The sequence below is a fragment of the Myotis yumanensis genome, unplaced genomic scaffold, assembly GCF_028538775.1.
Source record: "Myotis yumanensis isolate MYYU_CA2020_CCGP unplaced genomic scaffold, mMyoYum1.0.hap1 SCAF_6, whole genome shotgun sequence".
NCBI classification, from domain to species: domain Eukaryota; kingdom Metazoa; phylum Chordata; class Mammalia; order Chiroptera; family Vespertilionidae; genus Myotis; species Myotis yumanensis.
In genome coordinates this window covers 90,902,059-90,973,151 of record NW_027223757.1, presented here as the reverse complement: position 1 = coordinate 90,973,151, position 71,093 = coordinate 90,902,059, and the positions used below count along the sequence as shown (strand labels likewise).

At 48.1% G+C, this 71,093-nt stretch overlaps 1 protein-coding gene across 3 annotated transcripts; it reads left to right on the top strand.

Annotated features, from left to right (window-relative positions):
* The first annotated feature begins 30,902 nt into the window (after window positions 1-30,902).
* BRPF3 (bromodomain and PHD finger containing 3) lies at window positions 30,903-69,025 on the top strand. 3 transcript variants are annotated; one of them, XM_070418692.1, is made up of 13 exons: window positions 30,903-30,966; window positions 35,574-37,050; window positions 39,780-39,936; window positions 42,599-42,730; window positions 46,617-46,745; window positions 47,039-47,351; window positions 48,094-48,396; window positions 50,450-50,956; window positions 53,796-53,889; window positions 57,701-57,798; window positions 61,000-61,097; window positions 64,724-64,878; window positions 66,818-69,025. In XM_070418692.1, the coding sequence occupies exons 2-13, from the start codon at window positions 35,600-35,602 to the stop codon at window positions 66,999-67,001; spliced, it is 3,621 nt and encodes a 1,206-aa protein (XP_070274793.1). In that variant the 5' UTR covers window positions 30,903-30,966; window positions 35,574-35,599; the 3' UTR covers window positions 67,002-69,025. The 3 variants fall into 3 exon arrangements, with proteins under 3 accessions (XP_070274793.1, XP_070274792.1, XP_070274794.1); XM_070418691.1 differs by lacking the exon at window positions 30,903-30,966 and adding an exon at window positions 32,135-32,296; XM_070418693.1 differs by lacking the exons at window positions 30,903-30,966; window positions 61,000-61,097 and adding an exon at window positions 32,135-32,296 and having other exon boundaries at window positions 66,818-66,907.
* Window positions 69,026-71,093: the final 2,068 nt, after the last annotated feature.

The window sequence follows — 71,093 nt, the reverse complement described above, 5'->3', positions numbered from 1 at the left end:
AAGTCAATTTTCTCCCCCAATTCCCGGTCCTTGGCAGCCACTGATCTGAATTTTGACCTATACTTCTGTCTTTTATAGAATGTCATATATATGGATTTAAACATTATGTACCCCTTTGTGTCTGCCATCTTTCACCTGGCATAAAATATTTTTTAATGTATTAAATGCTTAAAAAAAAAAATGCAACAACAAGAAACCCAACATGGAGCACAAAGAAATAAGAAGTTGAAGAACTCTGAAAGAGAAATTAAGGGGAATAGAATGCAAAGGTTTAATGTAATCTAATCAGTCATAAAAGAGAGGAGTAAAGAGACTGGAGAGAAGGAATGTTAGGTAAAGCAATTACTGAGAATTTTTCAGATCAGATGAAAGATATAAATTCTCAGATCCAAGATGCAGAATGTATACAAAGCAAGATCAATTTAAAAAGAACCACTTCTAAGTACACTGTAGTAAAACTCAGAATATCAAAGAAAAAGAGAAGGCTTTAAAAGTAGCTAAAAAGGATAAAGGCAGGTAACCTACAAAGGAACAACAAGCTGACTAATCGCAGACTTCTCAATAGCAACAGCTAATTCTAGACTATTGGAATAATGTCCAAAGACAGGAAATAGTTACCAACCTAAAATTATATGTCAGAAATTTATCTTTCAAGAAAATTATGAACTAAAGATATTTTCAGACAAAAAACAACTAGCCTTCTTTGAAGGAATTTCTAAAGGGTGTAATTCAGGTAGAGAGAAAATGATCCCAGTAGGGAGGTCTGAGATACAAAAAAGAATAGTAGATTAAAAACATTCTAAGCTTGGCCCGGCTGGTATTGCTCAGTGGTTAAGCATCGATCTATGAACCAGGAGATCATGGTTCTATTCCCAGTCAGGGCACATGCCTGGGTTTCGGGCTGGATCTCCAGTGTAGGGCATGCAGTAGGCAACTGATCAATGCTTCTCTCTCATCATTGACGTTTCTATCTCTTTCTCTCCGTTCCTCTCTGAAATCAATAAAAATATATACATTTTTAAAAGTCAAGGTTTATGGTAAAAAGGGATTACTAAAAGCAATTTTTCTCTTCTTAAAGATGCCTTGCAAAAACTGCAAGACATACATGGGACAAAACCAAGTAAACCCCAATTTAGAGTGAATGACAGACATAATCTATGCTCAAAACTGCGTAAGTGCTGCCAAAATCATCACAGAAGCTGCATGGGCATCCAGTACAATAGATACCACAGGGGATGACATAGAAAGAAAGAGGCCAGTGGTGGCATACCTCAGAAAATACCAGTAAAACTACATTTCCTGTGGAGGAAAGGACTCACCCTGAAGTGAACAACCTACACCCTTTACACACCGCAAAAGCTGAGAGAGCTGGAAATCACCAGGCAGAAAGCAACCAGTCAGAAGCTGCGTGGGTGGACGTATAGTAAAGATGAAAGGAGGGCAGAGAAATGAACCAGAGGTGGCAGATCTCAGAAAATGCCCACATAACACACTCGTTGAAGGAACCACTTTCAAACAGTTGAGCCAAAAAAATTCAACTCATTGCGTAAAGAGTAAGACAAAAGGAACTGGCATGACAAAGATATAGGGTGGAACAAAAGTAGGTTTACAGCTGCTTGTGTGGAAAATAATACAATCTACACTAATAAAAGAGAAAAATGGTAATTGGCGTACGACCGCTACCCTTCCGATTGGCTAATCAGCGTATCCTTATGCAAATTAACTGTCAGCCAAGATGGCGGCCAGCAGCCAGGCAGCTGGAAGCGAACGTGAGGTTTGCTTGCTCCCATGACTGCAGATTCCAACGTTCCCCGCCTGACTTGCCGGCCTCTGAGCTGGCAGTTTGAAACATTCTAACAAATATAGCGGGCTGGGATCTCAGAGCTGAAGTTATACATTGTTTCGATTATAGAAGCAAAACAAACCAGCAGCGGAAGCCTCAGAGCTAGAGCCAGAGCTAAAGCTGGCCCAGAAGAAAAAAAAAAAAGAAAAAAAGGAGTGGTTGGGAGCTTCAGTCAAAACCCCTAGCCTGAAAGCAGTCCTCAGCCCCTCACCCAGACTGGCCAGGCACCCCAGTGGGGACCCCCACCCTGATCCAGGACACCCTTCAGGGCAAACCAGCCAGCCCCCAGGCCTCTATCCTATATAGTAAAAGGGTAATATGCCTCCCAGCACAGGGATCAGCGGAGCCACGAGGCCTCCTGGCACCAGATCAGCATGACAGGGGGCAGCGCCCAAACCCCCTGATCGCCCTGCGGCTCTGTGTGTGACAGGGTGTGGCGTCCCAACCCCCTGATCGGCCCTGCTCTGTGTGTGACAGGGGGTGGTGCCCCAACCCCCCCCCCCCCACGGGCCCTGCTCTGTGTGTGACGGGGTAGAGCCATAACCTCCCCATCGGCCCTGCCCTGAGTGTGACAGTGGGGGCGCCCCAACCCCCTGATTGGTCCTGCTCTGTGGGTGACAGGGGGCGGTGCCCTAACTCCCCTATCGGCCCTACTCTATGCGTGACAGGGGGGAGCTCCCCAACCCCCTGATGGGCCCTGCTCTGTGCGTGACAGGGGGGAGCTCCCCAACCCCCTGATGGGCCCTGCTCTGTGCGTGATGGGGGGGGGGCAGTGCCCCAACCCCCTGATGGGCCCTGCTCTGTGAGTGACAGGGGGCAGCGCCCCAACCCCCTGATTGGCCCTGCTCTGTGCATCACAGGGGGTGGCGCCGCAACCTCCCCATTGAACCTGCCTTGAGTGTGACAGGGGGCGGTGCCCCAACCCCCCAATCGGCCCTACCCTGAGTGTGACTGAGGGTGGCATCGCAACCTCCCAATCCGCCCTGCTCTGTGCATGACAGGGGGCGGTGCCCCAACTCCCCAATCAGCCCTGCTCTGAGCCCGACCAGGGGCTGCACCTAGGGATTGGGCCTGCCCTCTGCCACCCAGGAGCAGGCCTAAGCCAGCAGGTCGTTATCTCCCGAGGGGTCCCAGACTGCGAGAGGGCACAGGCCGGGCTGAGGGACCCCCTCTCCCCCCCCGAGTGCACAAATTTTTGTGCACCGGGCCTCTAGCCTACACTAATAAAAGAGAAACATGGTAATTGGCGTACGACCGCTACCCTTCTGATTGGCTAATCAGCGTATCCTTATGCAAATTAACTGTCAGCCAAGATGGCGGCCGGCAGCCATGCACTGAAGCGAGCAGGGAGGCTTCCTTGCTCCAGTGACTGCAGACTGCAACGTTCCCGCCTCACTTGCAGGCCTCTGAGCTGGCAGTTTGAAACATTCTAACAAATATAGCCGGCTGGGATCTCAGAGCTGAAGTTATACATTGTTTCGATTATAGAACCAAAACAAACCAGCAGCGGAAGCCTCAGAGCTAGAGCCAGAGCTAAAGCTGGCCCAGAAGAAAAAAAAAAAAGAAAAAAAGGAGTGGTTGGGAGCTTCCCGCCAGCCTGAAAGTAGCCCTCAGCCCCTCACCCAGACTGGCCAGGCACCCCAGTGGGGACCCCCACCCTGAAGGGTGTGTGACCAGCTGCAAACAGCCCTCAGCCCCTCATCCAGGCTGGCCAGGCACCCCAGTGGGGACCCCCACCCTGATCCAGGACACCCTTCAGGGCAAACCAGCCGGCCCCCAGGCCTCTATCCTATATAGTAAAAGGGTAATATGCCTCCCAGCACCGGGATCAGCGGAGCCGAGAGGTCTCCTGGCACCGGATCAGCGTGACAGGGGGCAGCGCCCAAACCCCCTGATCGCCCTGCGGCTCTGTGTGTGACAGGGGGTGGAGCCCCAACCTCCTGATCGGCCCTGCTCTGTGTGTGACAGGGTGCGGCGCCCAACCCCCCCCCCCGCCCCCCCCCCCCCGCTCCACGGGCCCTGCTCTGTGTGTGACAGGGTAGAGCCATAACCTCCCCATCGGCCCTGCCCTGAGTGTGACAGTGGTGGCGCCCAAACCCCCTGATCCGCCCTGCTCTGTGCGTGACAGGGGGCGGTGCCCCAACTCCCCTATTGGCCCTACTCTGTGCGTGACAGGGAGGAGCTCCCCAACCCCCTGATGGGCCCTGCTCTGTGCGTGACAGGGGGGAGTTCCCCAACCCCCTGATGGGCCCTGCTCTGTGCGTGACGGGGGGGCGAGGGGGGGCAGTGCCCCAACCCCCTGATTGGCCCTGCTCTGTGAGTGACAGGGGGCAGCGCCCCAACCCCCTGATGGGCCCTGCTCTGTGCGTGATAGGGGGTGGCACCACAACCTCCCCATCGACCCTGCCTTAAGTGTGACAGGGGGCGGTGCCCCAACCGCCCAATCAGCCCTACCCTGAGCGTGACTGAGGGTGGCATCGCAACCTCCCAATCCGCCCTGCTCTGTGCATGACAGGGGGCAGCGCCCCAACTCCCCAATCAGCCCTGCTCTGAGCCCGACCAGGGGCTGCACCTAGGGATTGGGCCTGCCCTCTGCCACCCAGGAGCAGGCCTAAGCCAGCAGGTCGTTATCTCCCGAGGGGTCCCAGACTTCGAGAGGGCACAGGCCGGGCTGAGGGACCCCCCCTTCCCCCCGAGTGCACAAATTTTTGTGCACCGGGCCTCTAGTCTACACTAATAAAAGAGAAAAATGGTAATTGGCATACGACCGCTACCCTTCCGATTGGCTAATCAGCGTATCCTTATGCAAATTAACTGTCAGCCAAGATGGCGGCCGGCAGCCAGGCAGCTGGAAGCGAACGTGAGGTTTGCTTGCTCCCATGACTGCAGATTCCAACGTTCCCCGCCTGACTTGCCGGCCTCTGAGCTGGCAGTTTGAAACATTCTAACAAATATAGCCAGCTGGGATCTCAGAGCTGAAGTTATACATTGTTTCGATTATAGAACCAAAACAAACCAGCAGCGGAAGCCTCAGAGCTAGAGCCAGAGCTAAAGCTGGCCCAGAAGAAAAAAATAAAAGAAAAAAAAGGAGTGGTTGGGAGCTTCAGTCAAAACCCCTAGCCTGAAAGCAGTCCTCAGCCCCTCACCCAGACTGGCCAGGCACCCCAGTGGGGACCCCCACCCTGAAGGGTGTGTGACCAGCTGCAAACAGCCATCATCCCCTCATCCAGGCTGGCCAGGCACCCCAGTGGGGACCCCCACCCTGATCCAGGACACCCTTCAGGGCAAACCAGCCAGTCCCCCGGCCTCTATCCTATATAGTAAAAGGGTAATATGCCTCCTGGCACCGGGATCAGCGGAGCCACGAGGCCTCCTGGCACCAGATCAGCATGACAGGGGGCAGCGCCCAAACCCCCTGATCTCCCTGCAGCTCTGTGTGTGACAGTGTGTGGCGTCCCAACCCCCTGATCAGCCCTGCTCTGTGTGTGACAGGGGGTGGTGTCCCCCCTCCGCCACGGGCCCTGTTCTGTGTGTGACGGGGTAGAGCCATAACCTCCCCATCGGCCCTGCCCTGAGTGTGACAGTGGTGGCGCCCCAACCCCCTGATTGGCCCTGCTCTGTGGGTGACAGGGGGCGGTGCCCTAACTCCCCTATCGGCCCTACTCGCCCTACTCTGTGCGTGACAGGGGGGAGCTCCCCAACCCCCTGATGGGCCCTGCTCTGTGCATGAGAGGGGGAGCTCCCCAACCCCCTGATGGGCCCTGCTCTGTGAGTGACAGGGGGCAGTGCCCCAACCCCCTGATTGGCCCTGCTCTGTGCATCACAGGGGGTGGCGCCGCAACCTCCCCATTGAACCTGCCTTGAGTGTGACAGGGGGCGGTGCCCCAACCCCCCAATCAGCCCTACCCTGAGCGTGACTGAGGGTGGCATCGCAACCTCCCAATCCGCCCTGCTCTGTGCATGACAGGGGGCGGTGCCCCAACTCCCCAATCAGCCCTGCTCTGAGCCCGACCAGGGGCTGCACTAGGGACTGGGCTTGCCCTCTGCCACCCAGGAGCAGGCCTAAGCCAGCAGGTCGTTATCTCCCGAGGGGTCCCAGACTGCGAGAGGGCACAGGCCGGGCTGAGGGACCCCCTCTTCCCCCCGCGAGTGCACAAATTTTTGTGCACCGGGCCTCTAGTCTACACTAATAAAAGAGAAACATGGTAATTGGTGTACGACCGCTACCCTTCCGATTGGCTAATCAGCATATCCTTATGCAAATTAACTGTCAGCCAAGATGGCGGCCGGCAGCCATGCACTGAAGCGAGCAGGGAGGCTTGCTTGCTCCAGTAACTGCGAACTCCAATGTTCCCCGCCTGACTTGCCGGCCTCTCAGCTGCAACTCTAAGAAACTATGTACTCTGTTGCAAATATAGAAGCTAAACAAAACCCAGAAAAGGGCTTTCAGTCAGCCCCGGACCACAACATTGTATCGATGTTTTCAGCAGTGAGGCCTCAGAGCTAAAGCTGGCCCAGAATAAAAAAAAAAGAAAAGAAAACAAGGAGCGGTTGGGAGCTTTTAGTCACCTGCCAGCCGGAAAACAGCCCTCAGCCCCTCAGCCAGCCTGGCCAGGCACCCCAGTGGGGACCCCCACCCTGATCCAGGACACCCTTCAGGGCAAACCAGCCAGCCCCTACCCGTGCACCAGGCCTCTATTCTATATAGTAAAAGGGTAATATGCCTCCCAGCACCGGGATCAGCGGAGCAGCGAGGCTCCCGGCATCAGGATCAGCGTGACAGGGGGCAGCGCCCAAACCCCCTGATCGCCCTGCGGCTCTGTGTGTGACAGGGGGCGGGGCCACAACCTCCCTATCCGCCTTGCTCTATTCGTGACAGGGGAAGGCGCCCCAACCCCCTGATCAGCCCTGCTCTGTGCCTGATAGGGGGGAGCTCCCCAATCCCCTGATTGCCCTGAGGCTCTGTGTTTGACAGGGTGTAGCGCACCAACCCCTGATCGGCCCTCCTCTGTGTGTGACAGGGTGCGGCGCCCCAACCCCCCACCCCCCACAGGCCCTGCTCTGTGTGTGACAGGGTAGAGCCATAACCTCTCCATCGGCCCTACCCTGAGTGTGACAGTGGCGGTGCCCCAACCCCCTGATCGGCCCTGCTCTGTGGGTAATAGAGGGTGGCGCCCCAACCCTCCTCCACGGGCCTTGCTCTGTGTGTGACAGGGTAGAGCCATAACCTCCCCATTGGCCCTGCCCTGAGTGTGACAGGGTGCAGCGCCCCAACCCCTTGATCCGCCCTGCTCTGTGTGTGACAGGGGGGAGCTCCCCAACCCTCTGATCGACCCTGCTCTGTGTATGACAGGGTACGGAGCCCCAACCCCCCTGTTGGGCCCTGCTCTGTGAGTGACAGGGGGCAGCGCCCCAACCCCCTGATTGGCCCTGCTCTGTGAGTGACAGGGGGCAGCGCCCCAACCCCCCTGATCGGCCCTGCTCTGTGCGTGACAGGGGGTGGAGCCGCAACCTCCCCATCGACCCTGCCTTGAGTGTGACAGGGGGCGGTGCCCCAACCCCCCAATTGGCCCTACCCTGAGCATGACTGAGGGTGGCATTGCAACCTCCCAATCCATCCTGCTCTGTGCATGACGGGGCTGCACCCCAACTCCCCAATCGGCCCTGCTCTGAGCCTGACCAGGGGCTGCACCTAGGGATTGGGCCTGCCCTCTGCCACCTGGGAGCAGGCCTAAGCCAGCAGGTCGTTATCTCCAGAGGGGTCCCAGACTGCGAGAGGGCACAGGCCGGGCTAGGGGACCCCCCCTTCCCCCCACCCCGAGTGCACAAATTTTTGTGCACCGGGCCTCTAGTAATCATCAATAAATCATAATACAAAGATAAACTCTGTAAACCTACTTTTAAAAAATATCCTCACCTGAGGATGTTCTTATTGATTTTTATAGAAAGAGGAGGATGGAGAGAGAGAAACACTGATGTGAGAAAGATTAATTAGTTATCTCCCATACACGCCCTGACCAGGGAGCAAACCCACAACCTAGGCATGTGCCCTGACCAGGAATTGAACCCACAACCTTTTGGTGTACGGGACAATGCTCCAGCCAAGCCAGGGCCGTAAACCAATGTTTGCCACACCCTGTACTACAAGTCATGTGTGGCTATTGAGCACATAAAATGTAGCTGGTACAACTAAGAAACTGAATGCTTAATTTAAACTTTAATTAATTAAATGGCCACATGTGGCTAGCGTCTACCACACTGGACAGCACGGGATCAGAGGGAAACGGACAGGCAAAGGCGACCTGCCCCACACATACCTGGAATCCCTGAGGAAAACCAAACCAATGGAACATTTCAGTATTTATGAAGTAGTTCAAGATCTATTTCAAGAAATAAATTTTTAAATCTTCCCAGAAATAAAAGAAGATTTGAATCTTCTTTTCAAAGGACATAGCATGAGCCAGGGAAAACTGATTCAAACATATCACAGTAAAATTATTGGACCATAAAAATAAAGAATTGGTCGGGCAGCCAGGTATCTCATCCCCAAAATAAAGTTATTTATAAAGAAAAAGAAATTCACGCTGCTTCGGATTTCTCAACTGCAGTACTCAGTGCCAGGAGAATGTGGGGCAATACCTGAAAGATACTCAAGAAAAAAAAAAGTGTAAGGCAAAGATTTCTCATCCAGCCTCACTGTCTTTCAGGTATAAAAACTACAGACACCCACAAACTCAAGGCATACTGTTCCCATGAGCTCTCCCTGAGAAAACATCTAAAGGATGAACTTTAGGCAACTAAAAGATGATCGCAAAGACTATGGCCCAAGGATGGGGATGAGTAGGTAGTTTAATAAGTAAGTATTAGAGTAATATTAAAGTTGGTGTAGAAATCAAGGTGGCAAATCAGTATTTAAATGTAATATGGTCTGACAATACATAAATTAATAGGACTAACAAAAATGGGAGGAGAAGGGGAAAAGAAAAAGGGAAATAGATTAAGTTGGATAGCTGCCTCATCTGTAACATCTGGGGATCAAATAATACCATCCCCAGTTGACAAGTCAAGTAATAGAAGTCGAGCCATATTTAACGCTTCAAAAGTAAGCACAGAGAAAGATAATTTTATTTACTAATGTTGGATTGTAGAAGAAAAGGAGGAGGGCAATGGGAAGGAAGACAAAACACATTGATTTTAACCGTAGGAAATTCATGCTATTTAAAGAAATAGAGAATTAAGGTGTTTTATAAGCTTACAATCATAAAAAGGAACATTTGAACAAAAATGAAAACCTTTCTAAATATCAGAAGAGCCACACAACAAAGAGCAAAGCATAGTGAACATACTGAAAGACTTAAACAGAAAAATATAATTATAATACAAAATATGTGACAACTCAAATCAAATACTAGTATACCTGTTATACAGACAAATATAAATGAATTTAAATCATCCATTAGAAGAAAATGATTTACACAAAAAATAATTCAGAAAGGTAAAATATAAAAGAATATACAAAAGATAGATGTAAAAAAATGCAATACACATTTTTAGAAAGTAGGAGTCTTGCTCAACGTCAGAAAGGTAGAATTCAGGCACAGAAAAATTAAGTGAAGCAAAGAAGATTGCTCCATAATTCTATAAAGCACAATTCACAATAAAGATAGAATTTTGAATATCTTGTAATAAAATTATACAACAGTGAAATTAATAAAGATATGTCAGGAGGTATAGGACAAAATAGAAAAAAATATACTAGCAGAATGATACTTTAATTCACTCTCAGTATTTGTAAGATCACATGGACAAAAACAAGGCTAAGACACACATACACACATACCTAGTACATTGGCACATATAATTTTATATTCTGACATTGAGAATATACCTTCTTTTCAAGGGACCAGGGGTACTGAACACACACACACATGCACACACACAACTCCCAACAAAATTCTCAAAAGTAAAGATAACACAGACGACATTCTCTGAATTCAAATGTAAGAATTAACAACGAGCCTAGCTATCGTTGCTCAGTGGTTGAGCATCGACTTATGAACTGGGAGGTCATCTGTTTGATTCCTGGTTGGGGCACATGCCTGAGTTGTGAGTTCAATCCCCAGTAGGGGGCGTGCAGGAGGCAGCTGATCAATGATTCTCTCTCATTGATGTTTCTCTCTCTCCCTCTCCCTCTCCCTTCCTCTCTGAAATCAATAAATTTTTTAAAAAGTGCTAGGGGAAGGGAGAAGGTGCTGGGGGAAAATAAGACAGACAATCTTAATCTAGCCTAGTAACCCAGCCTAACCTAAAGAAAATAAGGAAGAAAGCACAAGTACACAAAGTAAAAAATAACCCCAGTGGGGGAGGGGGAGGAGACCTTGATAATAATTTAAAAATTACTTTAACTCTATATGAGCAATTTTGAGAACCTAGATAAAATACATTACTTTTGAGGAAAATATATCAAAACAAATGCACTTTAAAAAAATGTTTTTATTGACTTTAGAGAGAAATGAAGGAAAAGGGAGAGATAGAAACATCAATGAGAGAGAAATATCATCAATTGACTGCCTCCTGCACGCCCCCTACTGGGGTTGGAGCTTGAAACCCGGGCATGTGCCCTAACTGGGAATCAAACTGGTGACCCTCAGGTGCAGGGGATGATACTCAACCCACCGAGCCACACTGGCTGGGCAAATAAGACAGTTTTTAAAGAACACTCCTTCCCAAAAAAGCAACCCCAGATTTCACAAGGAAATTCTACCACGCCTTTAAAAAGCTGGCAGCTGGCCAATGGGTATTTCTCAAATGCATTTTGAACTATTTCAAGGCACTTAACAATGAAGAAAACATCCCAATTATTACTACAAATGGAGTATAAGATTAATACCAAAATTCGACAAGGAAGGAAGTTACAGGCCAGAATCACTTCTGAGAATTGATGCAAAAACAGGATTGGTTTTCTGTTGCTGTGTGATAAATTACCATACACACGGCAGCTTAAAACAATGTACGTTTATTATCTCACAGTTTCCACAGGACAGGAGTCTGGGCAATTGAGCTGGGTCCTCTTTCCTGAGTCTCACAGAACAACCACCAAGGTTCCAGCCCCGCTGCAGTTTCATCTGAGGCTCATGTCCTCTTTCAAGCTCACGTGGCTGGTGGCAGAATTCATTTCTCTGCAGCTGCAAAACCCAGGGCAGCTGGCATCTTCAAAGCCAGCGGGAAAGCTTGCGTTCAGGGAAGGTCCTGCACCCTCTTTGAAGGGCTTGCCTGATCAGGTCAGGCTCATCCCAGGCAATCTCCCTTTCATAACGCAAAGTCAACAGATCAGGGATCTTCATGACGTCAGCAAGACCCCTTCTCTTTTGCCACATAACACAGTCATGAGAGGGATACACCGTATCATATTCCACAGGACCTGCCCATATGCGATTACCATATGACTCGGCAGTTGTGCTCCTGGGCATATATCCCAGAGAAATGAACACTTCCGTTCACAGCCTGGCCAGTTCGATTCCCGAGCAGGGCACACACCCGGGTTGCAGGCTCAATCCAATAAAGGGCATGCAGGAGACAGCCAATCGATGATTCTTTCATCATGGATATTTCTATTTCTCTCTCCCTCCCACTTCCTCTCTCTGAAATCAATAATAACTTTAAAAAAAAAGACTTATGTTCACAAAAGCCTGCACATGAATGTTCATAGCAGCTTTATTCATAAAAGTCCCAACATGAAACAACTCAGGTGCCCTTAAAAAGGTCAATGGTTAAACAAATTGTGGTATATCCGTATCATGAATTATTACTTAGCAATAATAAGGAACTAATTGTTGATAAAGGCAACAATCTGGATGTATCTCCAGAGAATTATGCTTAGTGAAAAAAGCCAATCCCAAAAGGTTACATACTGTATGATTCCATTTACTTGACATTCTAAAGCCGTGGTTCTCAACCTTCTGGCCCTTTAAATACAGTTCTTTATGTTGTGACCCAACCATAAAATTATTTTTGTTGCTACTTCATAACTGTAATGTTGCTACTGATGTGAATCATAATGGAAATATCTGATATGCAGGATGGTCTTAGGAGACCCCTGTGAAAGGGTTGTTTGACTGCCAAAGGGGTCGCGACCCACAGGTTGAGAACCTCTGTTCTAGAGAGAACAGAATAACAGATTGGTGGTTGCCAGGACTTAAGAGGGAATAGATGTGACTATAATGGGGCAACAGGAGGGATCCTTGTGGTGATGGAATTGTCCTTTTTCTTTGCTGTATCAGTGTCGATATTGTTATTGGTGCAAGTGGAGTTCTTGGGGTGCCTTGAGGAAAAGAATTTCCGGAGGCCCCCACGGAAGGATGGGGTTTCATGAAAAGCTTTATTGATGATGTAAAATAAAGGGGTTCCCCTCCAAGGTCCCATCTCTGTCCGTCCCACCATGCAAGAAGACCTGTTTTGTCTTCAGCAGGGCCAGAATTAAGGCCACTGCCCAGAATTTCTGCTCCATATTAAAGTCCAGTCCAGCCCAGCATCTGGCTTGTGTTCCCAGCTGCAGCCCATTGCGTGTGGGGTCCCCAAGGCCATGGGCCAGACGGCTGCTTAAGGCTGAATGGCTATGGAGAGAACACAGGCAAGCGCACAGGTGAGTGCATGGAGCAAGAATGCGAGAGGGAGCAAGGAGAGAGCGAACTCTGGGGATTTTAACCAGACCAAGATTTGGGGCGCTGGCAGTGGCTCCACCCTGCTAGCCAATGATCTTTTTCCCAGGCTAGACTGACAGGCAAGCACCCTCCCTGCCACCCCAACTTCCCTGCGCATGCACCCATTTCCCCCTTGTTCGCTTCCTTCCCCAGCGATTTGCAGGGAATGGTTCCCTGGGGAGCATGAGGCAGTAGGCTCCTGATGAAGCTGCCTAGATGACCATGCTTATGCCTGGCCTTCCCTGTGCTTTCTTTCTATTATTAATATAAATAAACTAGCTAATTACGACAATAACAATATGATAGGAGCCACTTCTAAAATGGTGGAGTAAGGGCCTTCAAAAATCTGCTCCTACATAAAAGCAATTGATAGGGGCAGAAATAGAATATTGGGGACTAACTATAATTGTAAGAAATATTAATCATGCTCTGTTAACCGGGATTGTTTTGTTCTGATTAAAGAAGACACGTTAGCCGAAACCGGTTTGGCTCAGTGGATAGAGCGTCGGCTTGCAGACTGAAGGGTCCCAGGTTCGATTCCGGTCAAGGGCATGTACCTGGGTTGCGGGCACATCCCCAGTGGGAGATGTGCAGGAGGCAGCTGATTGATGTTTCTCTCTCATCAATGTTTTTAACTCTCTCTATCTCTCTCCCTTCCTCTCTGTAAAAAATCAATAAAATATATTAAAAAAAAAAAAAAAAAAAGAAGAAGACACGTTCTAACCTGGCTGGGAGCTGCATGTGGGACCTGCGAGCTCACCTGGAAATGCAGCCCATCCTCCCCATCAGGGAGCTGCTATTATCATGGAAAGATTATCAATCTCGTGGCAGGAACCAAAGCAGCCGGTCCTTTAAGACCCCCAGCCTTTGCATACCTGCAGGCCTTGCAAAGCTCCAGCCTGCATTACCTGTTAACTGCCTATTAACAAAAGGGTAAATGGCTTACCCTTTTGCTTACTTCCCAGGTAATCTTTGTCCCCTACCCAATATAAGCAGCTGGCTTAGGGGGGCGCTGCAGATTTTGTGGATGACCTGCTGCTCTCCCATACTGCCAGCAGGATTGGAATAAACACTCATATATGATTCCACCTGGTGTCTACTTACCGTATTTTCCATGTATAAGACACCCCACCACACACTTTTCCAACCCAAAATTTAAAAATCAATATTTTAAACACATTTTTATTTAGTAATTACCGCAGGTAATGTCTACATACCAGGACTATGATATTATGCAGCATATCACTTTATTCAGCCTCTGTTGCATCATTGCTCCCTTCTTCATCACTGTTAGTTCCAGACATATCAATGTCTTCAACTTCTACTGTATCACTGCTGTCTTTGAGTTACTGTCTATATATGTGAGATCATCCTCATAAACTGGTGGCATTGTCTGAGCTAACTTTGCTCGTGTTCTCATGGCCAACCCTTCTCCCCTCATGAAACAAGCACCATTTTGCCTTTCCTGTAAAATCAACAATGTTCACTTCACTTGCAAGCATTCTTGCCTGACATTGAATACACTTGGTTGACACACATAAGCTACCCTGGCGCTGCCCTGGAATCCAAGTCTGAAGCCTCTGTCCCAAGTTTGCCCATTTTGCTGGTTTTCCTCGTAAGGCCTTCTTCTCTTTGGCATCTTAAGGAGGTGTTCTTCCTGTTTTCTCCGCTGTCTGATCACACACTCAGTAGGAGGAGGTCCAGTTGTCTCTCTGCAGCTCTGTTTCCATGCTCTTTTGCACAGCTGATTACATTCAGTTTGAATTTTGCAGAGTAAGACAACTGCTTACCGGTATTTATCTTTTTATTTTTTGACCTTTATGGGCTCAGAATGCTCTGGTCCCTGTTGCACCTGCACACTCTCCACCTCCACCTCTAATTACAGCAGCAGCTGACGTCGGTAACAATAGGCTTGTGATTAGAGGAAGCCTGTTTGACAAGGTATGGGCAGCTACACACAGGGTGACTCCCTCCTCGGCTGGTTTCCATGTATAAGACCCCCCTCGATTTTCAGTCTAACGATTTTAGAAAAAAAAATAGCGTCTTATACATGGAAATTGGTTCAAGTAGTGACAGGCAGCACGGACCCACTGATTGTTCAATTACACAATGAGATAAACTGGTCAAAATGGTCAAAATCAACATTTTCTGAACTCTGGAAATTAACCAAAGGCTCAGAACAGTCTGAGGAGTATGTTTTTTAAATAATTTTCTTTATTGTTGAAAGTATTACATATGTCCCCTTCCCCCCCCTTGGCTCCCTCAGGCCCCGCCCCCCCCCCCCCAGGCCCTCACCACCCATTGTCTGTGTCCATGGGCCATGCATATATGCATACAAGGTCCTTGGTTGATCACCTCCCACCCACCTACCCTCCTCCACCTTCCCAGTCTGAGGAGTATTTATCCTTTTTTTTTTTTTTTAAGGCTGAATCTCAGTAAACGGAGAACTTTGTAGCATTTTAACCTCTCCTATTCTCACCCGTCTCTCCCCAGTTCCATGGTGGCCATGGAAACCAACACCCTGTGCTCATGTAGCCATGAACACCTGCAGCCTAGCTGTCATTAAAGGGGCCAAAATGGAGCTTCTCAGGGGCCCATTCTCAAAGAATTGTCACTATTTGAACTGTCTGGCAGTTCCGAGTAAACAACCACTCTTAGGACGTGTGTTTATTTGAACTACTTCAGAGGTCATTCACTGTGAGTACCATTTTCCCTGGAGTATTTACTGAAGAAAACCAGTGGCAATTGTTTAACATCACCGGTGCCTTAGGTGATAACAATTGGGTGGGGCAAAGGAAAAGATGACAAAAAGCTGAAGAGGAAAAACTTGGAAATAAGATATCTATAGCAGTGGTTCTCAGCCTTCCTGATGCCACGACCCCTTAATACAGTTCCTCATGTTGTGGTGACCCCCAACCATAAAATTATTTTCGTTGCTACTTCATAACTGTAATTTTGCTACTGTTATGAATCGTAATGTAAATATCTGATATGCAGGATGTATTTTCATTGTTACAAATTGAACATGATTAAAGCATAGTGATGAATCACAAAAACAATATGTAATTATATATGTGTTTTCCGATGGTCTTAGGCGACCCCTGTGAAAGGGTCGTTCGACCCCCAAAGGGGTCGCGACCCACAGGTTGAGAACCGCTGATCTATAGGGATCTTTGAAAAGTTCCAACGTGTTCCTGGAAATCTAGACGGTCATATGCATGTGCAGGGCTATGCACATATAAGGTCTAAGAGGGCCCTGATCTTTCTCACCACAGACAGACCTTAAGACTGCACAAGCAGGAAGTAAAACTAAAGCAGAGTTGTCCACAGTGTGCAGGAGTCTTAAAGATATACCCTCACCTGGCTGGCATGGCTCAGTGGATTGAGTACCATCCCAGGAACCATGAGGTTGCTGGTTTGATTCCCAGTCAGGGCATATTCCTGCAGTTGTGGGCTCAATCTCTGATAGATCCTCCGTAACCTGCAGCCCAGAAATACCTGAGTGACTAACCAGGTACCTTATATGGACTATACAGGACCACCAATCCACACCTGCCAAATACCCTAAGCCCTTGTCCTATATGGACAATGCAGTAAGCCACCAATCAGTGTGCGCCGAGTACACTAAGCCCCCCACCCCTTCCCATTCTGCCCCTCAAAAGGCGTGCCCACGCCTGCACGTGTTGCTGTTCTCCCTTTGCGAGACAGCCCGGCAGGTGCTTCTCCTCTAATAAAGCCTGTAGTCCTGGTTTTTCGCCCACTGTCTGATTTTTCAATCTCCAATCGGGGGCGTGCAGGAGGCAGCCGAGACACACACACACACACACACACACACACACACACACACCCCGTGGCAAAGGCTGGAAGATGAATTCAAGGCATCTAAGGAAATATCTGTTCACTCATTAACTGATTATTAAGCTAATCAAGCAGAGACTACAGTGGCCACCAAGATAATACAGGCTACAAAATTAGTTCAGGAAAATCACTAAATAAGCAAACAGCAGCAGTAGGAATAACAACAAATAGCAACATCAACAAACCCTGGACAAACAAAAGAAGAAAAAATAAACACATGAGACTACAACAAACAAAACAGCTTTTATACAGCAAAGGAAACCATCAACAAAACAAGAAGACGACCCACAGATTGGGAGAAGATATTCGCCAATGATACATCTGATATGGGGTCAATATCCTAAATTTATTTAAAAATTCATGCAACTTAACACCAAAAAACACAAACAATCCAATTAAAAAAAATGAGCAGAGGACATGAATAGACACTTCTCCAAAGAAATGGCCAATAGCCCTAAACTGGTTTGGCTCAGTGGACAGAGCGTCGGCCTGCGGACTGAAGGGTCCCAGGTTCGATTCCGGTCAAGGGCATGCACCTTGGTTGCAGGCACATCCCCAGTAGGCTGTGTGCAGGAGGCAGCTGATTGATGTTTCTCTCTCATCGATGTTTCTGACTCTCTATCCCTCTCCCTTCCTCTCTGTAAAAAATCAATAAAATATATTTTAAAAAAAAGAAATGGCCAATAGACATAAGAAAACATGCTCAATGTCACTGATTATCAGAGAAATGCACATTTAAAGCCACAATGAGGATACACCTCACACCTGTCAGAATGGCTATTATCAACAAATCAGCAAACAACAATTGTTGATGAGAATGTGGAGAAAAGGGATCCCTGGTACACTATTGGTGGAAATGCAAATTGGTGCAGCCACTTTGGAAAAGAGATCCTCAAAAAATTAAAAATAGAACTACCTTATGACTCAGCAATCCCACTTCTGGGTACGTACTTATAAAAAAAAAATCCAAGACACAAATTTGAAAAGCTATATGTATCCCTATGTTCATTGCAGCATTATTTATAATAGCCAAGATATGGAAGCAACTTAAGTACCCATCAGTAAATGATTGGATAAAGATGTGGTACATATATGAAATGAAATGTTACTCTGCCATAGAAAGAATGAAATCAACAGATGACATAATATTGTATATAGAAAATGCTAAATATTCCACCAAAAAACTATCAGAAGCAATAAGTGAATTTAGTCAAGTAGCAGTATACAAAATAAATATCCAGAAATCAGTTGTATTTTTTCTTAATTTTATTGATTTCAGCGAGGAAGGGAAAGAGAGAGATAGAAACAACAATGGTGAGAGAGAATCATTGATAATCTCCCTTCTGCGCACACCACATTGGAGATTGAGCCCGCAACCCGGGCATGTGCCCTCAATGGGAATCAAACCGTGACCTCCTGGTTCATAGATGGATGCTCAACCAGTGAGCCACACCAGCCGGGCTAGTTTATATTTTTATACACCAATAACAAACTATCAGAAAGGGAAACTAAGAAAACAACCCCATTTACAATTGCATGAAAACAACAACACAAAAACCCTAGCCCTGGCCAGGTGGCTCAGTTGGTTGAAGCATTGTCCCATACACAAAAAGGTTATGGGTTCTATCCCTAGTCAGGGCACATACCTATGTTGCAGGTTCAGGGCGTGTACAGGAGGCAACTGATAGATCTCTCTCTCTCTCTCTCTCTCTCTTCCTCTCTCTAAAATCAATAAACATATCATCCCCAGGTGAGGATTTAAAAAAAGAAAATAATAATAAAATTCCTAGGAATAAATTTAACCAAGGATGTAAAAGATCTCTACTCAGAAAATTATAAGACACTGCAGAAAGAAATCGAAGAAGATACAAATAAATGGACGCATCTATCGTGTTCATGGATAGGAAGAATTAGCATCATTAAAATGCCCGTACTAACCAAAGCAATCTATAGATTCAACACAATTCCTGTCAAGATGCCAATGGCATATTTCACAGAACTAGAACAAATATTCCAGAAATGTATATGGAACCACAAAAGACCCCAAAGAGTAACAGCTATCTTGAGAAAGAAGAACAAAGTTGGAGGAATCATGCTACCTGATTTCAAACTATACTATAAGTCCCTAGCAATCAAAACAACATGGTACTAGCATAAAAACAGAGACATAGATCAATGGAACAGAATAGAGAGCCCAGAAATAAGCCCATACCTTTATGATCAATTAACATTTGACAAAGGAGGCAAGAACATACAATGAGGTAAGGATAGTTTATTCAATAAATGATGGTGGGAAAATTGGACAGATACATACAGAAAAGAAAAGAAAATTAGAGTACCTTCCTACACCATACACAAGATTAAACTCAAAATGAATAAAAGACTTAAATGTTAGACTCGAAACCATAAAACTCCTAGAAGAAGTCATAGGCAGTAAAACCTCGCACATTTCTCGTAGCTGTATTTTTTTCTGACATGTCTCCTCAGGCGAGGGAAACAAAAGGAAAAAGGAACAAATGAGACTACATCAAACTAAAAAGATTTTGCACAGCAAAGGAAACCACCAACAAGATGAAAAGACAGCCTACTGAATGGGAGAGCATATTTGCTAATGGTACATGACAAGGGATTAATATCCGAAATATATGAAGAACTTATAAAACCTCAACACTAAAAGCAAAATATAATGTAAAAATGGGCAAAGGACCTGAATAGACACTTCTCCAAAGAGAATATACACATGGCCAATAGACATATAAAAAGATGCTCAATGTCACTAATCATTAGAGAAATGCAAATTAAAACCACAAAGAGATAGAACCTCACACCTGTCAGAACGGCTGTCATCAAAAAACAACAAGTGTGGATGAGGATGTGGAGAAAAGGGAACCTGGTACACTATTGGTGGAAATGCAAATTGGTGCAGCCACTGTAGAAAGTAAAACAGTAGCTGTCAGAGGGGAGGGGGTGAGGTGGGGGGCTGTGTGAAAAAGGAGAAGGAATTAATCAAGAGAGAGAGAGAGAAACTCATAGACACAGACAATAGTATGGTAATTGCCAAAGGGAAAGAGGGGTGGGGGGACATAAAAGAGGATAAAGGGGAGATAAATGGTGATGGAAGGAGACTTGACTTGGGGTGGTGAACACACAATACAATATACAGATGATGTATTATAGAATTGCACACCTGAAACCTATATAATTTCATTAACCAATGTCACTCCAGTAAATTCAGTGTAAAAAAAAAAATAATTAAATAAAAATCTTACCATTTGCAACAACATGAATGGACTTAGAGGGTATTATGCCAAGAGAAATAAGTCAGACAGAGAAAGCCAAATACCATCTGGTTTTACTTCTATGTAGAATCTAAGGAATAAAATAAATGAACAAACAAAATAGAAACACTCATAGATACAAAGAGCAAACTGATGGTTGCCAGATTGGGGGAGGGGTCTGGGAGACTGGGTGAGAAAGCTAAAGGGGTTAAAGTACAAATTGGCAGTTACAAAATAATCACAGAGATGGGAAGTACAGCATAGGGAATATAGTCAATACTATATTAACTATGTACTGTATAGTGCCAGCTGGGTGCTGGTCTTATTGGAGGGGTCACTTTGTAAGTTACATAAATGTCTAACCACTATGCTGTACACCTGAAACCAATATAATAATCAATGTCAACTGTAATTGAAAAAAAAACACACCTAGGAAGTGAGGGAATTCTGATATCCAGAAATCTGATTTATGTATTATTTAAAATGTCTAGTTTTCAATAAAATATATGAGACTTGAAATAAAAGGGGGAGAAATGTGATTTTCATGGGGTGGGAGGAAGGAAGCAGTTAACAGACATTGTCTCTTAGGAGCCCAGATGAACACACTTTATTAGAGATTTTAAATCAGCTATTATATATATACACACACTCTAGAGGCCCGGTGCACAAAATTTGTACGGGGGGGGGGGGGGGGGTGGTCACTCAGCCTGGCCTGCATCTTCTCGAAATCCAGGACCCCTTGGGGGATGTCAGGCCTAAACCAGCAGTCGGACATCCCTCTCGAAATCCAGGACGCTGCATGCACCAGTGACCATACTTTTCACACAGGTGAAAGGCATCTTGCTGTTGTATGGGCAGCTACATTTTTTTACCCTGATTATAAAAGGTAGTACATAACATGATCCTTCTGAGGCAGTAGTGCCATTTTCCCCATCTTATGGGTGGAAAACTGGAGCAGAGAGAAGTTAAGTAATTGGCTTTGCCACATAGTTATAAGTGTCCGAATCAGGGCTGACCACAAAATGTGCAAGCCAGGGTCCCTGCATGTTATCACTGCATCATCCTGGCTTTTCAGTGTTAGAGTAGCCTTGCCAGGTTTTAATTTTTAAATCTAAGAGAGTGTTCCCAATATATAGGATAGGGTGCCTAGGCCTGGCCGATGATCAGGGCCATCTGTGGAGCAACCGGTGGGTGGGGCGATCAGGAGGCCCCCGCTGGCACCCACCTTGGCTGGTGGCCTGGCGCTGCCCACTGGCCGGCCCCTCCCCCCACCACCGCCGCCGGTTGCCTCCCTCTCACTTCCCTCTCGGGGGGGCAGACGCTCAACACAGGAGCTGCCCCCTGTTGGTCAGTGCATATCATAGCAACCGGTCGTTCCACCAGTCGTTCTGTCTGTCCAGTTGACTTGCATATTAGGGTTTTATTATATAAGATGTATATATTTACAAGAACTGTTAAAAAGTAACAACTGGCCTAAAATGGAGTCACTTGTGCTAAGCCCCACATCAGTAAACCCAGACTTAGTTCCTAACCTAATTGCAGTTCAGCCTCTCAAGAAACGTACCCTTCAACCAGTCCACCTGGAATTACCTGGTCAGTATTGGAGAGGTACTACTCCCAATAAGAGTCCTTCTGTCCCCCATAGGCAGGTTACCTAAGCCTGAGACAATCGACTCTTTGCTAGTAAACTTCCTTTTCCTGCCTGCTCCCTGCTTTAAAAAGCTTTCCTTTGCTGTAGCCCTTAGGGGCACCTTTCTATTTGCTAGGTGGGATGATGCCTAATTTATGTATCACTGAATAAAGCCAATTTAATCTTTAAGTATACTTAGTTGAATTGTTGTTATTTAACAGAACTGAAGGAAATCATGTCTAAATAATTCTCACAAAGTATGAGAATGTCTCATCAAATAAAGAATATCAGTAAAGAGATCTATATCTATAAAAGGCTAATATGCTAATTGTCCCTCCGACCATACGATTGGTCGCTATGACAGGCACTGACCACCAGGGGGCAGATGCTCAACACAGGAGCTGCAGTGACGAGCACTGGCCATTTACAAAGAAACGGAACTGTGGACCTGATGCCCACAAAGCAACACTTGGCTTCCCCCAGTGGGACACAGGCCCTGCCACCACCCCAGAGCAACACCCCACCAAATTGCAGCCAACACTGCCGAGACCCCATGGTGCAAAATGTGGCCCACAGCCCAGCCCAGCCCAGAAATGGTCGCTGTGGGCGCCAGGTAATGATGTCACGTAGCAACGCCCAGCTTCCTCTCCCTAGCAACTAGCCTCTTTGCAGTTTCTTCAGCCCAGGAACATGACTTGCTTTATAGCCAGGTGAAAACATTTTACACTTTAACCAAATGTCTGTGATGCATTTTCACGTGCCTCATCTCATCTGATCCTCACAGAAATCCTGGAGTAGGTAGATAGGAGACTTGGTGGAATCCTATTTTCCTTTCATTAGCTGGAAAATGAAGATTTAGAAAGTTTAGAAACTTGACCCAATTAAAAAGAAGTAAGAAATGGTGGACCTTGAAAATGACTACAGGTTTTCTATAAAATGGAAAAGAAAAGAAAAATGAACAGAGCCTTAGAGACCTGTGAAACACTGAAGTGTGCCAGCATACATAATGGAAGTCCCAGAAGGAGAGGAGAGAAAGGAATAAAAAGAATATTTGAAGAAATAATGGCACAAAATCTCCCAAATTGGATGAAAACCATTAACCTATACATTCAAGAAGCTCAACACACTCCAAATAAGATAAACTCAAGGAGATCCATACCTAGACACATCATAAACAAACTGTCAAAAGCTAAGGACAAAGAGAGAATCTTGAAAGCAACAGAAGTGATTCATCATATATAAGGGATCCTCAGTCAGATGAATAGTTGAATTCTCTTCAATGTCAATATCCTGGCTGTAATATTTTCTATCATTTTGCAAGATGTTACTACTAGGGGAAACTGGATAAAGCGTATATAAAATCCCTTTTTATTATTTCTTATAACTGCATGTGAATCTACAATTATCTCAAAATTAAAAATAAACACACTTCAAAAGCAACAAGATAATCATAATAGAAGTAAAAAAATACTTAGAACTGAGCAATAATAATAATAATAATAACTATGTATCAAGACTTGAGAAACAAACAATAGTGGTAATGCAATGTAAACTTATAGACTTAAAGGCTTATATTAGAAATAAAGAAAGTCTAAAATTAAAGACCCAAGCACCCAACTTAAGCTAGAAAAATAATAGAATAAACTCACCAATAGTGTAAGGAAGCAGATAAAAATTATTAGAACAACAATCAAGAAAATAGAATAGAGATCAACAACAAAAAAAACCTGGTTATCTGGGGGTAGACTAATAAAATTGATAGGGGTGAGGGGAGAGGGAAGAGAAAAGAGTGAGAAGAAAATATATTAGTTATGCAAAGGAGGACATTACTGATGCAGCAGAGATTTAAAGGATAATATTTTACAAAACTTAGATGAACAGATCCTAGAAAAATACAACTCAATAAATAAAGATCTCATATAATCCTATGCTCATTAAAGAAACTCAGAAGATAGTTAAAATTTCTTACAAAGAAACCATCAGGATTAAATAATTTATTAGGTGACTTCTACCAACTTTGCAAGAAAGTTTATTTCAATCTTATACAAATTCTTCCAGAAAATAGAAAAAGAGGAAATGTTCTTAATTCATTATATGAGACTAGAGGCCCAGTGCATGAATTCATGCACAAGTGGGGTCCGGCCAGAGAGAGGGGCCCCAGTGGTTGGCGGGCCAGCCCTGTCCCCTGGTTGAACTCCTGGTTGAGGGGACAATTTGCATATTAGCCTTTTATTATATAGGATTAGAACTTAATTCCCAAAACAACCAAGTTACAGTCAATCTCATTTGTGAACTTCAATGCAAATATATTAAAGTATTTAGCAAACCAAATCAGTGATGTATAAAAGAGGCAATAAATCATGACAAAGTCAGGCTAATTCCAGGGATACAAGAATGGTTTAATATCAGAGAACCAATTCTCTGACAGTAAAGAAGAAAATCAATTATCACCTAATAGATGCAGAAAAAGCAATTGATACAATTCAACACTAATCATGATAAAACAACTTTTAGCAGAGCTTGAATAGAAATGATCATTCTTAATCTGTTAAAGGCTGACTAAATACTCCTAAAGCAAGCATCATTCTTAATAGGGAAATGTCAGAAGGATTCCCTTTAAACTAATAAGACAAGAATGGCTACTACATCTACTTCTTTCTTGCTCAGATGAAAGAGAGAGAGAGAGAGAGAGAGAGAGAGAGAGAGAAAGGTGAGGAGGGAGGGGTCTAATGTTTGGAAATAGAAGATCAGCCCTGCTGGTGTTGCTCAGTGGTTGAGCATGGACCCATGAACCAGGAAGTCACAGTTTGATTCCTGGTCAGGGCACATGCCTGGGTTGGGTTCTCCATCCCCTGTAGGGGGCGTGCAGGAGGCAGCCTATCAATGATGTTTCTCTCTCATTGATGTTTCTATATCTCTGTCTCTCTCCCTTCCTCTCTCTCTAAAAAAAAGAAAAAGGGAATATCAAAACTATTATTCACAAATAATATAATTATCTACAGATAAAACCCTTAAGAACCTACACAATTATTAGAAACAATAAGAAAGTTTAGCAAGTTGGCTAAATATAAGATGAATTACAACAATAAAATTATATTTCCAATACTAGCAACTAAGAGAAAAACATTTTAAGATACTCTTTACAATACAGGCTCTAGTGGCAACGACCTAGCTATGTTATATTTGATTTCTAGCTTGCTCCTCCCGTCTCCTATCAATCTATGAGCCCTCCTTAAACCCTTCCAATAAATTCTCTTTTTGCCTAAGACAGCTGGAATTGGGTTTTGTTGCTTGCAAGCACACATTCTGTAATTACACTACTATTTTAATGAAATATTTGAGGTAAAGTGTCAGGGCTCCTCAAGATCACCCCCAAATTCAATGATTCCCTAGAAGGAATCACAGGACTCAGCATGCAGCCATGTTTATTGTTATGACTTTTTGCAGTGAAAGAAAACAGAATAAAATCAGCAAAGAGAAAAGGCACATAGGGTGAAGTCTGGAGGAAACCAGGCCCAAGCTTCCATGAGTCCCCTCCGGTGGAGTCATGCAGGACACACAATTCCCTCAGCAATGAGATGCAACAACACATGCCCAGTGTTTACCAGAGAAGCTCATTAGAAATTGTGCTCAGGGTTTTTATTGGGGGCTGGTTACATAGTCACCCTCTGCCTAGTGTGGACTCACATCCACCCTTCCAGAAGGAAGGCATAATGGTCAGCATAAACCACATCATCTGCACAAATAGTTTAGGCACAATGAGCCACTTTTTCCAGCTGGTGAGAACCTTCTTGAAATTCAGGTTCCCAGATACCACCCCCAGGCCAACCTTGCAAGCAGGCATTTCAAAGGCTAGCAGTCAGGTGGCTATGTCAATCCTTCTCTGCATTAGCTGCATTCTTTCTGCCACGTTGAACTAGAGAGCTAATTTATCTTAGCCACTTTTCATTCCCTTAGTTCTGGAATAACACCTTTTCACTTTAGTTTTCATGTTAACTTTTATAGAATTACAGTCTTAAAAAGTCAATAAAACCATGAGGCTTAGACATACAGTGGGGCCTTGACTTATGAGTGTCCCGACTAACGAGTTTTTCGAGATACGAACCGTTGCAAGCTAAAATTCGGGTTACGTGCCAGCTTCAGATACCCCACCGCTAGTTGGCACAGCAAACGTCACAGTGAATTCCACAACATCAGCCCAGCATCATGTGTCTCACTCGTGATTTGACATATGAGTAATTTGAGTTACAAGCTCCGTCACGGAACGAATTAAACTCGTAAGTCAAGGCCCCACTGTATATAACCAGAGATCCCCTGCTTCATCCCAACTCAGCTCCCCAATCCAAAAGCAACTACAGTGGGGCCTTGACTTTTATTTCTAAATAATGTGCTTTTACTGTTAGTTTTGTATTTTTCAATTTTATCTATCACCTACTTTCCTACAACTATAATGATTTAATTTATATTGGCCACAACTCACCTCATATTCTCAATATTGTTTTATCATAATTTTTAGTTAAATCTCTATTTTTTCATTATCTCTCTATATAAAAGGCTAAGTGACCTGTCCGACCGGCCAACCATCTGACTGGCTGGTAAGTATGATGCGCACTGACCACCAGGGGGCAGACACTCAACACAGGAGCTGCCGGGCTGTGGTGACTTGGCAATGGCGGTTCTTGGGTGACGCACCCCGGAACCGGAGAGGAGGGAGCCCAATTTCTTTCAAGGCTGCATGATTCCACCTTTGGCTCCGCCATGGGTTATGTTGTAGCTGGGGCCGTGGGAGGTTGGCTCCAGGGTGTGTCCGGCCCGCCACCTTCTAATTAATTTCCTTTCAATGTGCACCAATCCGTGCACTGGGCCACTAGTTATGATTATAATGAAAAACAGATGTTTCCAAATGAGCCACATAGGTTCAACTGAAATTACACTTCTTTTTTCTGTGAGTTATTACATTTCCTGGAATTCATAATTGCCTGTCTTAATATTTTCATCTTCTATGTACATATTATTAAATGAGGAGATCTGACGAGATCCAACTGCCCTTTTTACAGATATTTCAGCCAATCCAACTTTCAAGGTCTGTTCTCCATTCCTCACCTCCTTTTGAGAAGTACCTGCAGCCTCCTATTTCTAAGCTGGTCTTTTTGCAGGCTTGTTTACTTTTCTCTGATTTGTTCATCCATCAACTTCCATTCTCCAAAATTTGGCAAGTCTCATCTGCTATTTTCTTTGCCCCATTCTCTTTGTTCTTATGAATTTTATCTTCTATTTTTTAAATCCTTTACTAACATATTAGTGAAGTTTAGGGGATAAATGCATGCTTAGTCCACACATTTTATTTTATTTTATTTTTATTTTTATTTTTTTTTAAATTATATTTTATTGATTTTTTACAGAGAGGAAGGGAGAGAGATAGAGAGCTAGAAACATCGATGAGAGATCAATCAGCTGCCTCCTGCACATCTCCCACTGGGGACGTGCCCACAACCCAGGTACACGCCCTTGACCGGAATCAAACCCGGGACCTCTCAGTTCACAGGCCGACGCTCTATCCACCGAGCCAAACCGGTTTCGGCGACATTTTAGCCATCTATCATCACACTTTTCCAGAAATGTCTCTCTCATTATAGACTACTACAGCATAGCATGTAGATTGAGTTTAAATCTGCCATCATTTCATTGCTTATTTGTTCTCCTTTACTATGTTCCTTTTTTCTCTTGTCTTCTGACTTATTATTCCTTTTCCTCTGTTTGTGAAATATCCCTTTTTTTGTTTATTCTCTTAATGATCAGTCTAAAAATTACAGCCCTAGCTGGTCTGGCTCAGTGAATAGAGCGTTGGCCTGCAGACTGAAAGGTCCTGGGTTCGATTCTAGTCAAGGACACATGCTGGGGTTGCAGGCTCGATCCCTAGTAGGGGATGTGCAGGAGGCAGCTGATCAATGATTCTCTGTCATCATTGATGTTTCTATCCCTCTCCCTTCCTCTCTGAAATCAATAAAAATATATTTTAAAAAATAAAGATTATAATAGGTATGCTCTTTTTATCAACTTAACTGTGGTATAATTTATGTAAAACAAATTACAGCTATGCAGTACTTCAATTACTTTTGACAAATATATATACCTTTGCTTCTCCATAGCAAAAGCAACTGACAGAAGTTTTCCATCATCCGAAAAGCTCCCTCATGCCCCTTCAGCCAGTCTTCTCCTCCACATCTCCAGACAACCACCAATCTGTTTTCTGCCACTATAGTTTGCATTTTCATGAATTTCATAGAAATGGAATCACAGATTATGTTACAACAGGTATTCTTGACTAACCTAAAGCTACTGTCATCCCTAGAACTTTACCCTTTTCCCAGACAATGCAAGGATCTTAAAACACATTAATCCTGGAATTCTCTAATTATCCTCTAATCCACCACTTCCTAACTTTAACCCTTTGCGGTCCTATGAAATTTAGACATGGGTGTCGTACTGGTCGGAATTAATTTCTATTGAAAGAGCAGTGATACATAACATGCAAGATTATGAAGGATAAACAAGATTTATTAATTCTTTTTTGGAACTACGTCACTACTAGTAGAATCACTACAAACGTTCTCACTTTCTACGTCAGAGTCAGTATTCAAGGTGCCAAAATAAAACTCTTCATCGTTACTTTCAGATTCGCAGTACACTTCTCTCGGTAACTTTCTTTTTGTCATTTTGGAGTATTATTTTGAAATATCTTAACAAGCGAGAATGCCTAATTACAGTTAAACGTAATTTGTAAAGCTTTATTTGAAATTCTGCGAAGTATCTCCGAAGCTTGTCGATTTCTTCACTCTCAAAAGGCGACTGACCCCCCACGGTGTTTTGCATGGCAAGTGTGGAACGACCGCGTTTGTTTGTATTGAGTTTCGATATCTCCGATTTGTCGGGGCAATGTTTTGGTTCGTGACAAGGTCGCTTAGACACTTAAGAGCTTTCAGAGAAATTATGAACTGATACATGAATGAATAGAGTTAAGATTCGTATGGTTCCTTGCGGTGGTGGCTGAGAGCAGACATACGACCGCAAAGGGTTAATATGCAGGGTTCTCCCAAGAAACATCTGTTATGATAAAATGTGTAGATTGAGCATTCATTTATCTCTCAATCTTCATTATATCTATAATGCAGATATTTATTATCGGAATTGATTCAAGCAATCATGGAGGCCACGAAGTCCTAGGGCCTGTCGTCTGCTCGCTGGAGGACCAGGAAAGGAGGTGGTATAATTCAGTCCAAGTCTGAAGGCCTGGGAAGCAGACACAACAGTGTCCAAGAGCAGGAGATGGATGTCGCTCTCAAACAGAGAGCAAAACCAACCCTCTTCTACTTTTTGTCCTATTCAGGCCCTCAATGGATTGAATGGTGCACACTGATGAGAGCCATCTTCTTTACTCCATTTACTCATGCAAATGCTCATCTCTTCCTGAAACACCCTCAGAGGCACAGGCAGAAATGTTTCACTAGCTCTCTGGGTAACTCCTAGGCCAGTGGTTGGCAAACTCATCAGTCAGCAGAGCCAAATATCAATAGTACAACGATTGAAATTTCTTTTGAGAGCCAAATTTTTTAAACTTAAACTATATAGGTAGGTACATTGTTATTAACTTAATTAGGGTACTCCTAAGGCTTAGGAAGAGCCACACTCAAAGGGCCAAAGAGCCGCATGTGGCTCTCGAGCCGCAGTTTGCCGACCATGGTGACCTAGGCCAGTCAAGTTGGCATGTAAAATTAACCATCACACCTATGAATCACCTACAGGAATCTTGTTAAAATGCAAGTTCTGTTTTGGGAAGTGCTAGTCTTTTTGTGTATTTTTTCTCTCTTTAGTCAAATTATACCAAATAGATGGCTACTTAAAAGGTCAGTTCTTTTGATAAAACACGGAAATAACAGATTTTATGGTGTAACTTCACATGTGATTGAATTTAGGATTTAATAGAAGTACTAATTAACAGTTGAAATGAAAAGATTTCAACTCAGGTTGAATAATTTACACTTGCCACTGTTTACTTTCAGGCTTGTGGTATGTTCTAGCTGGGATACAAGTCCAAAGAGGATAATGCAAGCCATGCTAGATGGATGTTAACCATGCTGTATCACCACTCTCTCTAGTCTGATGATATCTCAGAACAAGGAACTAATCATTTCCCTGTTCCAAAAACCATCAGTGACTGCCCCTTTGCTTCCAGTTCCCTACCCAAAAGCCCGGTGCTCTGATCTTACTTTTTCAGGCTTTTCTCTCACATCTCCCATTTGCGGGGGGTAGGAGAGAGGATCAAATGGGGTTACCCACTGTTCCCTGAATCTACCTTAAATGGTGTTTCTCTGCTCATGCTGGATCATCTAGCTCTAGGAGGGTTTTATTTTGTGTGTGTGTTTCCCCCCCAGAAACCTTGAGCCAACTGCCCCGCAGAGGTTTCTTGTCTTGATAAACTAAGGTAATAGCAAAGTATTGACAAAGATATCCTGAGATGCTAATAATAATAATAATACATTTTTTTAAATGGGTGGTGGGGTGGGTGGTACTTTTTGTACTCACATTTCCACTTTTAGTCCTAAATGGCAAAACATTCTCCTACTCCAATTAAGTTAGTTTCTACTTAGAAATGCAGGATTTTAAAACTACTATTTGGAATCAAAGGTCACTGCCTCTGTTCATTGAACTTAATTATCGTATGCTTTAATGGAAAGGCCAGGGACTGGTGAATTTAAACGCTTTAAAATAGATAAAGATTAAAGTGTGTTAAATTTAGTGCCACTGGGATTTTTGATATGTTCCAAATTTGTTTTTAATAACGTAATTGTCCCACGTTACACTTAAGATTACATCACAGTGAACTGGTTATTTGTGCAGTTACACTATTAGAAAACAATCCCAAATGTCAAAAGTAAAAGTGAGGACAACTGTAATGTTAAACTTAAGAAAGTGGAACTTGGAAATGGAAGAGAAATACTCAGGTTGAATGTCTTTCTATGAAACCTTTGAATAGAAAAACCTAGAAATTATAAGTATTAGGTTAACTTGAGGCTTTTACAACAGCATTAAAATAATTACTTTACTTACTGTTACAAATGGAAACCAATGCATTTTTCTCAAGGTTATTCATTAATTTTAGTGGAAAAATATAGCCCCCAATCACACAAATGGAATTGCGTTAAATACAATTTGAGAAAACCCATCAAGAAAATAAGTTATTAACCATCTGTATAAATGGTTATATTTCACATTGTAAAAGAATAAGAAATAAAATTCAGTTTGCACTAGTTTCAGTTTTCTTTCTTAAAAGTAATTGTAATGTTCTCTTGCCTGTAGGGCTTTTCCTTCACAATTAATCCTCTTTCCTTCCACACCTTCCCTCCCAGTGATGATCCCCCTTGGCCTCGGAACACAGGACATTAATTCACAGAATTCTTCAGTTTTCAAAACACTGCCTGGCCCTGGCTTAGCTGCTCAAGCCACTCCCTTTTGTAAAAAAAAAAATGGTTCACCCAAGCCTTCGGGCTATCACTTCGCAGGAGGTGCAACCACCTACCTAATCAGGAACACATCTTTGTCATACAAACGAGTTTCCTCTTATCAAAGAAGAAACACAATGGATCCAAGTTCCTTAGGGTAATGGGCATCTCAAAACTTCCAAAGGAGCCGCACGGTTCAGGTCAGCCCCCGGGAGGACGGGACCCCAGACCCCATCCCGCCCACAGGGTGCCTCCGGGGCCCGCGGACAGACTCCCCAACATGCCCTCCCCTCCGCGCGCCCCGGCGGGCTGTCCGCGGGGCCGGAGCCGGAGACCGCGGTCCTGGGCGGTGAGCTTCCCGGTTTGCAGGCCGAACGGGGGTGGCGACGGGGCCGGCTCCTTAGAACGGTCACGACGGAAGCCAGCGCGGTCGCGTCTGAAAGCGCCGAGTGGCCCTTCGCCCGGCATCGCTCGGCACCGACTCCCAGCCCCGCCGGGGCGCGGGCTGCAGGCGCCCTCGGGGGCCCGCAAACTTTCCGGTTGACTCCTTTAAACCGGGGGGAGGGGCCCCCGACGGCAGGTCCGCTGCTGCAGGGGGGCCCCGCGGGGAGCCGGCGCCCACCTGTCCCGCACAGGTCGGGCCTGGCCGTCCCCGCGGGGGGCCCGGGGGACCCGCATCGCTCGACCGGTGTCCTCCCGGCCCGAGGGGGACCGGCCACTCCCCGGGGGGGCGGGCACCTGCGCCCCAGGAAACTACACGCCAGTTTGGACTTGACTGACGCCCCGGCTTCACCTTCGGAGGGGCCTCGAGCTCCGCGAGGGGGGGTGTTGCCCCAAAGCTGAGCCAGCACCCCACGGGCACGGGGGGAGGGGAAGGCGACTGGAGGCGGGGTCCCCGTCGTTCCCGGCGAGACCCCGGAGTCCCCGCTCCCGGGCCGGGCTCGCCCGCGCGGGCCGGGCCGGGGAGACTCGGGCGCAGACCCCGTCCCCGCCCCGCCGCGCCCGCACCGCCACCGTGAGGCCGCGCCGGGGACGGTGCCCCGTGGCGGCGGCGGCTCCGCGCGCCTCTCCGCGCCGCCCCCGACGCGGGCGGGGGGATGTTTTCCCGTTTCCCCCTCTTTCGCGCTCTCGCTCCCGTTCAGCGGGAGAGCCCGCGGAGCCGGGGAGGGAGCGAGGGAAGGGGTGGAGGTGGCGGGGGGAGGCCGGAGGGGCGGATCCTGCCTGGGGGCTGATCCCTCCCTCCCCTCGGCCGGGCTCCGTGGCGGTGGCGGCGGCGGCAGCGGCGGCTCCATTCCCCCTCCTCCCCCGGGAGCGGCGGTGGCGGCCGGGCTGGGGCCCCAGCGCGGGCCGGGAGGGGGCACGCTGTGGCCGCGGAGGCCAGCGCGGGAGGAGGCCGCGCTCCGCTCCCCGGGCCGCGCCGTCCTGCTCCACGGCCGGCCAGCCCGCGCCCAGGATCCCCGAACGTTGGGGCCGGGCCGGTGGCTGAGGTAATGGGGGCGGCAGCGGGGCCAGACGGAGCGGGGGCGGGGGCGGCGGGGCCTACGGGGACCAGGGGCTGCGCGGGTGGGGGAGGGAAGCGGGGGACTTTCCGAGCAGGACGCGGGCGGGCGAAGCCCTGTCCCGGAGCGAGGGCGGCGGCGGGGCAGAGGGAGGCGGGTGAGGGGGGAGCAGAAAAGCGAGGACCCCCTCCCGCAGCCGCCATCTTGTTTTCCCCCGGCCCTGGAAGCGGAGCACCCGGGCCCCGCCCCCGCCTCGCTCTCCAATTGGCCAGGCCTGCGGAGAGTCCCGCCCCCTGAGGGGCCCTGGGCCCTCCGGTTTCCCCTGAGCGGCAGGCGAGGCGGCCAATGGGGGCTCGCCTCTCTGCCCCGCTGGTTCCCCGGTGCGAGCTTTCTGTCCGAGGGTCACACTTCGCGTCAGTCGGCCTGGCGCGCTCGCCCCTGCTCTATGGGGAGGTGATCGTATCCCCTCCTTTCTCCTCCGAAGGCTCCAGCTTCTTCTGGAAATGGTGGCCCCTGATCGGGGCAGGAGCCTAGGCTGCGGTCCTCGTCTCATGAGTACCTCCTGAGGGGCGCAGGGGTACAGCCCACTTGCAGAAACTCCTCATTCTCTGACCTGGGTGACGTGGGCCAGCGGGGGCCTCGGGGTGTCGAGACCACCTCTGAGGTGTTAGAGATATTTGGGGGTGTGGTTGCGGAAAGGGTTGTGTGGGATGAGAATCTCCCGCCAAAAAACGACTGTAAGCGCCTTGTGGGCGAAACGCGTTTCTTGTCCCTCAGAGCAGCCCTTTCCCTCTAGAGTCCGCCCCTGTGTCCAGAAGCTGGGGTGGACGGAAGAGGGCCCCCGAGATACTTGCTGCTGGGCGGGGGCGACACCTGAGCTGCCCCGGAGGTGGGAGGGAGGGAGGGAGGGGAGAGCTGCATCCAAGGGGCCGCAGCCTCTTGAAACTTTGAAGCCGGCAGCGTTGAGGTGGCTGTGCATGCCCGCCTCGGGGTCTCCACGCCCGTGAGGGGAGGCCATCAGCGGGGCTCCTGGCCCAGGCTGCCCCGGGAGCTGGCATTTGTCAGGCATGAGGTGGCCAAGGGCCTCTGGAACCCGGACAGCTTTGCTGGGGTGATGGTTTGCTTTGGCTCCAAGGAGGATGTGTGCCTGCCTGGCCCTGTTCCTCAGCCGCGATGTTTTTTTAATGTTTCAGTCACACTTTGGGATTGGAAGACCTATTATTATTATTATTATTGTTATTATTAAAAATATATATTTCAGAGAAAAGGAGAGGGGGAGAGAGATAGAAACATCAATGAGAGAATCACTGATCGGCTGCCTCCTGCACACCCCCCACTGGGGATCCAGCCGCAGCCGGGGCCTGTGCCCTTGATTGGTATGGAACCCGGGACCCTTCAGTCCCCAGGCCTCCGCGCTGTCCACTGAGCCAAACCGGCTTAGGGCGCAGAAGGCCTTGTAAATGAGGATCTTAATACCTCACTGACAAATAGCAGCCCTTAAGAGGTAGACGTTACTGATTTGGCTTTACTGATGCCGTATAGAGGCCCAGAGAGATTGAGCGACTGTCTTCCGGTCGTCGAGGGGCAGGGTTAGAGCCTCTGTGGGGCTGGTACCTCCTAGCAAGTCGGATACGTTGAGCAGGTCAAAGGTCTGGGTTTGACTTGTAGCTTTATCACTTGGGTTGAGTGACATCTTCCTGAGCTTTTGTTTATGATAGATATTATCTCCATCTGTAAAATGCCTCCCAGACTGGTTGTGAGAAGTATTAAAAGTAAAAGGGCCCGTAGTTTGTAAAAGTGTGCTAATCATCACCATCACCGTCTCTGCTTTATAGATAAGGATGGTGGATCCTTCCACCAAGCCGACCAACTCTGTTTCTCCTTGAAATCCTGTCCCTGTTCATACCCTTTCACGTCCCCACCCACACCCCAGGCAGCATCTCCCAGCGATCTTTCCTGCTACAATGGCCTCACTAACTGCATGGTTCCCTCCGTCCAGAGAACGATGTAGAAAACTTCAGTCCCTCTCTTGGCTGCACAAGGGTGGGCTGGATAGAAGTGTTTTGGGAGAGAGGGACTTTTGAAACAGAACGCATCGAGAGTTTACCTCCGATAGCGCCCCGGTCACCTTAGCCTTAGGTCTAAAGAGGGTCCCAGTAGCTCAGCTTACAACTCAGTGCCACCTGGGGCCACTCCCAGAGCTTCTGCTCAGAGGTGGACTAGCCAGTGCATCCCGAGTGCCGCCTTTTGCAGATAAAACCCTGAAGACTAGTTTGAAATCTTTAGGCTACATGAGATAGACATTTCATGTGCCTCCAGCCCTTCATCCCTGGGCAGGGTCAGGGGGTAGGGTTTCTGATCATAGTAAGATGGCTCTAAACCTGTGCATTTTGGATCCTTTGATGGGACTGTGCATGTCCAGAGCTTGAAAACGCATGCTGTTCTTGTTTTCTAAAGCTATAACCGCCTCTCCTTTTCTATAGATAGCTGTCCCACAGCCTTATGTTGCATTGTAATGACCTGTTTACTTTTCTGTCCCTTCAATCAGACAGCTTCTAGAAGGCAGGGATCGTGCACGTCTGATTTCTCCTTTTGCTCACCGGTTTACTGAGTGCTTACTTAGGAGCCAGGCACCATTCCCAGCGCTGGGGATATAGTGAACAAGACAGGCAAAAATTCCTCCCCTCATGGAGCTTCCCTTCTAGTAGGAGGAAGCAGAGGTACATGATAAAGAGGTAAATTCCATAGCACAGTAAAAGATGGTGAGTGGGATAGTGAAAAATAAAGCAGAATGAAAGATTGTGGTGGAAGAGAGGGATTTGCAATTTAAGACGCACGTATTTTTATTGATTTCAGAGACGAAGGGGGAGGGAGAGTGAGATTGAAATGTCAATGATCACAGAATCATTGATTGGCTGCCGCCTGCACGCCCCCTGCTGAGGATCGAGCCCCTAACCCGGGCATGTGCCTTTGACTGGAATCGAACCCTGGGACTCTTCAGTCTGCAGGCCGACGCTCTATCCACTGAGCCAAACTGTCTAGGGCTGGATTTGCAGTTTTAGAGAGAGTGGTCAGGGAAGGTCTCACTGAGCAGTCATGTTTTCGGAAACACTTGAAGGAGGTGAAGGAGTAAACCATGGGGACATCTGAGGGACAGAGTGTTTAGACAGAGGGAGTATCCAGTCCTCTTTCTTGGTGGCCACTTGGTCGGATGGAAGGGTGAATAACTACATCCTCTTCACTATCTCCTGGTCTCTCTCCTTAGGCCTGTCCCCTTGTTTCCCAGCTGCCATGAGGAAGCCTCGCCAGAAGTCACGGCAGAATGCCGAGGGCCGGCGTTCCCCATCCCCCTACAGTCTCAAGTGCTCACCTACTCGGGAGACCCTGACATATGCCCAGGCCCAGCGGATTGTTGAGGTGGACATTGATGGACGCCTGCATCGTATCAGCATCTATGACCCACTCAAGATCATCACAGAGGATGAGCTGACTGCCCAGGATATCACTGAATGTAATAGTAACAAGGAAAACAGCGAGCAGCCTCAATTCCCTGGCAAGTCCAAAAAACCCTCATCCAAGGGCAAGAAGAAGGAGTCCTGTTCCAAGCATGCATCCGGCACTTCCTTCCACCTCCCGCAGCCCAGCTTCCGCTTGGTGGACTCAGGCAGTCAGCCAGAAGCACCCCCGTTGCCTGCTGCCTACTACCGCTACATTGAGAAACCGCCTGAAGACCTGGATGCAGAGGTAGAGTATGACATGGATGAGGAGGACCTTGCCTGGCTGGACATGGTGAATGAGAAGCGGCGAATAGATGGGTACAGTTTGGTGTCGGCAGACACCTTTGAGCTGCTGGTAGACCGGCTTGAGAAGGAGTCATACTTGGAGAGTCGTAGCAGTGGGGCCCAACAGTCACTCATTGACGAAGATGCTTTCTGCTGTGTGTGCCTGGATGACGAATGCCACAATAGCAACGTCATTCTGTTCTGTGACATCTGCAACCTGGCTGTACACCAGGAGTGCTACGGAGTCCCCTACATCCCCGAGGGTCAGTGGCTATGCCGCTGCTGCCTGCAGTCTCCCTCCCGGCCTGTGGATTGTGTCCTCTGCCCCAATAAAGGTGGCGCCTTCAAACAGACCAGCGATGGGCACTGGGCCCACGTGGTGTGTGCTATCTGGATCCCTGAAGTCTGCTTTGCTAACACCGTGTTCCTGGAGCCCATTGAGGGCATTGACAACATCCCACCTGCCCGCTGGAAACTGACCTGCTACATCTGCAAGCAGAAGGGGCTGGGTGCCGCCATCCAGTGCCAAAAGGTGAACTGCTACACAGCCTTCCATGTGACGTGTGCACAGCGGGCTGGGCTCTTCATGAAGATTGAGCCCATGCGCGAAACGAGCCTAAATGGCACCACTTTCACAGTGCGCAAGACTGCCTACTGTGAGGCCCACTCACCCCCAGGTGCTGCCACTGCTAGGAGGAAGGGTGACTCCCCTGGAAGCCTTAGTGAGCCTCGGGATGAGGAAGGGCTGAAGGGAGGCTGTGGGGAGGAGAAAGACAAAGAAGAGGTGGAAGAGGAGGAGGAAGATGAAGGCCAAGGTGTAGTAGGTGGCCCCCTCAAAGGAGTGTCTAAGAAGAACAAGATGACTTTGAAGCAAAAGATCAAGAAGGAACCAGAGGAAGTGGGTCGAGACATGTCCTCCATCGTCCCCTTGGTCACCGTCCCCCAGATACCCTCTTACAGGTAAATCTGCCCAGGAGGGTGCCCTAGAGACTAATGGTTTCTTCTGGGGCTGGTGGTGGCCTTTCCCATGCACTGTTGATGAACGTCTGTTCTCTTCTGTGCCCTCAAATTTCTCCTTTGGGCCCTGGGTTTACCTAGTCTGGTTTGTGGTTTTGATTGTGTTCTCAGAACAATGTGTTTCCTTTGGTTCAAGGTGAGACAAACAATTAAGTTGCTTAGAAGCTCAGGTGACAGGATGTCTAAGGCAGTATTTTTCAATAGGGTCACAAGTGGCACTTTGGATAGGAAAATTCTTCTTTATTAGGACTGTCCCATGCGTTCCTAGATGTTTATTTTAGCATCTCTGGTCTTTGTAAATACCAGTAGAATCCCCTCCTTCATTGCCTGGTCTTTGTGACAACATCAAACTCACCCCACATGCTTCTAAATACCCCTACAGTGATACAGTTACTTCCCATTGCAGGGTCAGTATGGTTTTCTGCTGTCCAGAAAGCTTGGTCCTGGGAAGGATAGGGATTTTCTGGGAGGGGTGGTGGTGTGGGGAGTACATGCTACTCCTCCTCTTGAGAAGCTTTTAGATTTAGGATCACTCGGTTCAGCTGTGTATAAGCCTACTAAGTGTATAGGAGACCAGGGTACCTGTTAAACCATCAGAGAAGTCTCTGGAACTGTTGGAGGGATGGGAGGTTGGCGGAGAACAAGAGACAGGAGATTTTCCAGCGGAGGCTCATCTCTAGAGTGATATTCATAAATAAGTATACAATGTTAGAGCAGGAAGGAATCCTGGAGATTATTCATCTAATGTAGTCCTTGCACCTTCTCCCACACCCCCAGATGAAGAAACCGCGACCACTGGAGGTAAAGTTGTTCACTCCTTTATTTATTCATTGAGATATTTATTGAGCACTTACTATATGCCAAGTCCTGTTCTAAGGGCTGGAACCAGGTGGAAAGTGGCTGACTCTGGACCACAACTGGGGCTCAACTGTAGGTTCTATACCTGCTGTCTCTCTCTCACTTGATGAGAAAAATAGGGATAAAGGAATACTAGAGGGTAGAGGGAATGAGTTATACCAGGGAAACAGGCAACTAGACTTGTCATTTGGAAAGAAGACACAAGAGCATAGAAGGTCAGGAGGGAGAGGCTCTTGTTGCAAGCCATGGCTTGAGTTAGAATTCCGTCGACTTGGAAATGTATCTTCTAGTCAGAGAACTGTTCCGGACTACCCTCTTGCCTGGGATGAGTGGGTGAATGCTTAGTCCACATCTATAGGTGTTATGCCCTGGCACTAGACTTTTTGCCATGTCTGCTCTTAAGATGTGTCTTGCAGGCTGGCTAAGGACCAGACAGACCTACATTTGAATCCTGTTTCTGTCACTACCTATGTGACCTTTGGCAAGTTACTTATTTTTTGTATTTATTTATAAGTAAACCTACTTCATAGGGTTGTGAGAAATAAAATAATACAAGTAAAGCACTTAGCACAGTGCCTGGCAAATAGTAAGCTGTCAATAAATGGCTGCTGCTGCTATTTTATTATTATTCTTTTTCCTATCTGCACAAATGCTATTGGGACCCTCCATGGCCAAGAGGTTATAGAGGGAGGGGGCTGCCTGCATCTGGGCAGGTGTGCTTGGCATGGGCACTGGTGGGGGATCTGTCCTTTGGGGAAAGTCCTAGGCCCTGATTTTGTAAGCTTGGCTTTGGGGCAAGAATGTCTGACTGTGGAAAGGCACAAGGCCTAGGTGAGCTATGTCCAGTCCAAGATGCCCATTCTTCTTAGGGTCTACCTTCTTGTTTAGCCATGCGTACCTTCCTTTCAGTGGAGTGAGATGAAGAGAAACGCAGTGGAAACACCACAGGAGCACTGAGGCCTTTTGCTTACCGGGTAGTAACCAGTTATGGAACATTGCATGGAATAGCCAAGAGATCATGGCTTCAGATCCCACCCCAGCTCCATCATCTTATTAGCTGCATTAGTGACTTTAACACTTTATTCAGCCTCTGTTCCTAGGCTGCCTTTCCATCTTTTATAACATGGGGATAATGTTAACCCACCTTCCAGTATGGGCATTAGGATAGAGATTGTAGGCTCTCATTAATTCCCTTCCTACCTCTTTCCTTTCCTGTCACACACCCCGACCGTAAGGCTAAGGCTAAGTTTTCAGATTCTCCATCCTCGTATACCTTAGATCCATGTAAATAAATATTTTGGTTCAAAATCAGACATTTTGGGGCTGCTGAGGTTTTTAATGAAAAAACCAGAGGTCAGATGACTCCAAGGAGTTGCGTTTGGGAATAGCCTGCTGGTTTTCCTTCCAGCTTGGCCCTGGACTACTCCCTGGTCTGGTGAGACCCTCCGCCACAGGAAGTAGTGACCACATTGCTCATAGCTTACTCAAGTTCCTATTCTCTTGCTGCCTTTATCAAGAGAAGGCTGGGTTATTGGGGCACAGACCTGTTTCTCAGGAGTCCATAACTGCAGGAAACAGGGTTTCTAGAAGAGGGTTGTTTTAGAGGTTCAGGATTGCAATGCAGGATGTGGAAAGGCAAGTGAATCTGAGCTGCTTAATTTTGCTGTCCTTTTCAAGCCTTTCTCTGAGGTGAGGCATTTGGCCACGTTATTCTGTCTTTATGAGGTTCATAAATGAACCAGGGTCTGGAGAGGAGGCTATAATCTGGTCTGCCCACTGACCCTGTCTGTCACTTCCCTTTGCCTCTACTCAAGGTTGAACAAGATCTGTAGTGGTCTCTCCTTTCAGAGGAAAAACCAGTTCATGCAGCGGCTTCACAACTATTGGCTGTTGAAGCGGCAGGCACGGAACGGTGTCCCCCTCATTCGGCGCCTGCATTCCCACCTGCAGTCCCAAAGAAATGCCGAGCAGGTAGGTGACATGGTGATTTGGAGGTGGAGAGTGAAGAAGGAGTGATGGTTGGGGTTCCCCCTTCCCCCAACCCTCTGTGGAGCCTTTGCCTATATGTGATCACCCCTCTAGGCGGTCTATCCCAGGAACGACCTCCAGCACTATAGAGCTCTTCAGACCAGAAGCATCTCCTTCTGGATGGGAGAAGCTTGACTTTGGAGCAAATTGTAGGGGATAGTGGAGAGCAAGCCCAGCTTTCTGTGTATGTGGAGAAAACCCTTTAGATGTGGCAGAAAGGGAGAAGTGGGATGAATGAGAGCCAGGCAGCACTGAATTGCATGAATTAGGAAAAGGCACACTTTCCTCAAGACACTGGATTGCCATGTGCCAAAAAAACGTTTCATAGAAAATACACAAATTTACCACCTAAGTTGTAGTGCACAGCCTGCCCAATTGTCATGACCTTTTAGTCACTAGCAACTGGAATTGCTATCTGTTTAATGTTTTCTGCGAGGGTGGAGACTTTAAAAAAAAACACATTTTTTATTGATTTCAGAGAGGAAGGGAGGAGAGAGATAGAAACATCAATGGTGAGAGAGAATCATTTATAGGCTGCCTCCTGCACGCCCCCCACTGGGGGTTGAGCCTGAAACCCAGGCATGTGCCCTGACCAGGAATCCAACTGTGACCTCCTGGTTCATAGGTGGACGCTCAACCACTGAGCCATGCCAGCTAGCTGGTCCTGAGAGACTTTTAACATCTTTCGTTCTCTCTCCCTACTCATTGCTCCATTATTTCCGCCTTTAAGTATTCCCACACATGCTACCCTCCGCGTTCTGTCTGATTTCACTTTTGCCTTTTGTAACTGAGTACTGAGGTGCATTTCTATATCTGATCCCTCCTCAAAATGGTCCATGTGCTCCCCTTAAGCCTCCCATGGAACATCAGTGGCCTCCTCCCAGCTCAGCGAGTCTTTCCTTAGATTCTCACTTTATTGACTGTTGGGCTACATTTGATACGCCGGTAATCTTGTCTTAGAGCTTCTCTGTGACTTCATTTCCCCCCTCATCCACCCCACAGACTGCACCCTGTGCCCATCCTACTTCTTACTCCTTAATGGTAACATTCCCAGGGGCTCAGTTGCCTGCCTGTCTGATTGGAGAACTTGTACATTCGTAGCTGTAAATAACTGTGGAGTAGTCACTCCAGATTTCTCCTCTTGTCCTCATCCTCGTTTTCTGCCCTCAGTCCCTTAGGCCACAGGAACTGTAGATGTCCATGTAGGTGTTTCCTGTAGCTCAGGTATTGGAAGCTGAATTCATTATCTTTCTTCCCCATTATTGTCATGATCTCAGACGTCCCCCAACTTATAGTTACTCTTGACTCTTCCCTCCATAACAAGCCACAGTTAATCCTCCCTAAGCTCTTCAGGGGGATTGATCAGTATATGGCCCTTTGTCTCCATTCTCCAGCTACACTGCTCACCCATATCCCTTTAATTTCAGCAATAGCTTTCTATCTAGGTGGTCACCAGCCTCTCATTCTTTCTTTGCTCTACAACTGGTGATGTCTTAACACCATTTTCCATCCTGTCACTTCCTTTTCCAGAATATGTCCAGGCTCCAGGCTGTTTGGCCTGGCATTTGAGGCTTCTTGTCAGCTGGGTTCTGGATCTTTCTTGGCTTTTGTGATTTTCCAGCTTCTCTCCTCTGGCCAGCTCATTTTTCTCCAAGCAAAGAACCACTAAGTATGCCTCCACACTTTGGCCCTATGGTTCCTTCAGTTCCAAAAGAGACCTTTCCTGCCCAGCCGGCGTGGCTCAGTGGTTGAGTGTCAGCCTATGAACCAGGAGGTCACGGTTCGATTCCCGGTCAGGGCACATGTCTGGTTGCAGGCACAATCCCCAGTAGGAGATACGCAGGAGGCAGCTGAGCAATGATTCTCTCTCATTGCTGTTTCTACCTCTCTCTTCCTTCCTCTCTGAAATCAATATAGATATATATTTAAAAACAAAACAAAAGAGGCCTTCCTTACTGCTTTATTCATCCATATCCACATGTGAAAACCTAGTAAGATTCCTCCCCCAGGAAGCCGTCCCTGACCTAACCCCAACCCACTCAGATCCTCTCTATTTTATATCCTCTCAGCATCTTATATTCAGTCTGTCTGATCACTTTCTGTTGTCTTTTTGTTGTGCCCTTGTGCATCAAACCCTGACACTTCTCCTTCTCCCGACTGCACTGTAACTTCTAGGTCTGCAATCCTGTATTTGGTGGGGTGGAGGTGTTTTAAAGTCCGTTAGTACAAGCTTATAGTAAGAACACTTTGTTTTCCAGCCCGAAGCCGAAGCCCTATGGTGAAATTCTATCCTGGGGTGTCTGTTAGTTTCCTCTGAAATTCTTTCCAGCCCCGAGGGGCACAGGTGCTCTCTGGTGTCCCCAAGGGTAGGGGGAGTGGTCCAGATCTCACCCGGCAGTCATTGTGCTGCAGTGAAGAAACATTGCTATAGGGCCAGGGGAGCCCAGGAGGAAGGGGAGGGTGTGGAGGGGCTTTGGGGGACTGTGAGTCAAGGAAGGGGTTGGGGCTCTTACTTGCCAAGGCCTCATGAACTTGACTAGGGAGAGGACTTTGGGCAGGAAGGAGGCCCCTAGCTCCTTCCTTTCCCTTCCCTTCCCTCCTGCAGCGAGAGCAGGACGAGAAAACAAGTGCAGTGAAGGAAGAGCTGAAATACTGGCAGAAGCTGCGGCATGACTTGGAGCGAGCCCGGCTGCTCATCGAGCTGATTCGGAAAAGAGAGAAGCTCAAGCGGGAGCAGGTGAGGAGCTCTGAGCCCCATGGCTCTCGTTCAGGAACTTTTTCTCCCCTGTCAGTGTGTCACCAGGAGGCCTGGTATAAACTTTCTCCCCTGCTTGCCCAGCATTATGGGCTCTAAGGCCTGCCTACCCTGTGGTGCTGCTGATGGCTTCTCTCTGGGGATTCAGCTTCTGGTGGCCTCAAGCATAAGCTCAATATCATATGCCTGGGCCAGTCCCTGGAGTTTCTGACTCAGACTCTAGGGATAGCCTGGCCTTGAGTATTTTAAAAAGTTTCTCAGGCTGTCCTAGCTGGTTTGGTTCAGTGGATAGAACGTTGGCCTGCGGACTGAAGGGTCCTGGGTTCAATTCCAGTCAAGGGCCCATGCCCGGGTTGTGGGCTTAATCCTCAGTAGGGGCGTGCCGGAGGCAGCCAATCAATGGTTATCTCTCATCATTGATGTTTCTATTTCTCCCTCTCGCTTCCTCTCTGAAATCAATAAAAATATGTTTAAAAAAAAAAACTTAAAAAAAATAAAAAGCTTCTCAGGCCATTCTGATGGCCATCACCTCTGGCCTGGGAACTTCTGAGGGTCCTCACTAGGCCCTTAAACACTTTTGGTCTTAAGTCATTTAAATTTCCCAGCATCTATTCAAGGATATTTTAAGCCTTTGCCTATGGGGAAATGCTGAGATAGGTAGTGTGGCATAGGGGTTAGGAATAGGAACTACGGCACCATCCCGCCTGGGTTTAAATCTTGGCTCTGCCACTTACTACTTGTGTGACATTAAGTTGCTTAATTTCCTTATACCTTAGTTTCCTCAACTGTGAAATGGAGGTAATAATAGAACCTACCACATAAGGTTGTTGTGAGGATTAGATGACTTGTATATACAAAGAGCATAGAACGGTGCCTGGCCTATAGCAGAGGGGCTACAGTGTCAGCTTCTATCATCATCATTATTGACACTCTTTGCCTCTCTGAAGTACCTACTGCAGTTCTCTACACATGACATAAAACAAATATTGTGTTTTTAAAAATATATTTTTATTGATTTCAGAGAGCAAGGGAGGGAGGGAGAGAGAAATAGAAACATCAGTGATGAGAGAGAATCATTGATCAGCTGCCTCCCGCACGCCCCACACTGGGGATTGAGCCCGTAACTCAGGCATGTGCCCTGACGGGGAATCGAACTGTGACCTCCTACTTTATAAGTCCACGAAAGCAAATACTGTTTTTTAAAAAATATATTTTATTCATTTTCTACAGAGAAGAAGGGAGAGGAATAGAGAGTTAGAAACATTGATGAGTGAGAAACATCGATCAGCTGCCTCCTGCACACCCTTACTGGGCATGTGCCCGCAACCAAGGTACATGCCCTTGACTGGAATCGAACCTGGGACACTTCAGTACGTAGGCTGATGCTCTATCCACTGAGCCAAACCGGTTAGGGCGCAAATGCTGTTTTTTAAAAAGTAAATTTTTTTTTCTGTTTCTAATCCTCACCTGAGGATATTTTTCCATTGATTTTTTTTTTTTTTTTTTTTTTTTTTTTTTAGAGAGATGGGGAAAGATAGAGAGAAACATTGATGTGAGAGAAGCACATTGATTGGTTGCCTCCTGCTTGTGCCCTGGCCAGGGTCTGAGCCTGGGAGGAGCCTGCAACCAAGGTACCTGGCCTTGACTTGAATTGAACCCTGGACCCTTTAGTCCACAGGCTAATGCTCTATCCATTGAGCCAAACCAGCTAAAGCATAAATACTATTCAATGAATGATGAGCTAAAACTGTTCTCTCTGGTTCAGGAATAGCAGCTGTTACTGGAATGTTCCTTTCTCTCTTTCTCTAAACTTCCACTTCTCTGTTAAGCCCCAACGCAAGGCCTGAGTTTACCTCTGAGACCTGGCAGCTCTTGCCGTACTGAGCATGGGTGGCATGGAGGACAGCTCAGGACCTTCTCCTGGATTCACACTGTTTGCCATCCCAGGCCTGGATTCCCACCTGAGCTTTTTTTTCCTGCCTCTGGTTCACAGAAATGAAAGAGGAAAGGAAGCAGGCAGGCCTGTTTTGATGCAGCCAAGAGACAGGACTTTTCATAGTCTAATCCATGGCTTCCCAACCTTTTCATAGTAGGACACACATGAATATAACATAGTAAAGCATGCTACTGTAAATACTCGAAGCTGCTTGCTGCCCGAGGGGATGAGCCTGGAGGCCCAGGTCAGCCCAGCTCAACCCAGACATTCCAGAGGCCAGTGGGATCAATATCTCAGCACACCAGGTGGGAATTCTGGCCCAAGGCACATTTTATATCATCACTGTGCTCCTTGGACTAAGTCGGACCCTGCTGTTTAGCCAGGTGACCATGGGTTAATGATGATTCAGATTCCATATTTATAAAATGGGAATAATAAGTTTCTCCTTCAGCGTTGTTGTGTTGATTAATTGAGGTCATGTGAGTAGAGAGGCAGTGTGGCATAGCCACCAAGAACACATACTGCAGAACCAGGCTGTCTGGGGTGTAGTCCCAGCTCTGTCCCTTACTGGCTGTGTGACCTGGGGCCAGTCAGTTACTTAGTCCCTCTGTGCCTCCGTTTCCTTTCGTAAAATACCTCATCTATACTTACCTCATGTACTCACTTACATATAATGCTTAAAATGTTACTTGGCACTTAGAAAGGACTATAAAAGTAGTCATTATTATTACAGTTGACTCTTTTTTTAAAATATATTTTATTGATTTTTTACAGAGAGGAAGGGAGAGGGATAGAGAGTTAGAAACATCGACGAGAGAGAAACATCGATCAGCTGCCTCCTGCACATCCCCTACTGGGGATGTGCCTGCAACCAAGGTACATGCCCTTGACCGGAATCAAACCCAGGACCATTCAGTCTGCAGGCCGACGTTCTATCCACTGAGCCAAACCGGTGACTCTTTTTTTTTTTTTAAATATATTTTATTGATTTTTTACAGAGAGGAAGGGAGAAGGATAGAGAGTTAGAAACATCAATGAGAGAGAAACATCGACCAGCTGCCTCCTGCACTTTTCCTACTGGGGATGTGCCAGCAACCAAGGTACATGCCCTTGACCAGAATCGAACCTGGGACCCTTGAGTCCACAGCAAACCGGTGACTCTTGAACAATGTGGGCATTAGGGGCTCTGACCCTCAGCGTAGTTTAAAATCTGCATATAACTTGATTTCCCTAAAACTTAACTACTAGTAGCTTACTGTTGACCAGAAGCCTTACTGCTAACAGTTGACTAACACATACTTTGAATGTTATATGTATTACATATTGTATTCTTACACTAAAATAAGCTAGAGGAAAGAAAATGTTAAAATCATAAGGAAGAGAGCATACATTAACAATATTTATTGAAAAAAATACATGTATAAATGGAGCTGCTCAGTTCAAACCTGTGTTATTCAAGGGTCAGCTATATAATTATTACCACTCTTTTGGTGTGGTGCTTGATACATAGGAAACATCCACATAGGGCAGCCGTGGGCAAGCTACGGCCCGCGGGCCGGATCCGGCCCGTTTGAAATGAATAAAACTAAAAGAAAAAAAAAAAGACCGTACCCTTTTATGTAATGATGTTTACTTTGAATTTGTATTAGTTCACACAAACACTCCATCCGTGCTTTTGTTCCGGCCCTCCGGTCCAGTTTAAGAACCCATTGTGGCCCTCGAGTCAAAAAGTTTGCCCACCCCTGACATAGGGGTAGCTCTTGGTATCTTTATTTCTAGGCTGTAGGTTAGGTGGTCACTCCTAATAAAATGGTCAGCTTAATAGCCTGTGAAAATTTGTTATACACAATTGGTGAAAGTCATGCTATAAAGAAAAAGTTTAGTGCCTCTTCAAGGGGAGGGGTGTCCTGATTTCTCCCCACCTTCCCACAGATCAAGGTCCAGCAGGCTGCCATGGAGCTAGAGCTGATGCCATTCAATGTTTTGCTGAGGACAACACTGGACTTGCTGCAGGAGAAGGATCCCGCACACATCTTTGCTGAACCCGTCAACTTGAGTGAGGCAAGTTCCCCCCACCCCACTTCCTGAACAGTGATCCCCTCAAGAACTGGGAATGATCTGCAAAGGCCAGGAGGGGGTTGAATGACAGAGTGTACAAAAACTGGGGGTGTCTGGCAAGGCCAGTAGACTGCCAATGGTAAGGGGTCAGCAGACCAGGGTGGGCCAGGGCCCTGGGGCTCTGAGTGAGCCCAGAATGGTCAAACCAGGGAATGGGGAGGCTGGAGTGCCGGTGAAGGGTGCGCCTGTTTGGCTAGTAAATGGTTGTTGTAATTGTACAGGTTTTATATGTTTAGGTTCCAGATTACCTGGAATTCATATCCAAGCCAATGGATTTTTCTACTATGAGGCGGAAGCTGGAGTCCCATCTGTACCACACCTTGGAGGAGTTTGAGGAGGACTTTAACCTTATAGTTTCCAACTGCATGAAGTATAATGCTAAAGACACAATTTTCCACCGAGCAGCTGTCCGCCTGCGGGACCTGGGAGGGGCCATCCTGCGGCACGCCCGGCGGCAGGCAGAGAACATCGGCTATGACCCCGAGAGGGGCACCCACCTGCCCGAGTCACCCAAACTGGAGGACTTTTATCGCTTTTCCTGGGAAGACGGTGAGAAGCCTGGGAGGGTGGGGAGGATGGGCTAGGAGGAGGCACAGGGACAGAGCTCAGAAAGCCAGGGATCAGAGTGGACCTTGGGGCTGTAGGGTAGATTCCAGGAGCAAAGCTGGGGGTAGGCGCAGGCTGGAATATATCTGCTTGTGGCTGGAATAGTTCCGAGGATTAAAGTTTAACTAATTCTCTGAGCACTTCCTGAATGGTAGGAAAGGGGAATCAGGTACTAGCTGTCTGTCTGAAAAGCTAAAGCCTCACTGGGGTCTTTCTCTCCCAGACGCTCTGTGTGGCGCTGGGGCATGGGGCAGTGAAGGCAGGCGGCTGTGTGTTTGGCTCATTCAGAGAGTGCAGGAGGAGGATACAGAGAGTGCAGAGAACAGAATTGCCTCGGAGCCCGCGCTCTGCCGGCCCCTGCTTTCTGCTTTTCAATGGCAGCAGCCAAACAGTCACTCAGGCCAGGGAATTGCCAAGCTGCCTCGTGCCTGCTCCATAGAGCCCATAATCGTGACTGTGGAGTGTTTCCTGCAGATGTTTCCCAGATTCTGACCTTGTCCTTGTGGCTGCCCTGTGGACAGCTGTGGTGCCAGGGCCAAGGCCCCACAGTGATGTTGCTGGAAGCCACAGGCTCAGGCATTCCAGGAGAATATTTTGCATCCAAAGGATTTAGCCCCTTCCCCTTCCCCTTGCCCTGGGCTAGGCAGGTCCTTCAGCCCCTTCTCTCCTCCCTTCTCCCTGGCAGTGGACAACATCCTCATCCCAGAGAACCGGGCTCATCTGTCCACGGAGGTGCAGCTGAAGGAGCTGCTAGAGAAACTGGACCTGGTGAGTGCCATGCGGTCCAGTGGGGCCCGGACCCGCCGCGTCCGCATGCTGCGCCGGGAGATCAATGCTCTTCGGCAGAAGCTGGCCCAGCCACCGCCACCACAGCCACCCTCACTGAACAAGACTGTGTCCCATGAGGAGCTTCTAGCAGGGCCCCGGGGAGATGTGGCTGTGCTGGAGCAGGCCCTGCAGGAGGAGCCAGAAGACGATGGGGACAGAGGTGAGAGACGGTCACGGACAGGCAGGATGCTGGGGGCAGGGTAAGGGAGCAAGGGTTAAGCTGAAATCCTGAGTAGAAGCATCCTTCCTTGAGTTTAGGTCTGATCTTTGTGGGCAAGCAGAAGCCCTTGGAGGGGTCACACTTCTGCATATGACCAGGGTTGATATTCAAAATATTTAACAATCAGTAGAGACCAAAGTTTATCAGTCAGAGTAGGTGTTGGCTGTTGTATTGGAATGAACTCCTGGTGGCCACTGATGTGGATATTTAGTTGCTGGATTGTGGGGCGGTTCAGGGAGTTTCAGAGGCTGGGGCTCAGCAGCTGTTATTAACCAGTAAAGAAATATTTTAGTATTTTGCACCTGATATGGTCATATTGCACATACCAGTTAAATATCAGTTCACCTTATACCATCATGTAGAGAGGCTCTTAGAGCAGCTTAGGTTGTGGTGGGGCGGGGGGTTATAGAAAAGAAAGACCCTAAAGATAGTCTGGGCTCTCAAGCTGCCTCACGGCTCTGACCCTAGCTGGCCAAGTCTATAGGCCCATCCCAAAGCAGAAAGGCCAGATTGCAAGGACAGCTGGGAAGTGATTCTCAGAGACTCCGGGGCTTGAAACCTGAACTGCTTCCCATTCTCCCACGTCACTGGGGACAGAATTGTCCCCCTCCTACCTATCCTTGGATCTGAGCCTATGGCTTGGGAGGGCCTGTCATCAGTTCAAAATGTTGAGAATTATTTCCAGAGGGAAGGGGGCCAAATTACAGGGAATGGCCCATTTTAGATTGGCAAAGAATGGGGACATGGCTGAGAGGTCATATTTGGCTTTAGAGGGCTTTGTGTTCGTTGTGATTCTTCCCCACTCCCCATGTGGCGTGGCAGCCAGCATGTGTCCCCATGGCAGTATCCCCATCCCAGGTTGTGGCAGCATAGGGTCATGAACGGTGGCCCAGCTTGCAGCAGCTCCTAGAGCAGGGGTGGGAAACGTCCGGCCTGTGGGCCATATAAGGCCCGTGAAGTCATTGGTCTTGCCAAGGCATTAGGGGTAAGTTAATTACAGTTTGACCAAATATAGCAGGCTAATTAAGCTGATCATTTTGTATGGCACCAGAATGATGTTATAAATATCCTGATGACCCTTGGCAGAAAAAAGGTTCCCCACCCCTGAAGGATTTCAAACAAAATTCCAGGGTTCACCTCCCAGATATTCAGATTAGGGCAGTCTCAGCTGTGGTTTGGAAGTCTCAGTTTTTAAAAGTTTCGGCCCTGGCCAGATAGCTCAGTTAGTTAGAGTGCAGTTGGGTACGCCAAGATTGTGGGTTTGACCCCTGGTCAAGGCACATATAAGAATCAACCAATGAATGCATAAATAAGTGGAACAACAAATCTCTCCCCCCCCCCCCCCTCCCTTCTTCCCTCCTTCTCCCTTCTCTCTAAAAATATAAAAATTCTTTAAAAATAAAGTTTCAAGATGGTAGGTGAACAGACATGTTTGGGAATCCCCAATTTAACTTACTTGGCCTCATTTTTCCCATATCTATAAACTTATTCTTTCTGCTTGTCCTGTTTCCTTCATTTGGGTGATAGGAACCAAAATACAGTGAAAGATGGGAAAACATTTGAGTCTAATGAGAACTGTAGACTCCTAATTTGTGCAGCTGAGACTCACCTAATTATTGATTAAGTAGGCAGCCTTTGGCTTTCTCAGGTGTGGAGCAGTGGGGTGTACCCTCACCTCATCAGACTCCCCTGGTAAGCTTAAAAAAGAATGCCTCATTTTTGGAGGTTTGGTTTCAGTGGGTCTGGAATAGGACCTTGGCATTGAAATTTTTAAGAAACTTCCTAGGTGATCCTAATTCATGGCCAGAGTTGAGGACTACTAGTGTTAAGAAAACTTAGTCCTACCTTCTCTTCACCTCAGACTGAGACCCGGGGTGCTTCTCAAGCCTGTAGCAGCTAGTGCTTTTGGGTTCTTGGTTAACAGTGTCATTAGCTGGCTCGTGGGGCAGACTTTATCTAAAATGTTCAAGCAGGTTCTCTTTTTCTCTAACAGATGACTCCAAACTGCCTCCCCCACCAACCCTGGAGCCCACTGGGCCTGCACCTTCCTTGTCTGAGCAAGAATCCCCTCCAGATCCCCCCACTCTAAAACCCATCAGTGACAACAAACCTCCAAGCCGATTCCTAAAACCCAGGAAGGTGGAAGAAGATGAGCTTTTGCGAAAATCACCTCTGCAGCTAGGGAACGAGCCCTTGCAACACCTGCTCGGTGACGGTGACATCAGCAGACTGTCCCTCGTGGCCTCCGATGACCCTGACGGTGCCCCGCTCAGTAGTGTGGGCCGCCGCACCTCAGTCCTCTTTAAGAAGGCCAAGAACGGGGTTAAGCTGCAGAGGAGCCCCGATGGGGCCCTGGAGAATGGCGAGGACCATGGTGCAGCGGGCTCTCCTGCCTCTCCTGGCAGCATCGAGGATGAGCAGCACTCCCGGAAGCGGCCAAGGAGCAGGAGCTGTAGTGAGAGTGACGGGGAGAGGTCCTCCCAGCAGGAGGAGGAAACAGGTGACCTTCCTGTGACTTCTCTCACTACTTCTCTGCTTTGCCTGGCCAGCCAGCACCTCCCCCAGTCGGCCACCTCCCTAATAGCTCCTGTGGATGCCAGTAGTAGCATTGAGGTTCACAGTTGAGCCTGGCACATGATGAGTAGAGGCCTGGGGAAATAGGCTTTGAGCAAGTATTTTGAGAGGGCTAGCTTGTGTCTGGGGCTCTCTTTGGCCCTGATGGGGATGCAAAGCTGTACATGGTAAAATAGGTCCTTTCTTCATTTGAGTTCATTCATTCATCAGGTATTTATATCAGGCATTCTTCTAGGTACTGGTGCAAAAGTCTCCTCCCTTGGAGGGAAGATACATTAAAAGCAAGTGAGTGTATTGTATCTTATATTAGAAGTTACGGAGAAAAAACTAACAGGGAAGGGGCATAAGGGATACTGGGTGGTATTAGAGAGTGGCCAGGAGAGGCCTTCTGGGAGGTGACATTTAACTAAAGATCTGAAGGAGTTGAAGGTGTGAGCTATTTGGGAATCTGGGAGAAGAACATTCCAAAAAGATAGAGATAGACTAGCAGGTGCACAGCCCCTGGGTGGGAACGTGCCTGCACGCCTGAGGAGCAGCGAGGGAACCAATGTGGCTGTAGGCGAGTGAGCCAGGGGTGGTAGAGATGAGCCTCAGAAGTGGGTAATAGGGGCTCAGTCACTAAAGAATCCTTACTCATGTCCAGCACCAGCTGGCCTCGGGGAGGGGCAGGTAATAGTCAGGCTAGTTCCAGCTCCAGAAGGGTTCACAGGCTAGTGAGGAGGCTGGATGGCCCGCTGGGGTGCCGAGGTGCCGCAGTGCTGGACAGGTGACAGCACTGTTGGAGGTGTCCAGGGACCATGAGCTGGAGGAGTACGGAAGGTTTCATGAAGAGTTGATGCCTGAGTTGTCCCTAAGGGCTAAGGGCAGAATAGAAAGGAGTAGACGGGACAAAGGGGTCAGGCCCAGGTGTGTGTGGAAGCAAGGACAGTCTCTGAGAGGGACAGTTTGGAGAGGGGCTTTCGGAGAGCCGGGAGCCAAGGCTGGATGGTGAGGTGGGCAGGAATGGGCAGGGCCCACATTGGCAGACAGAGTTGAGTCCCGGTGGGATATGGAAGGCCAGCTTGCTTTGTGGGGAGCGGCCTGCTCTTGGTTGTTGCTCCTCATGTCTCTCTCATGTCCTTTTATGTGGTGGCTTTGGGCTGTATGGCCAGCACATGTTTTTTCTGCTTTTCTCTCTTCCTTCCTATCACTTTGTTACCAGTAATACAATACCTTCCCTTCCCATCTGGCCCAAGCTTCGCTGTATTAGGGGAGTAAGTTGGTATAGTCAAGAGCTTGAGGCCTGCAGTTAGGCAGACCTGAGTTCAAATTCCGTCTTCTTACCAGCTCTGCATCAGAGTAATTAGCTGGGGCAAATTGAACAGGCCGTTTCCTTATTTCTAATTTGGGGCTAGTGACACCTGCTTTGCAGGGCTCTCAGGGTGGGAAATAGTCTGCATAAGGCCCTTGGCGTGTAGCGGTAGGTGGTAGCAGTCATCGCTGTCATCCTCTCAGCCACGGCGGGCACAGCCAAGCAGCACTGAGAACACTGCGTTAAAAATGACAAGTCCTGCTGCTGGGAAGGTGGACATCAGGCTCACCCAAGCCCAGAGGGCCCACTGCTTGGGGATGCCGCTAGCCTGTTCCTCCTCTAGTCCAGCTGCCCTATGCTCAGGAATGCTTCTGCACACCCTTCTTTGACCCTCATGAAAACACGTGTCGGTCCTTTACAGATGAGGCACCTAAGGCACAGCTGGCTTAGTGACTCAAATTGAGGTCACAGTGTTAGAGGCAGAGCTAGGTCAGAGTCCAGATATCTTGGCTCAGACACCTGCTCTCACAGGTGTGATGTGCCTTACAGTTTACTGGCCAAGGTGACATAGAGCTCTTGGCTTAGTGCTCTGACGTGCAGCTCTCTGGATTGTGGTTAAGAGTTGGGGAGACAGAGGAGAGTTGAAGCCTTCACAGCCACTGAGAGTCATGTCCCTGAGATGAGCAGGTAGTCTTCATCTGCCTCCAAAGGGCTGCCTTTTGTAAACAGACCTCCTCTCATTCATAATTAATAGCTTCCTCCTCGAGTGAGAACATATTATCTTCCCAGAAGGGAGGCCAAGGCTTAAAGAGGAAAGGGGGCTGTACTTAAGAGCCCAGTCTAGAACCCAGGGAATGCTGACCCCCTGTCCCAGGAAGGGCTGGTCTGCTTTCGTTCTGCGGAAAAGGCCCCCATCCTCAAGTCTGACAGGCCCTGCTAGATATCGCCAGGCGTGGTTACACAGCCCTTATCCTGCCCCAACCTCCCTGACACCATCCCAAAAGAATGAAGCAGCTGTTGCCAGCTGTGTGATGGATAGTGTGTATGAGTGTTTATCTGAAGAGGCCAGGCGGTGGGCTCCCCAAGAGACAGAGGAGAATCCCTGATAATCGAGGCTTGAAATGGAAAGCAGATCCAGGGACTTGTAAGCCAGCCGGAGTGGGGAAGTCTTGGTATTTCCCTTTGTAGCCAGGTGACAATAATGAGTGAGCTGTGTTTTCCTTACAGTAAAACCAGAGGAAGGGAAAGAACACGCAGTGTCTGCTCATTGCCCCTGCCAACATTTCCCCCGAATCTATATCAGATTCTACCGCCCAAGACCATTTTCCACAGGGATGGGCACAGCCATTCTCCACCCCTCCTCGCTGAGCCCTCCTGTGGTGGCCATGCTGTAGCGAGGGGTGGGGGCAGGGGTGGGGGCGGGGGCGGGTGGGTGGGGTGCTGCACTCAGGCTCACTCTCTGTGTCCTTGGCAGGCGTAACCAACGGCTTCGGAAAACACACGGAAAGCGGGTCTGACTCGGAATGTAGTTTGGGTCTCAGTGGTGGACTGGCCTTTGAAGCTTGCAGGTAAGAACACTTGTCCCCAAAGCTTCACCACCTCTTCCTTTACTCTCTGTCTGGCTACAGCTTGAATCTCTTTCTGCTTATCTCAGATGTTTTCTTCCCCAGCCCTGCTATTTCCTGAGGCCTCTGGTCTGTAACTGGGAGCTCCTAGGAAACAGCATGATCCTTGACCCTCAGGCCTGATCTGACTAGGAGGGAAGGGGTGATGCTGATGCTTTAAGGCAGCGGTTCTCAACCTGTGGGTCGCGACCCCTTTGGCGGTCGAACGACCCTTTCACGGGGGTCGCCTAAGACCATCCTGCATATCAGACATTTACATTACGATTCATAACAGTAGCAACATTACAGTTATGAAGTAGCAACGAAAATAATTTTATGGTTGGGTCACAACATGAGGAACTGTATTTAAAGGGCCAGAAGGTTGAGAACCACTGCTTTAAGGGTTTGTGGAGCTGAATTTGGCTCTAGAAAGCAGGCCAGCCATATCTCTATTGCCCAGAGAAGTTAATATTTGAGCCAATCCTCCACCTGTCCCCCGACCCACTCAGATAACCCAGCTCATTACAGACATGGTTTCACCCTGTGCCTTTTGGGTCGTCATAGCTATGGCCCCTGTAGAGGTGTGGTGTGGGGATAAGAATGAGCTGATAGGAGATTTGAAATTGCCTTTTATTAGCCAAAGGTCTCGGCTCTTTGTTGAGCTGGGGGGTGAGTTTCTTTTCCCATTCTTTTACCTGAAGGGAGGATTTCTGATACTAGAGCCTTAATGTTTCTTCCACATGCAAGAGTTCCTTGAACCCAGCTCTGTCTTGTGAACTGTACAGGGAACCAGGGAGTGCGGAACTCTTGGGAATGGGCGACCCTCGGTGCCACAAAGGCTGACCTCATGGTCCCTCCATGTGGCTGCTGACTGGATTCTGCGTTCAGGGCAGGGGAGGTGGTCTGGGAATGCGCACAGGAAGACTGTGTGTCTGTGCTTGAAGCACCGCCAAGGCCGGTTGGGTGTGCGTTCTGTTAGGTGCTTGTTCTAACCTGGCTCCTGGGCTCCTGGTGGGTCCATGGGAAGCCCCCTACCCCTTGGGCCTGGACCGGTTCCCGCTGTTGCAGGGCCCGGCTTTCAGTGGCTCCTTTGAGGTTTCCCTCCCCACCAAACCTCAGAGTTGCCCTTTCTTACTCCTTCCCATGTTGCCCTCTAGAGATATAGAGGGCAAGAACACAGTTATCAGAGAAGAGGCAGTGATTTCAGGCTTTTATAAGATGCTTCTAGTCTGGGCCTGGGGTGGGGTTCCTGACTCCCTTCAAAGATATAGCGCCTGGAAACCCAGTTCACTGGGGGTGGGGTAAGAGTGTCCCTTCCGACACCTTGACTAAAGGTCGAAGGTGTGTTGGGCTCTTCCCTCTGTGAAGGGCACTCTTTGCAGCTCTGGACAAGAAGCAAGCCGGCCAGGCTGCAGTGTGCTGGCTTGAGCAGACCTCCAGTCCAGTGCCGCTGATCTCTGGGGCCCTACTCAACATGGAAAATATACCGTTGGGAGGCATTTCCTCTTTAACTCAGTGGCATTTCAAGGTTTAACACAGGAGATTCAGGGGCTCTGGCTGCCAGGGTTTTTTCTTAATTTTTTTTCTATGCTATGGTGATAAGTACATAAAGGACAATCATTAACTCTATAATCATATAATCCCAGAATTAGAAAGAACTTCTGGTCACTAATCCCACCCCACCCGCCATGTGCCCCTTGGTTTATCAGTCCTAATGATTTTCTGAGCAGGTTAGGGCTGCACCATCTATCTCTCTATGGGTCAGTACTTCAATTATTAATTGAGCACCTACTGTGAGCCAGGAACTATACTAGGGACTGATAAGGTGTCTGCTCTCATGGAGCTTATCTTCTGAAGGGCAGAGTTGAATGCTAAACCGGGAGACAGAGTAATTATAGGTTCGGTTGTCTGCTTAGGCCTGGGTAACGTGGGAGAGAGGTGGAAATGCAGGTGATGATCAAGTCACTTGTGCTTTTTTCTTTTCCTTTTTTAAAATTTATTGATTTGAGAGAGGTAGCAGGAGGAGAGAGGGGAAAGGGCTGGGGCAGAGAGAGAGAGAGAAACTTTGATTTGTTCTGCTTGTTTATGCATTCATTGGTTGCTTCTTGTATGTGTCCTGACTGGGGATCGAACCTACAACCTTGGTGTATCAGACGAAGCTCTAAGCAACTAAGCTACCCAGCTAGGGCACACTTGTGCTTTTTCCTATGAAACAGGAAAATACAGACCTAGTTTTGGTGTTGTATCCATTTTCTTGAGCTTATCCTTCTCAGCGCTCCTCATTTAATAGTACATTAGTAGTTTATAATATTTAAAATGAGACATTAAAATTTACTGTCCTTCATATAATATTATAGAACTGCCACTTGTTGAGTGTTTGGTATGTGCTGTATGTGCACTTCCTGAGTGCTTCCTCTGTATTAATCCATTAAGTCCTCACAGCAACACATAGGGGACACAAGCATCAAAGAGGTTGAGTAACTTGCTCAAGGTCACAGAACTATTGAGTACAGAGCTGGGTTCTGAACCCAGGAAGTCTGGCTCCCCAGTTTAATCTCTTAACCACGTTGCTGGGCCCTCTTCTGTTGTATTTGAAGACGTCTTCTCAGATCCATGATGTGAACTGGAGAGGCTTTCCTAATGAAACTGCTAGTACCTTACATTTTATAAGGCCTCAGAGTCTCTAGGCTCAGTGACAGATTTTTGTAGGGTGAGTGGGAACCGAAGCCTAAATGTGAATTGGGTGTTCTTTGTGTTTTTCCAAACAAGCCTTCGTTTTGACTAGCAGGAAAAAACCTCCCAACCTACTACTCACTGAAGGATTATGATTCATTGAGGTCTGGTTGTGCAGGTGTCCTGTATTAGACATGATAGAGACAGTTACGATTAGATAACCAGGAGCACCTGCTCGCAGCCAGGCCTAACCCTGGCCGCCTCTTGTCCCACCAGAGGTCTCTCAGCATTTCTGTCCTTCTTTTAAGCTTTTTTTTAGATGAAAAAATTATATAGTGGTAATATTTTTTAAGTTTGGATAGAAAGAAAGCCCTAGTCAGCATTATTTTTACCAGAGACTCCCAACTATAGTTGTGCATTAGAATTGCATTGGGAGATACTTAAAAATACTGATGCCTCTGTGGGTTCAAGTTATACCATTACTCTGGTATTACTGTTCTCATTTTTGCTTATTACCTTTAGTCTTTGTCTAATTTTTTTTATCTCCTTACAGTAGCCATGTTAAAAAAAATCCATCTTTGTCTAAGAAAAATTCACATACATAAAGTGACAGTGAGAAGTGGATTTTTTTCCCAATTTAAAAATGTCTTTTCTAATTAAAGAAGTAGGACATGTCCTTTATAAAAAAATTTGGGAAAGAGGCAGATTTTTATACCTCTAAAAAGTAACTTGATTTCTAAAGAACAAGCAATATGAGCCACAGAGCAAAGAATTCTGGGCAGATGTGAGGTGGGCCTTCCTCAAGTTGCCTGGGATGAGCTTTGCTCTGGATGAAGTCCAAGGGCCCAAACGGGGAAGCGGGAGCGGGCATGTCTTGCCAGGTTCAGTCCTTTCACATGGATGAAATGGTTCCTCAAAGCCTCACGGGAACTTTCTGAAATGTATCATGGCTTAGTGTGAGTTTTCAGGGGAAGGTGGGAAACCATTCTCCTTGAAGGGTTTATGCAGCTCCACTCCTGTCAGCCGTTAGAGAGCAGGAGTGGGGATGCTAGTCATTGAGATTGCTCGTTTCTTCCCCCTTCCCTCCCTGCTCTGTATGCAGTGGTCTGGTGCCCCCCAAACGCAGCCGTGGGAAGCCAGCCTTGTCTCGAGTGCCCTTCCTGGAAAGTGTGAACGGAGACTCTGACTACAGTGGCTCAGGTGAGGAGCAATATACAGATGGATTTGGGGGGTTGGGGACAGGTCTTCCAGAGAACCAGCTCTGTGGTCTGGCTAGACTGTGAGCTCTTTGAAACCCTCAGGCACTGGGCAGGGTCTTCCTTCCCAGGTCATTCATAATCGTTTTTATTTTCCCCCCAATTCCTCTTACATTTGAATTGGTAATATATGCCTATGGTAACAAAAATCATCATCAGAAAGGTATAAAGGGTGTGAAATGAAAAACCAGTGCTCCCCTCCCTAGGACAACCACTGTTGGCAGTTTCTTTTGTCTTTCCAGCTGTAACCCTTACACACACAAGCCAAAACGCCCGTGTACATGCAGGAGAGTGACTAGAGACACCTACTCTACCTGTGCCCCCCTAAACCAGGGCTGGGGACTGTCGGGCCCGCAGGCCGTGTAAGGCCTGCAAATCATTTGGTCTGGGCCTGACAAGGCATTAGGGGTGAGTTAATTAAATGTTTGACCAAATATAGCAGGCTAATTTGTAAGTTGATAATTTTGTATGGCCTGTGAATGATGTCTTAACTATCCAAGTGGCCCTTGGCAGAAAAAAGTTTCCCTACCCCTGCTCTAAACCATGCTTTTTTGTTTTCAGTTAATAATATATCCTTAGAGACCCTTCTGTGGGTTTTATCGTCTGCCTAATGTCCCATTATAGAGGAGTGCATCGTTTACTTAGCCAGCCGTCTACAGATGCACATTTCAATTGTCTTCACTGATGTGCTATAATCAGTGTTTCAGTGAGCAACCTTGTACATAGATCATTTTGTATCTGAGGGGGTGTATCTATAGAAGTGGAGTGGCAGTATTGAAGGAAGTGTGCATTTGTCATCTCGGCAAATACTGCCTGTCTTCCCTCCCTGGAATCACCTGTGATAGCCTGTATCCCTGAATCACACACGTGACCTGTCATTTCATGTGATCCAGTGCTTCCAGCCTTCTCTTCATGACACACACTGCAGCTGGTCCAAACAGTGAAACGCGTGGGTCTTTCCTCCTTAGACAGAGGGAATAAAGGGCAGGGCAGGCCAAAGGAGAGGCCCGGGTGCTGCTCAGGACGAGCAGATGCAGAGCAGGCAGTTCTCTGAGCACCTGTCCGCCCGCCTGTGGCAGGTGTGCCCTCTCTGGATGCCTGTCTTTAAAGCTTTCACCGGGCTGCAGGGCTTTTCTTCTCTTTCCTTTTCCCAACCGTGTTATCTTCCCTTGGCTTCCCTGTTTTTCTTGTATGTGTTGATGAATGCAAGCCTGCGTGTTTCATTACTGTCCGACTGTCAGCACCCAGGAGGCAAGGCTCACATCTAGATACAAAATTAGGAGAGGATTGGCATGTACTTTGTGCTTCTGCTGGTGACATTTTGATATTTTATTCTTATTTTTAAAACCACATACTTCTTAAAATGCAACTGAAGGAAATTGACCTCCCACTGTTTCATCATCTTAGCATAGTTGTCTTCATTTCTGTGTTGCCTTCTACTCTTTCAGACATGTTTTTAACAAAATGCTAACCTAAAACACATGCTCTTCTGTATTCTCCCTTTTTCAATGTTTTCTTCATATCAACATAATCTTTATGTGTCTTCATCATTAGAACAATGTATTTTTCAATCAGTTCATTATAATTAACCCTTCCGCCCTAGCTGGTTTGGCTCAGTGGATAGAACTTCGGCCTGAGGACTGAAGGAATCCTGGGTTCAGTTCCGGTCAAGGACATGTAACATTGATGTCTCTGTCACATCAATGTTTCTCTCTCTCTCTCCCCCTCTCTCCCTCTCTCCCTCTTTCTCCCACTTTCTTCTACTCTCTCTAAAAATCAATGGAAAAATGTCCTTGCATGAGAATAAATAAAAAAAAGATTAAACAAAATTTAACCCTTCAATTGTTAGACACTTGATTATTTCCGACTTTATACATAGTAAACCGATATTTTTGTTCAAAATCTTTTTATTTGGTTTTAAAGTTATCTTCTTCGACTAAGTTTCCAGGGAAGGAATTTACTGGAGCAGATGGTGCATACATTTTTTGATGGCTCTTGAGACTTACACCAAATTACATTCTGGAAGGATTGGCTGGTCTGCAGTTCCCTCAGCCTGCCTCTGCGGGATTGGGTGTTATTTTTTTTTGTTGTTGCTATTTTATTGACTCAATGAGTAGAAACAATACCTCATTATTAGTAGTACATTTTAAAATCATAAGTAGGGGTGGTAATGTTTCCTTAGAAACATAATTTCCACTCTGAGATTTGGGCCTTTTCCCTTGGTTTCCCCGGTTCTAGTTATGCAGAGGGGATGGAAGCTCCTCTGTGTGTTCAGATGCTTTTGTAAAGCGCCCACCCATGCGTGCTGGTGCATTGGGTGCAGAACAGAGGAAACTGAAGAGATGTGCCTGCCCCAGGTGGGACACCCAGGGTGAGTTTGATAAAAGAGGCAGGGGAAGGCCCTGCAGACCTGCTTGGCCCTGCTGAGTGTGTGATCCAGGTGACCTGTGGCCAGGTGTGGCCGTGTCAGAAAAGAACTCACTTAGCAAGTGGTTTTGCTGGGAAGTCTGTCCCGGGCGTCTTTTTCCATGAAGCCTCCATCATGAGGACTCCACTTGGAGGTCCAGGGAGCAGTCTGTGGCTCTGCCCAAGCTGCGTGATGGTTCTTCTCCCCGGGGCCCTGGTAATGAAGCAGTTACATTTTTCCAAGGAGCGCTATCCAGAGGTCAGCAAAGTATAGCCTGTTGCCTGTTTTTTGTAGGGCCCATGAGCTAAGAATGGTTTTTATGTTTTCAGGTGATTGAAAAAACACACCAAAAAAATGATATTTTGTAATATGTGAAAATTACAAGAAATTCAAATTTCAGTTCCAAAAATAAAGTTTTATTGGGCTACAGCCACACTCATCCATTTACAGATTCTCTGTGGCTGCTTTCTTGCTGCAAAGCAGAGTTGAATAGCTGCAGCAGAGACCATGCGGTCCACAAACCTAAAGTATTTACTCTTGGCCCTTTATCGACCAAGTTTGCCAACCCCTAATCTAGTCAAAGAGCTTCGGAGGAAGGGGCAGGGAAGGGGAAGGGTGGAGGGGCTGTTTCTGACTCATTCCTAGGCTGCCCCAGTCAAATGGAGGCCATAGGCAGGCCTCCTGGGCAAAATTCCAAGTCCCCTCTGGGCACTGTCTCCTCCCCTCCCCCACCCCCAGGCAGAAGCCTCCTGATGCCCTTTGAAGACCGTGGAGACCTGGAGCCCCTGGAGCTGGTGTGGGCCAAGTGCCGAGGCTACCCCTCCTACCCTGCCTTGGTGAGTCTGCCCCAGATGCCACCCTCCTCCCTCCCCTGGGCGATTCTGGCCCCTGCCTTGCCCCAGGGGCTTATCTGATTGGATCAAGCCATCAGAGTGTGGTGGGAGTCAGGGCACCTTCCCGCCTTGGGTAGGTCAAACCAGCAAGGCTCCCAGCTTGGGAAAACAGAAACTAGAGCTCTTAGGAATTTATTTGCTAATGCATAAAACTAATATGTGCTTATTGTAGAGAATCTTAAAAGCTGCTAATCATACTTAGATGTTTTATTAAACATTTGTCATGCTAATTCTTGAAATACTGAGGAAGGTATGGTTATTTTCATTTTTAGGGGGAAAAACTGAGGATCCATTTGTTACTCATGTCATCTAGCTATTAAGTGGCAGGGTTGCAATTTGAGGTAGAGCTTAAAATGTGTGATGCCTGTGTTCTGAGCCACTGAGTTCAAAATCACCTATAGGCCCGTCTGTTCAGAGATGACCTTGGTGTATATCCGCTTAGTCTTTTTTTGTTGTTCAACGCATAGGTATGTGCATATGTAAGACCATGGTCTATTTAACCTCCCTTTCACTTAACAGCACACCATGCACTTGCATGTCTCATGCCTTCAAACACTCTCCATCAATATCGCATTAATGACTGCATTGTCTTCAGTCCTGTGCATGTACTTACTTATTTTAACCATTCCCTCATTGCTCATTTAAGTTGTTTTGGATTTTTCACTCTGATAAATAGCCAGCAAGAAATATTGTAGTTTTGCCTTTGTACACATCCCTGATTATTTCTTTACAGGGAATTCTTAGGAGTGCCTTCTTGAGGCAAAGTCGATACAAATTCTGATACAAATTGCTAGGTTGCCCTTTAGAAAGTTCCAGTTTATACTCCCACCAGCAGTAGCTAAAAATTCTATTTTTTATGATGTTGATTGCTATTCTTAGAGCTCTTTATGTATTGGGGAGTTCATGTCCATCTGGCCCTGGAAGATGCTGCTTCTAACCTTTGGGGCTTGTCAGAATCGTCCAGGGGAAGTTTTAAACAATGCAGATACTGATGGTCCATCTCAGAACTACCACATTAGACTCTCTGAGGCCAGACTGACATGACTATTTCTTAAAAGCTTCCCAGATGATCTGTAGCCAAGTTTGAGAACCACCACCAACCTCGTGTGTGCACACAGAGCTCATTCATGTTTGTGGCTCTTTCCAGTAGCCTCTTAAAGGAGGGTAAGATCCTTACTGGACAGGCAAGGAAACCACAGGTCCAAGGCTATACACCTTGCTGGAGCCCTCCTGGAAACCAGGTGGCCAGCCTCACTGCCTTAGCAGTGGCAGGCGTTGGAATCCATGCTGTCATCCGGCCACTGAGGAGGCTGGGCCCAGGGCTGGCCTCCCAGTGCTCTGTGCCCTGCTGCTCCTGAGACTCCCAGCTTAGTCCCTGGAGAAGTGATCAAGGCTGTGCAGGTTTTGTGTTTTTTAATGTCACTGCAAAAAAAGCCACGAAAACTAATCTTTTTTTCTAATTACCTTCTTAATGATACATTTTCTTTCGTGATTAAAGAAATTCAACCATCGCTTGAATCCAGTCACCTGAACACAACCTGTGTTATGTTGGTTTATACTCTCCTGTGCTTGCTTAAATGTGTACAGTTGACCTTCGAATAACATGGGTTTGAACTGTGTGGGTCCACTCACTCTTGTATTTTTTTTCAATAAACACACAGCTGGCCCTCTGTAGACCCAGGGTTCCCATCTGCAGATGCAGAGGGATGACTGTATAAGGGACTTGACCATCCTCGGATTTCGGTAACCACAGGGGTCCTGGAACCAACCCCCCATGGATACCAACAGACAAATGTAGTTAAGTTTTGGGGGAATCGAAAGCTATACTCAGGTTTTCAACTGCACACAAGGTCGGCGTCTCTAACAGCTGTGTTTAAGGATCAGCTGTACTTGCATCCATAGTGGGTATACAGTTTTTAAATTTAGGATTTTTTAATGGGTTTTGCTTGGAAAAATAGAGAAAAGCCACATAAATCTCCACCATTCTAACAAGCCAACTGTAAGCATTTTGTGTTGTTCCTTCTGTTTGTTGTTTACATATTACAGCTGTAATAGTGAATGCGCACATTTATTATGTTAACGTTTATCACAAACTTTATTTCTGTGTCATTTGATATCTGCGTAACATTTGAGCGAATGGACCGGCATGTATTCCTTTGGGCCCATTCGCCTCTGTCTGCTTTAAGAAGGGAGCAGAGCTCTCCTTGGTGGCAGCTTCCCTGCCTTGCTCCTCACTGTCCACCCACCGCCCATGAGCCAATGGCTGCGTCAAGGGGAAACATCAGTCGTGGAGGAAGCTCAGGAGGCTTGTATGTTGGCTTCCACTAGGCCCCTGAGCTTCAGTCCCAGGAGGGACAGACAGGCTGGCAGGTGGAGTTTTGACCAAATCACACAGTAGGTGTGGTTCTTCCTGGGAGTAAACTCTGAACCAGAGCTCCTGCTTTCGGCTGCTTGTCTCGGAGGGATGTGGAGAGGCTGGCCGACACCCGAAGGGAACGAAAAGGGCGGTTTGTTGTGGCAGAGGCCCTGGGACAGGGCTAGCAGCTAAGATGGCTCCATCCCTGGAGAAAGCTGCTCCCTGAGTAGGTTTCCAAGTCCTTCTGGCCTTAGCACATGCAATGGTCAGCCAGTTGCCTGGACGAGGGGCTGTGTGCAGGCAGTGGGCAGCAGAGGCCCAAGCGGGTTCAGGTGCTTGGGTTTAGGCCCAGCCGTGGCCTCAAGCAGCCACAACTCCTGTGCTTGGCTTCCTCTCAGCTAATTCCTGTCCGAGACTTCTCAGCATCAGCAAGAGGATGAAATGAGCTGGCCAGGTGTGAGTAATGAGGAGCTTTGGTGGCTCTGTCGGTGCTCCATGGTGCTGGAGAACGGTGGTTGTTGGTTACCGGGCATTTCGCTGAGCCCCTGCCCTGTGCCACATGCAGCCTTGAGGATGCATTAGTCCAGTGGCCCTGGGTTCAGCCACGCCATTGTCCCCTCTCCAGCAACCCAAGCTCAGTCTCCCAGCTTCTCTCTTATCTTACATGGAGGTGTCACAAACGTTCCTGGTCCACACACCAGGGAGAGTTATAGTCAGACAAGAAGGCAGTGGGTAACCAGAGGCTGTTAGGCTAGAACCAAAGGATGGGCCCCTGCTGAGGCAGAACCTCTTCATAGCCGGGTGTCTGGGAAGGCCCTGAGCATCCGCAAGGTTCTAAAGGAAAAATGCCTCCACTCCCCTCCTCTCAGGGACACTGGGAGGAAGGAGTCTGCCTGTCTGCGCTGGATATCAGAGACACCCACTCACTTGCCTCCCCCAGGCTGGGCCCCCATCACTTCTGTTTCAGCTCTGGGCCCTGACAGTTCAGGGAGCAAGCTTCTCCCTCTTCTGAAGGACAGGGGGGGGCAGGGCCAGAGGATTAGGACAGTGAGCTGGGGAAATAGTCAGTCTCCATTGTGGCGCACTGAGGGTCGTGGGAGAAGTTTACCTCTGTCGCTTGGTTGTGGGGTGGTTTGGTGGTTAGTCCTGGGGCGGGCTGCCCTGCTCACCCCGTCCACCTCCCGCTGAGTGCCATCTCCTTTCCTGCCTCCAGATCATCGATCCCAAGATGCCCCGGGAGGGCCTCCTGCACAATGGCGTCCCCATCCCTGTCCCCCCACTGGATGTGCTGAAGCTGGGAGAGCAGAAACAGGCCGAGGCTGGAGAGAAGCTCTTCCTTGTCCTCTTTTTTGACAACAAGCGCACCTGGTGAGTGGGTGCTGCTGCTGGGAAGGTGCAGAGTGCAGGCTGAGGGCTGTGCAGAGTCTGCGTTGCTGAGAGATGCACAGAAGTGCAGGTGAGGCGCTACCTGCCAGCAGCTGGCCTGCACTTGCCTCGTTAGTAGAACTTAGTGTTACTAACAACACTGATTAGTAGTGTTAATAGTAACTGAGACCAGACTCCCTGGGAAAACTCTGACATGGCAGTTTGATTCAGGAGGCTTACTGGGGAGAGCTGTGGGAACAAGGGACACAGCACTGGGGGAGAGCTGTGGGGACGAGGGGCCCAGCATTGTGGGGAGCTGTGGGGATGAGGGACGCAGCATTGGGGGAAAGCTGTGGGGATGAGGGACGCAGCATTGGGGGAAAGCTGTGGGGATGGGGGATGCAGCATTGGGGGAAAGCTGTGGGGATGGGGGATGCAGCATTGGGGGAGCTATGGGGATGAGGGATGTGAGGGATGCAGCATTGGGGGAAGCTGTGGGGATGAGGGACGCAGCATTGGGGGAGCTGTGGGGATGAGGGACGCAGCATTGGGGGAAAGCTGTGGGGACGAGGGACGCAGCATTGGGGGAGCTGTGGGGATGAGGGACGTGAGGGACGCAGCATTGGGGGAGCTGTGGGGATGAGGGACGCAGCATTGGGGGAGCTGTGGGGATGAGGGACGTGAGGGACGCAGCATTGGGGGAGCTGTGGGGATGAGGGACGCAGCATTGGGGGAGCTGTGGGGATGAGGGACGCAGCATTGGGGGAAAGCTGTGGGGATGAGGGACGCAGCATTGGGGGAAAGCTGTGGGGATGAGGGACGCAGCATTGGGGGAGCTGTGGGGATGAGGGACGCAGCATTGGGGGAAGCTGTGGGGATGAGGGACGCAGCATTGGGGGAGTTGTGGGGGTGGGGGATGCAGCATTGGGAGGAAAAAATGTTGAACTGTGGTGCTCTTGCCATAGAGGCTTCAGCTGATCTTGCCATAGAGGCTTCAGCTGATCTTCCGGAGCTCTAGAGCTGGGTGGATCGTTAGCCAGGGCAGAAATTGAGGCTGGGCCTTTGTACCCCCAGGCCAGCTAGTCATTGAATGCTGGCTGCCCCTGGGGAGGGAGGGACCTTGGGCCAGGCAGCTCCCTCATGGTAGGTGATTCCTGGAGAGAACCCAGCTGAGAGCCTGTCAGCTGCCGCACACCCAGTGGCTGCAGGAATTCTGTCTCAGTCCTGGGCCAGGGGCTGGGCCACAGGGCCCACTGCAAGGCGTGCTTGCTCATTGCTGGTGAGCACTTCAGGCTGCTCTCAACACCAGCAGGAGCTTCACCTTTGCTTCCATAGAATGAGGAGGTAGGAGGAGCTAGTAAAAACGATAATAATGATGAAAATAGCTGCCATTTATTGTGTTTACTCAGTGTCCTTAATGTGAATTACTTTGCATTTATCCTCATTTATATATTCATTGGGTCCCCGCCGCCCATTTTGTAGATGAGGAAAGCCAGGGCTCCACAGTCAAAACTAAGATACAAACTCAGATCTGACCTGAAGGATGGGCTCTTAGCCACAGGTTAGATTCACCTGGTGAAGTACCAGGTTCAGGCCCCAGGGTTCAGTTTATTAATGCCTGGCAGCAGCCCCACTTCCTAGCAGAGCTCCCTGATTCTGCAACAGGGCAAGCCCGGAGCCCTCCGATGGCTCAGCCAGTCCCAGAGGCAGCACATGGGCCTGTCCCAGCTCCTGCCCTGACTACCTCCTAAGCAGAGGGAGCAGAGAGGGGGCTGACAGCAAAAACAGGTCCCCTGGTGGCCTCCTTTCTGAGGTGTCCCCGTCTGCCTCCTTCTGCCTGTCCCTTCCCCACTATGCGCTGGTCCTGGCAAGCAGGTGCTGAGGGCACCCTCGTGGGACCAACTCACCAAGGCCCAGGCATCTTACTGTGCTTGTATTTTAGGCAGTGGCTTCCAAGGGATAAAGTCCTGCCCCTGGGCGTGGAAGACACCGTGGACAAGCTCAAGATGCTGGAAGGTCGCAAGACGAGCATCCGCAAGTCGGTGCAGGTGGCCTATGACCGAGCCATGATCCACCTGAGCCGCGTCCGGGGGCCCCACTCCTTCGTCCCCTCCAGCTACCTGTGAGGGCGGGGCCGGCCTGGGTCTGCCTGCCCTGCCTCTGTCCCCTTCATAGCAGGCCAGGGGCTGCCTGGGCTGAGGCCCCAGTTTTGACAAACTGCATGGTCCCCCTGTTGGGCCTACTGTGTGCCAAAAACTCCCACCTGAGCTCCCTCAGGGCTGGTCCACTGAAGAACCAGTTAGAAGTAGAAGCAGCTGGGAGGCCCAGCGAGGAGAGGGACCTGGCCTCAGAAGGTGGGTCCCGTGCTCTTTAGGGTGTGCGGCCCCTCCGCCCCCTCCCAGGTAACCACACCTCAGGTGAGCGAGGCGCTGACATTGACCCCAGAGGTGCTGTGGATACACTCGGGTCCGTGGGGATGTCAGTGAGCTCACCCCGCCCCCCCCCCCCCTCAATCCTCCAATCACCCATTCTCACACCTCTTCCCTGTCCCATCTGCACCTCCGCCCAGTCTGTCCCCTGTTCTTTTCCTTTCTCTTGTGCCAAACTGACAGAAACCATTACCAAATCGGTCTTTGTGTTTCCCTTTGAGGCCAGCTGCTATGCTAGGTGGGTGCCTCCGCCTGGCTCTTCGGGGCCCAGAACAGAGGCCAGCCTGCGACTCGGGTGACCCCTCCACCAGCACATGCCCCCGCCCCCTGCGGTTCCCCCTCCCGCTGACCCTTACATCTGCAGACACCCAGCTGTGAGCGCTTCCCCCTTGGCCTGAGGGGGGCCTCCGGCCCTCGTCCTGTCTGGCCAAGAGGCAGGCTGAGGCCGGGCGGCTCCTGTCAGCAGGCGGGCTGCACGTGTGAGCGTCCACCTGCCCACTTGGAGGTGAGGCGGCGCCCGTCTGCCCTTCCTTCTTCCTCTCCGCTCCTCGGGGGCTTTTTGTTTTCTGCAACGGCGGCCTCTCGCCCCGTCCACCCCATGGACAGCGTGGTGCCTGCAGTGCAGTGTCTTCCGGCCCGGGCTCCGCCTGCCCAGCCTGGCCGCCCCGCTTCCCAACTCCAGGGAAGCCTGCACTTTTATTTCAGACCCTCTGCCCTCCCTCTTCCTCCTCAAACCGCCCCCCCCTCCATCACCTTCTCAAAAACGGAAGGAAAAAAGCTGTGAAACGGGAAGCTGACTGACCACCCGCGACTTTCAGAGGCTTCGATGTCCTCTGTGTGTTTGCTCTCACCTCTTAGGCACCAAAGCCTCGGGCCAGGGTGCAGGCCACTGATCGCCATGTTGATTTTTAACCTGACGTTCTTTTTCATTGTTTTAAATTTTTCATAGGGGAGTTTTGGACAAAACGAAGTCACTGGGGAGATTACTGCCATTTTTACACACACGAGTTTTTAAAAATACAACCAACCAACCACCACAACTTCTTATACATTTGGGACACGAGCCAGAGTTTTAAAGGGAAGCAACAAAACTCTCACACCAAGGATGGGGTTTGGCTTTTGTACAATCCTCAAAATACAATGCAGCATATGGCTAGGGAAGGACACGGTGTATATAATTGTAAAATATTGCTCTAAATTATTCAGGCCTCTAGTTTCCATGACTAGTCCTCCATTGTGTGGCCGAGTATTTTAAGTGCACACAGTGTGGTGTTTAAGGAGCCAGTGCACCCCTCTCCCCAGGTAGTCAGTCGGCTGTGACTCTGTGACCTTCGTCTCAACCTGTGTTGTAAGATCTCGGGGCTTTCTCTATTTCTCCTCTTTCTGTGTGTATCTCTTCCCTCCGACACTTTCTCTCTCTCTGAATCTTTCTCTGAGTCTCATTTTGAAAACTGCGCTTTTGGAATGGGAAACGGCTCAGATCCTGCTGTGGCGTGGGGCCTGCGTGCCTCAGTCGCGTCTGCTGTGAAGCACACGATGCTCTATTTATTGTAGAAAGTGACTTTATTTGCTTTCTAGAATTGTTTATAACAGATGGTATAAGAGAGGTAATAAACAGAAAATCTATGCTTGTAAAGAGTACAGAAGTTAATTTTACCTACTATAATATGACTGTCTGGAATTATTTTCTCTCTGAGAAATAAATGTTCTAATGGGCAGCAGTTGCTGTGTCGGTTGGTGTCATCTGTGGGTGGCTGCACCGCTCGCCTTAACTCCTCCAGCCTGCCCTCCTCAGGCCAGGGCCGTTAAGAATGGAGTTGTCTAGCCTGGCTGGTGTGGCTCAGTGGTTGAGCCTCGACCCATGCACCAGGAGGTCACCTGTTGGATTCCTGGGCAGGACACGGGAATGTGGGCCCAATCCCCAGTAGGGGGCGTGCAAGAGGCAGCCCATTGATGGTTCTCTCTCACTGATGTTTCTCTCCCTATATCCTTCCTTTCCTCTCTAAAAATCATTTAAAAATAAGAAGACTGGGTTTGTCCAGCTGCTGCAGGCTCCCAGCTGGAGGGGGAACCCTAGGACGCTGTGAAGACGGGCACCTCTGGGGGCTCTGGGAGCCAGTGTGGCTCCCAGGCCTCGGGGCCCTGTGGCTGTGTGCCTCTGGAGCACGTGCTCAGACAGTGGGAGAAGGGCCCTGTGGACATCAGCCCCTGTTCACCGAGCTATGGAATTCCACTCGGATGCTCACACCTCCTTTGTCCATTAGTGATCCTCGAGCCAATTGGGTCTTCCTTTTGCAGATGAGGAAACCTACCACGATTAAAAGACTTACTTGTCCACGGTCAGCCAGCCAAGAAATGGCAGAACCAGGGAAGGACCTGGCCGAGGCTTTTCTGCGGCTGCACTCGTTCCAAGGCCGTGCTGGCCTGTTGTGTACCTTTCCCCCCCTCAGCAGCTGTGGCTCCAACATTTCTGGGAAGGCACATCCCGGAGAATAGAGCCGGGCGAGTTCCCAGAGACAGGCTGTCAGGGGCTGGGCCTGGGGGGCTTCTCCCCATCCCCTGCTCTCTGGGCCTGCCCGGCTCCTGTGCGTGTCTCGGGGGACGGCTGGAGGACACGGGCCTTCTGAGCACCTCCACAGGGCCTTTGAAATTCTTGACATTGAAGTCACTAAAGTGTTATTGTTCTCAATTTGTTGTAACATTAACAAAGTACAGGCTCTGGCTGGGTGGCTCAGCTGGTTAGAGCGTCGTCCCCAAGGTTGCAGGTTCTATCCATGATCAGGGCACACAGAAGGATCAACCAATGAAGGCACAGTGAAACAACAAATCGAAGTCTCCCTCTCTACCTCTCTCTCTCCCCTCTGCCTTAAAATCAATTTAAAAAAAAGAAGTTCATTGTGCTCACAGTCCTTGTACATCCCAGGACGCTACATCACAGACAACTCAGACGGCGGGAGAGAGGTACCATGTTTGGTTGAGGGAATAAAAATTTCAAAAGGATGAAGCCTTGCCCTAACCGGTTTGGCTCAGTGGATAGAGCGTGGGCCTGCGGACTCAAGGGTCCCAGGTTGGATTCCGGTCAAGGGCATGTACCTTGGTTGTGGGCACATCCCCAGTAGGGGGTGTGCGGGAGGCAGCTGATCGATGTTTCTCATCGATGTTTCTCTCTATCCCTCTTCCTCTCTGTAAAAAATCAAAATAAAAAAAAGAATGAAGCCTTGAAAAAAAATGGGGTTAAGAATCCCTATTTATAAATTAATATTTTGAATTTCAAAGGCAATTTAGAGCAAAATTACAAGCTCATCCTACAAAACAATTTGAAAACCAAGTAAAGGAAAAATGACCAGGTGGGTGGGATTTCAGCGGCAGATAGAGAAGGCGGTGTCCATCCAGGAGGTGCTGAAGCAAAGGCAGGGCTCAGGGACGTGAGTGCACCTTCCAGCTAATGACCACGTCATTCGTCAGAAGAGGAGGTGGCCAGGCAGTGCCGGGAGCATGAGCCCTGTCATTCTGGCTGGGTGACCTCAGCATGGCCTGCGACCTCTCTGTGTCTCTCAGAGACCGACTTAATGGGACCCTAAGGCCAGGGTGGGGCATTAATGACTCAGGCTTAGGCGGCAGCATCCACTGAAGAATTGGAGCAGGAAAGAGACTTGACTGGAACTTGTCAACTAATTAGAAATCAGAGTCAAAAAGATGGAATATTATTAAGACAGGACCTCAGGGCGGCTGGAGGGAGCAGCAGTGGGTTGCAGGAGGAGGGAGAATTTTGTTTTTCTTTTTTTTCTT

What these genes read in the sequence shown, in the direction of transcription:
- BRPF3 (XM_070418692.1), top strand. Translation starts at nt 35,600, where the DNA reads ATGAGGAAGCCTCGCCAGAAGTCACGGCAGAATGCCGAGGGCCGGCGT. An exon ending in TCGCTTTTCCTGGGAAGACG is followed by an intron (nt 47,352 to 48,093) that starts GTGAGAAGCCTG and finishes TCTCCCTGGCAG; the next exon opens with TGGACAACATCCTCATCCCA. An exon ending in AGAAGACGATGGGGACAGAG is followed by an intron (nt 48,397 to 50,449) that starts GTGAGAGACGGT and finishes TTTCTCTAACAG; the next exon opens with ATGACTCCAAACTGCCTCCC.